Below are 70,542 nucleotides of genomic sequence, written 5' to 3'. Positions count from 1 at the left end.
AGGGGTAGAATATAAATTTGTTTTCTGGACTTGGAGACCTCTGTTTCTCAACCCACCCACCCAGGATACAGTTTTGCATTGAGACTTACTGCTGCCATCTGTGGGGAGACACCTATGTAACTTACTATTTAGCCAAAGCAGGGTGGATGGGAGGGAGCTGGTCACCATGCCTGATGGCTTCTATTGCATCGCTCCAAATCAATCCCCTATGTCCCCAACCTCTTGGCTCTAGGTATCTACCATCCTTGGAATGACACCCATTATGTACTGCCTTGGTGTGTTTGAGGCTGTTTTCTCTTCTCTTTAATCTCATCTTTTGTAGTTTCTAAACCACTGGAGGCGTGCCTTCCTGATTTTCCATATGGTTTTGGAACACACACACACACATATTTCTGTTATTTCTAGATATTTAGGGGTGGGGCGAGGCTGCTGTTAAGTGTCCCATCTGCCATCTTGACCCAATCATCCATAGATCACTTTTATGAGAAAAAAATGATAATAGCTACTCCTGGGACCCGCCTCTGTTTCAAAACAGCTGTTTCTGCTGTGACTTGGTGCCCTCTGGCTGCTCCTCCTTTTCTTCCAACAGAATTTATAGTAAAGCCAGGCCTGCCTTTGTGGGAAGGCAGCCACAGTAGAAAGACTAACTTAGCATAAAGAACATGACAGAGGGGACAGAGCAGAGGCTGTGGAGTCAGATAGGCCATTTGCTAGCTCTGTGACCCTGAGCAGAGGTTGCACTAGCAGCAATAGTAGTGTTAATCTATTAAGTAACAAGCATATATTGAGTATCTGCTATGTCCCAGGCAATATGCTATATGAACTGTAATCCCTGATGCATCCTAGAGGTAGGATTATTATTGTCCCTGTTGTACAAATGAGAAAAGAGGCCAGAGGGGTGAGTCTCAACTTCATCATCTGTTAAACAGGAATGATAAGACCTACCACTCAGTTTCGTTATGGCAATTAGCGTTAACATAATGCCAGGCATGTGTTGCACACTAAATACCTATTTGCTGAATAGGCAAAAGTGATATAATATATGTAAAATACCTGGCACATACATAGTAGGTATTCATTAAGTGGAATCATATTACCATTCTTGTCATTATCCTTATTATTAGCATTCACTGAGATAATGACATTCAAGGATTTTATGTTCTTGGTTTCAACTATGTAAGAACGCCACCACCCCTCCCACCTCCAGATCTATGACATGGACTGATTTATAACTTTGCTGAGGTACAAATTTGAACTACAAGTAGCAAGGCTGGTGAGTGGGAGTGGAAATGTGCCCAGCATCTGTCTTCCAAAATGGCTTTATGTTTTTAATATATGACACCAGTTAACCGTCACCACTACCCCAAAAGGCAAGTGTCATTATTCCAGTTTTATAGGATGATAAGCCTGAAGAAATTGCAAGCTATGGTCACAGGGCAGTGGTTTAGGACTCCAGGCTAAGCAGTCAGATGGATGTATGTGGTACTTTGTGACTCCAGAAACGAACTCTCTGGGCCTCAGTTTCTTCTTCTGTAAAATGGATCTTACAGTGACTCTTTTGTCAACTCAGTTGGAATTCTACTCATCACTCATCCTTTAATGCCTAGTACAAATGCATTGTGCCACTTCTAAGGATTAGAACCATTCAGGCTGAACTGTCCCCACATGTCCCCACATTCCGCCACTTCCTCTGGCCCTTCATTCACCAAAAGCATCACATGTTGCTAAGAATCAGCTGATTGTACATGCATCTGCCCCCACAACCAAACAGAAAGCAACTTAAGAGAAGCACTTGAGATGACAATGAGATGACTTCCCCAAATCTTAGAAATGAGGCTGGCCTCTGATAATTAAATGTTTTATAAAAGCAGGATAGAAACAGAGAAATATAATGTCCCCTGTTCCAGTTATTAAACTGCTGGGTCTCAGCTCCAAACCCACCTTTCCATACCCTGCTCTGTGGTGCTGGCTGGAATTCTGAAAAACTGCACTTTTGCTTCACCAGCAGCTCTCTTAGTCTCTGCTAATGCGGGTGCTCAAGGGAGCTACAAGTCTGGAAGAGGAAAAGGCTTTGCTCTTTCCTGTTTGCTTTTTGTGGAGTTGTTTTGAGCATCACTTATTCACTGTGGCAACAGTGGTGCAGTGTCTTCTTGTAGCACCAGCTGAGTCCAGTTTGCAAGTTTCTTCAAAACTTGTAGACCAGATTCTAAGTCTTGATAATTCCAATGTCTTTCCTTCATTCCTTTCAGCCCTAGAGGTGGTAGATGCTTTCTGCAGTCACTACCCCCATGAGAGCTTAGAGTTCTTTTGATCCTTTCCGGGGGACCTACTTAACAACTTTATACCCTGTTAACAATTCTTTATATTGACTTACATCTGTTCAAATAACTGGTATTGCTTCTCTCTCCTGACTCAACCCTGATTGACACATTCCCTTGAAGGGGCAGAACATCCCCTGAGACAAGATGCAACTGTACACCTAAATAAAGACACAAAATCTTCAAAAGAAAGATAATGTCCTTCAGCAAAGGGTTTGTCAGCCATAGGCGCCTGGCCCAGGGAGGGTCAGAGAATAAACCCCAGGATGACATCCTCAGCAGTGACAAGAGAACAGACCATCACGATGGATAGCCTGGATGACTATAAAGACCCCTGCTACAGACTGAATAGCTGTTCCATGTGCCCCCTACCCTCTGCCCCACCATCCATTCATGTGTTGGAAACTAATGCTCAATGTGTATTTAGAGTGGGGCCTTTAGGGGGTGATTAGGTCATGAGTGTGGAGCCATCATGAATGGGATTGGTGCCCTCATAAAAGAGACTTCAGAGAGCTCCTTTCCCCTTCTGCCATGTGAGGACACAGTGAGAAGATGGCTCTCTGTGAACCAATAAGGCAGCCCTCATTAGACATCAAATCTGATGACATTTCAATCTTGGACTTCGCAGCCCCGAGAACTGTAAGAAATAAATATTTGCTGTTTATAAGCCACCCAGCCTATGGTATTTTGTTGTAGCAGCCTGACCAGCCTCTACTGGAGGATAAAACCACCCCTTATAAAAGCACCCTTATAAAACCACCCTTATAAAAGCAACCTCTACTGGAGGATAAAACCACCCCTTAGTGTCTGCAATGAGATGCATTTCTTGCTGCTTTAAGCACAGGAGCCCTTTGATGGTCAGGTATAGTCTGGATGAGCAAAACAAACTGTTAATCTTATATAGGTTTGGGGAAGAATTCGTTTGGGGATGAGGTTGGTTTCCAAGCAGAGAGAGGAGTGACACCAGCCTGAGAAACCTACTCACTGCAGTGAATCTGGGGCAGCTTGGCTGATTCTCAAAGCACAGACTATCACTGATTGGTTGGTTTCAGATGCAGATTCAGTGAGATGAGTTGCCGTTAACCTACTAGGTTTAAGACCAGTTCTGGTGGTTGCTTATTACTAAGGCCATAGAACAATCAGTCTTTTCCTATGAGGGTGGGGGCTTTTTAATATTCGCATCCCACTCGGACTTCTTGCTTCCATCTTTGTATTCTACAAGCTAGTCTCAACACAATCTGGTCACAGCAACCAACTAGATATTTTTCAAAACTTAAATCAGATTTTGTCATTCCCCTGTTTGCAATCTTCCAGTGGATTCCTATTATATATAGAATAAAACTAACCCTCACCACAGCAGGGCCAACAAGGCCCTTAGTAGTAGCTGCCTTCTCCTTAACCCTTCTCTTCTCTTCTCTCTGCTTTTGTAATCCAACCACCCAGGTGAAGTCATGATTTTTTTTTTTTTTTTTTTTTTTTTTTTGCTGTTCCTTCTACCTGGAACACCCTACCCTTCACTTCTTACTTGGAAAACTCCTATTCATCCACCAGGTCTCAACAGAATCATCACCTCCCCAGGGAGGACCTCCATGACTACACTCTCCTCCTGCTTTGATTGCTGGAATGTGGGGAGGTAAGCCTAATCATTTTCCTATTACATTTATCACAGTTTATAATCACACTGATATGTTTGTTTGCTTCTTTATATGCTGTCTGTCTCCCCTGTGTCACTGTGAATGCCAGGAGGACAGGGACCATGTTTGTTTTGATCACTAACATACAGCCACTAGCTAGCAGACACGGAACACTCAACAGATGTTTCTGGAAAGAATAGACAGATGATCATATGTAGAGGTCTTCCTAGATTAACCAGAGCCTCACCTCATGGTCACTTCCGGCAGCCAACCCTCCACAGCCAACCCTTCACTTCCTGTATCATGGCTGCCTCAGTTTTTCAACAAATGGGCAGCTGCTCTGGACAAACTGAGCCAGTTCTGTAAAACTCAGGGAGGTGTCTAGTGAAGCAAAGTGACCACAGACCGGTTAAGGAACCCCCAACCCACCCCAGGCTCTGGGTTCCATGACTCAGCTACAATTGAAGAGAATGAAAGCAATGGATGGCCAGATGGGGTCTGGAGTCAGCAAGACTAGCTCATTCTCCCCACCCCAACAACGCCCCCCGCCAACACACACACACATCTGTTCAGGCCATTAACACCAACTCTCATTGACTGAATACCTCTCTAAAGTAGAAGCAGGACCTTTACTTGCTTTTGTTTGTGTAACCCCTGCACCAGACCCACGAGTGAGTTCCTACTACTACCCCAGGACCCACAGTAAGAATGGCAGTATTCAGCCAGCATAGCCATGCCAACTGTTAAAATATTGAAATTATTCCATATTCATTGGTAAATAGTAGCTGCCTCAAACCACTCTTCCCCAGCAACCCTGACCTCATCTTCCATCTCCAGTGGCCCACATTCCAGTAAGTAAAAGGGTTAAAGCCTTGGCCATACTGTGGGGGAGGCAGAGGGACTGTCTCCTGGGACCCTGTGGGGAGGGGCTGTCTGTTCTGATCTGTCGTACTGGTACCTCCCTGGGTGCTAAATGTTTTGCATTGTTCATTAGGACTGTCTGCTTTGTTGTAGCCAAACAAAATATTGTACTATTGTAATGTGGTTACTATTGGACAAGCAGATTCCGGGGGGCCAAGCTGAGCAGTGGCTGGAGGCTTATCTCTGGTTCAGACAGATGCAGGGGATTCTAAGGCCAGACACCCAGCGAGTCTACAGCCTCCCTGAGCTTGAATACAAAAAGCAGCAAACTCACCACCAAGTCCCAGCCTGGTTACCATTTTCAGAAGCACTGAGCCCTTGCTGTGTGTCTGCTCTGAGTGAGGCTCTGTATGAGGAGACTTGCCAGGGGGCACTCCAGACCCAAAGAAGGGCAGTGTGGTCATTTCCAGGGCACAGACCTGGTCAGAGTCCACTTGTTCAAGCCCCAGCTCTGCCACTTAATAGCAGTACAGCAAATGACCTAATCTCTCCGTCAGCTTCCTCGTGTGAAAAATCAAAGTCATAACAATAATTCCTAATTCAGGGGGTCGGGGTAAAGGTTAAATTAGATGCAGTATGTAAAGTCCCTAGGAGTAAATAAATTAATGCAAAATCCTTAAAACAGCCCCTGATCCCCACTCCAATATTATATTGCTAAGTGGCAGCTATTATTTTTATTTACTGTGTGCATTAGAAATTTTGCAAATCTCAGCCAGCTGCAGTGGCTCATGCCTGTAATCCCAAAACTTTGGGAGGCTAAGGCAGGAGGATCACTTGAGCCCAGGAGTTCGAGACCAGCCTGGGCAACATAGTGAGGCCCCCATCTCTACAAAAAAACTTTAAAATTACCCAGGAATGGTGGCGCATGCCTGTAGTCACAGCTACTCGGGAGGCTAAGGCAGGAGGATCGCTGCCCAGGAGGTTGAAGCTACAGTGAGCCATGATCGCACCACTGCACTCCAGCCTGGAAGACAGAGTGAGACCCTGTATCAGAAAAAAAAAAATAATAATAATGAAAATTTTCAAATCTCATTGCTTCTCCAGTGCCATACACACACACACACACACACACACACACACACCCACACACACAACCAGCTTGCTTGATGTTGGAAGGTGGCTTCTGATGCCAGCAGAGGGCGCTGGTCTCCTGCAGGCGGCTTGAGCACGCCCTCCCGGGGCTGACAGCCACTGCTCACCAAGAAAGTGCGGCCCCTTCCTGGGCTCCACTCACACAAATACACCATAACCACCACCACCCGCCCGCCACCCACCCCCCCACCCCCCCACCCCCACCCCCACCCCTCCGCCACCCACTTCCTGGAAGAACGATCTTCACAAATTAAGTTATTGTGAGTTATGTGAACCCCTAGCCTGCAATCGCTGGTGCTAGACTGGCTGTCTGCCTCCTGCCCTTTTGCTTCCCGTTTCAAGAACCAAGTCACCATGAATTTTCTTAATGATACTTTTATTCTCCTGTTTTAGCCACTTTTTTCTCTTTCTATCTGAGGCAGAGAGTGGTCTTAAGGGAGACAGCGCGCTATTGCAGAAAAGACAGAGGCCTTGAAATTAAACAGAGCCAGGTTTAAATACTGGCTTCACCACTCAACCAGGTAACCGTGGGCAAATGTCTAAAGTCTCTGTGCCTCAGTTTCCTTGTTTGTAAAGGTGACAGCAGTATGTGTTTTGTAGAAACATGAGGATCAAATGAGATAAATCATGTAAAGACCTTAATACACAGTGTCATCTATATCCAGGATTAATAAGTGTGAAAAAAATGAAGAATTAAATGCACAGTGGAATGCTGTTTCCACTGAGTGGTATAAAGAGAAAGTCAGACTGACTGGGTACCAGCCAGGCTGAGGTGCCTTAGCAAGTTTTTCACATCTCTAGTCTTCAATCTTCCTCATCTGCAAAATGGGCACACTAATATGCCATAGAAAATTGACAGTTTTAAGTGTGATAATATGTATAACAGCCTCCAGTATAACCCTTGGCACATAGTAAACCCATGATAAATGCTAGTTCTATTTCCTTTAGCAGATAAATGAAGGTTTTGACATGTATGAGCTACCATGTAAAAATCCTTTTGGGACGGGCACAGTGGCTCATGCCTGTAATTCCAGCACTTTGGGAGGCCAAGGTGGGCAGATCACTTGAGGTCAGGAGTTTGAGACCAGTCTGGCCAACATGGTGAAGACCTGTCTCTAATAAAAATACAAAAAAAAAAAAAAAAAAATTAGCCGGGCGTGGCAGCAGGTACCTGTAATCCCAGCTACTTGGGAGGCTGAGGTGGAAGAATTGCTTGAACCTAGTGGGTGGAAGTTGCAGTGAGCCAACGTCACACCACTGCACTTCAGCCTAGGCAACAGAGCAAGATTCCATCTCAAAAAAAAAAAAAAAAAAAAGGGCCTTTTGGTGTGGTGGCAGGGATTGTATTTGACAATAATTCTATGTGAGAAGGGCCATGATTAATCTGTAAGTGTTTAGAGAGATTTAAGTATAAGTCAAGTTCATAGAAACCTTCCATTTACCCACAGGTCATTTTTGTTTATTCAATGATGCAACCATTATTTTACAAGGTCAAAATAAGATATTGACCGCATATTATGTACTATAATAGATACAATAGATATGTTCTAGGTAGTAGAGATACAGCTATGAACAGGACAGTCAAGATCTCTGCCATCATGGAGCTTACAACTAATGGAGAAGTCAGAAAACAAAACAAAGTAATATGACATGCAGTGCTAGAGAGAAGGCTAGAGCAGGTTAAGGGAAGAGAGGGGTGGAAGGGCTGGATGATAGGAGACAAAGTTGTCAGAGAACATTTGGAAGAGGAGATAACAGAGCATGGCCTGGATAAAGTGAAGATGGAAGCCATGTGATGAGCTGGGGGAAGAGCATTCCGGGAGAGGGAACGGCAAGTGCAAAGGCACAGAGATGAGAAGAAACTGTGTGTTCAAAGAATGGGAAATTAGTATGTAAGACTCAAACAGTAAGTTAGCAGGAGAGTAGGAATAGATTAAGTCTGAGAAGTAAAGTGCCAGATCATCTAGGGTCTTGTAGACCATGGTAAAGATTTTGTCTCTAAGCTCCCCACCACTCTAAAGATGGGCCATATAGGCCGGGTGCGGTGGCTCATGCCTGTAATTCCAGTACTTTGGGAGGCTGAGGCAGGCAGATCACTTGAGGTTAGGAGTTTGAGACCAGCCTGGTCAACATGGGGAAACCCCATCTCTACTAAAAATACAAATATTAGCCAGACGTGGTGGTGCACACCTGTAGTCCCAGCTACTTGGGAGGCTGAGGCAGGAGAATCTCTTGAAACTGGGAGGCGGAGGTTTCAGTGAACCAAGATCATGCCGCTGCACTCCAGCCCAAGTGACAGAGGGAGACTGTGTCTCAAAAACAAAAAATAAACAAAAGTCAAATGTATTAGAGAACTGAGAGGGGTAGATAATTCACTGACACAATACGTACTTATGGAAGACCTACTATAATTTTACAATTTTATAATTTACAATTTATTGAGCACTTAAATGCAGACATTTTGCTAACTGTTGTACATTTATAGTGATCTCACTTCTCATAACAATCCATTAAGGCTGGTACTGTTATTCTTCCCATTGTACACATGAGGAGACAGGCTCAGAGAGATCTAGTAACTTACCCAGGGACAAACAGCTGGTAAATAGCACAAAGGTCTATAAGGTTCCAAAGCTCAGAATCTCTGCTATCCTCTCCCACGTGCCAGACACAATTGCATTTGTGTAATCATGACATTCAGTTGCAGGTACTCCTCCTATTTGATCCCAGCCTGAAAACAGGGCACCTGAACCTAGTTGCCCACTGGGAGCAGCTGAGGTGGATGGAGGAAGAGGGATCTAGAACTCTGCACTTCTGTGCAGTCTTCGTGGAGCTGTCCATCAAGGTGCCTGCCCTCCTTAGCTAAAGTGTGGATGTGTTACCTGAGCTCAGCCAGTCAAACCCTTGCTCCAGGGACTTTGACTCATCAAAGAAAACTCTGGTCAAGAAAGGGAAGAAAAACATAGAATTGATTCACTTGCCTGCCTAAACTCTCAAAGCATCTCCACTTTCTGTCCTTTTCTAAGCCTGATTCTCCAGCTTCCTGTTACCTCTGTGAGTTAAACACTAGCCTGCCAATAAAATCTTTTTTGGGTAAAGTTAGCCAGAATTGATTCCTAAGACTAGCAATCAAAGAACCTGCACTGGCAATATCAGGAAAAAAAAAATGACACAGTCTTGTAAAGCTAAAGTGAGTGATTCATTCCTTGGATAAATGTGTATTACGCAGGGCCAGGACTAGGATGAAGCAAAGTGAGGCACCCAGGGTACAGATTTAAGGCTTTCATCTTCAGTGTTGTGTGAGTGCAAGATTGACTCTAACAGCCCTCTCTACTATCAAAGTTAATAATAAAAGGAACGGAGAAGATCATTTCTCTTTCCATAAGAGTATGAAGTGAGTGTCCCAAGTAGGCAGGTAGCATTTGGCGCCTTCTGTGCTGTGGCCCTGTCCCCTAGCACATCATCATCATCATCACAAGGTCAAGGCTGGGTCCAGCCAGTGAGAAGGAGAAAGAGTAACTCCTGCCAGAGCCTTAGCAATGTTAGTTATGGCTAAGCCTCAACCTCCCCAAGCCTCACTTTATTCACCTGTAAAATAGGACTAACAAACAAAAATCATATTTAATTCCAAGATGTTTTGAGCATCAAAGGAAACAACATATGTAAAACTGCTTTGCAGACTGCGCAGTGCCCTATGTCATTACATCGTCTCTTTGCTGAGTATCAGTTTCTTTATCTGTAAACGGACAACTGAATACGCACCTCCCAGGATTGTTGTAAGAATCTGCTAGACGAACGATTAAAGTATAAACTTTGGAATCCAACAGGCATAGGTTGGCATCTTGCTCTGCCCCTCACCAGCTGTAAGATCTCGGACCTTCTCTGCGCCTCAGTTTCCTCATCTGCAGCGAAGGGATCACGATGCTCCCTCCACCACAGGGCTGCTGTAAGCATGAAGAGAGACAGCAGGAGTGAGTCCTTGGCGCGGTGCCTGGCCTTGTTCCGATCCGCAGGTGCAGTGACGAATGCCACCTCCCACGGATCCCTTCCAACAGCACAGCTGAGTTGTACCCTTCTGCCTCTGCTCAGCGCCCACGGTCAGCCCTGGGTGCCGGTATAATTAGCTCCAACTCGGTGGTGAGCAGCGCGGCTGCTCACAGCCTCTGACACGACTGTCACCTCCCACTCAGTTCCCCAAACCACAGCTATCCCCACTGTTGAGTGTGCGGTTAAGTGCCCGCTGGGCACAGGGCGGAGTGCCACCAGAGGCCCGCTGAGAGCTCACAACCTATGATTTGACACAGGGAACAAAAGCCTTTTCTTTCACTCTAGGACTGCATACCAAAAAGAAAAAAAAAAAGTTTAGGGGAAAAAGAAAGCTGCCTCTTGGGTTTGTTGGGAAATTTCGTTCCTTCAGACCCTGTAGCCCGCAGGGGAAAGGCGTCCTGTTTCTTTAAGAGGCCTCCACTGGGGGGCGGGGACGGCCGGCGTTTTTCCCCTCTACCGGCAGCTGTGCCCGCCCCTGCTTGAGTGACAGACAAGCAACCCAATTGAAGAAAGAGAGTTCAGCGTGACGGCGAGTCGGAGCAATAGGAGCCCGGCCCGGCCTGTGCGGGGCGGGGTCCCAAGAAGGCGGGGCGGGCGGAGGCTGGAGGAGCAGCCGAGGGGAGACCCAGGACCGGGAGCTGGGCCTAGGTCGGCGCCCTGGTGAGTGAGGGGTGCGCTGGGGGATGGGGCGCAGCAGGCGGTGGAGAGGGGCCTGGTCTGAAAGACGCAGGGAAGAGAGGCCGGGCCGAGCGTTGCGGCCTGCGTCTGCCCGGGTGGCTGAGGGGCTGAGAGGGCGGGCCTGGGCTGGACCGCGCCGGTTCGTCAGGTCAGTGAGGGGTGGCGGCCCCGGCCGGGGCCTTAGGAAGGGAGGCGAGACCGGGTCCTGGACCCAGAAGGGGCGTCGCGTGGCGGAAGAGGGCGGGCCAGGCAGTCAGGCGCTGGGGCTGGGCCGGGCAGCGGTCGGAGGGAGAAGGAGGGAGGCGTTGGGTGGGAAGATCGGGGAAGGAGGGCAAGGAGAGGGTCTGGAAGAAGCCGGAGAGCGCTCGGGGCGGACCCGCACGACTTGAAAGCCCGGGGTCATACTCGACCTGGACTCCGCTGCCCGCGTCCACCAGTTCGCCCTGTGGATCCTGCCGGCTCAGTAGCCCCCCCAGTGCATGTACTTTCCACCTCCTGCGCTCACTCGCTTCAGTTCAGGCCCCTCTCGCTTCCTGCCTGGACAGTTGCAGTGTCCTAAGTGGTCTGGCCGCAGGCACAGGGGCCCCTCTCCTGTCGGCCTCTCACCGTGCCCAGAGAAACCTTTCCTTTTTTTTTTGGAAACCTTTTTGAGACGGAGTCTCGCTCTGCCACCCAGGCTGGAGTGCAATGGCGCGATCTCGGCTCACTGCAACCTCCGCCTCCCAGGTTCCAGCTATTCTCCTGCCTCAGCCTCCCAAGTAGCTCGGATTACGGGCGCCTACCACCACGCCCAGCTAATTTTTGTATTTTTAATAGAGACGAGGTTTCACCGTGTTAGGCTGGTCTCGAACTCCTGACCTCAAGTGATCCGCCCGTCTCGGCCTCCCAGAGTGCTGGGATTACAGGCGTGAGCCACCGCGCCCAGCCGAGAAATGCAGAGCAGATCTGGATACTTAAGGCATGAAAGTGGCCCGGCGTCCCACCCCTTTGTAGGGTCAGATCCAGAACCTCACCCAGGCCCTTGGTATCTGGTCCCGCTGACCTCTCCCGTCTGTCTATTCGTCCGTCCGCTTGCTCAGTACTCTCCACACACTGGCCTCTTTCTGTTCCTTCTACATCGCAAGCTCCTGCCTTCCTTGGGGCCTTTTATTGAGTATTCTTCCTCCCTGGTCTGCTCTTCCTCCCCCGGCTTAGTCTTGTAAACTCTTCTTCATCCTTCAAATCTCCACTTAAGCATCACTTCTGCAGGGAAGGCATCCCTGTCCCTGACTCTTGGACCAGTACCCCACTTTATCACCCTGGGTACTTGTCCTTAGCAACACTTGTACAACTGCAGTTTTACATTTATTTACAAAAGTGTTGATATTTCTCTGCCCATCCCACCAGATTGTAAGGTCCACGAAAAAGATAGTGTCTGGTTTTGCTTCATGTTGTATCTCTAGCATCTCACACAGGGCCAGGCACTATAAATATTTACCAAATAAATAAAGGCAGGGTTTGAATTTGGCAAGAGGAAGGGGATGTGAATGGTGGTCACCGATGTCCTACCTGTAGGGGAATGAAACTGACAATTGGAATGCTTTTTGTGTGCCAGGCCCTATGCTAGAGTGATGCTGCTGTCTAATAGAAATGTAATGTGAGTTACAGATATAATTTTAAATTTTATAGTAGCCACATTAAAAAATGAAACAGCTGAAATTATTTTAGTAATATATTTAACACAATATATTCCAAAATTATATTATAACATAATCAATATAAAATTATTAATGGGATATTTTATGTTCTTGGTTTTTGTACTGTTTTTGAAACCTGGTTTGTATTTTACAATGAGGGCAGCCTGTGCCACTTTTCAAGTGCATAGAAGCCACCTATGGCCAGGGATTGTGGTATTGGGCTGTACGGTGTCACACACTTTATATACCCTCTAGCGTATTCTGAGATAACTATTGTTATCTGCACTTTACTGCTATCAATAGTGAAGTTTCTAAAAGAGGTTGCCTGCCAGGGATGATTCTAGAGTTTGTAAGTGGAGGAGGTGGGATTAGGACCTCTATCTGTTATCTTCCATCTGGTCTTTCTGTATACCTCATGCTTACTCTAGGGAGGTGCAAAGGAAGTTTGAGGGTACAGGAAGTAGGGACCAAACTTCTTTAAAAACTTCAGTGTACAGCATATTCTAGCTTGTTCTGTGCTGAGATAATGTGTCCAGATGTAGCAGTATCACCTGCCAAGGTGGCTCAGCAAGAAGCATATTTGGTGCAGTTGAAGAAAACCCTGCAAGGCAAGTCCTTCTTTGACCATCACCACACCTCAGCCCAGCCTGGACTAAGTCTGGTCCCAGGACCTGGACAGAAAAACATACATACCATGCAGCATCTCAGAGGTGCTGGGAATACTATGCTTGAGTTTACAGCCTGGCTTCTTTCTCTTTTTTTTTTTTTTTTTTTTTGAGACGGAGTTTCACTCTTGTTGCCCAGGCTGGAGTGCAGTGGTGCCATCTCGGCTCACTGCAACCTCCACCTCCCGAGTTCAAGTGATTCTTGTGCCTCATCCTCCTGAGTAGCTGGGATTACAGGCATACGCCACCATGCCTGGCTGATTTTTGTATTTTTAGTAGAGACAAGGTTTCACCATTTTGGCCAGACTGGTATTGAACTCCTGATCTCAAGTGACCCACCCAACTCGGCCTCCCAAAGTTCTGAGATTACAGGCATGAGCCAGCACACCCGGCCTACAGCCCCAGTTCAGCAATTGTTCACTGAGTATCCACCATGTGACCAGCACTGTTCTAGGCCATTTTTGGTGATTGGGCGGTATATGTCATAGCCTTCATCTTCAGGATGCTTCAGGTATACTTGGAAAGACAAGACTGGATCACATAAAATGACTAGATGGCATGCAAGGCATCATGTGGTGTAATGAAGAGCCAGAATCAGTATGGGCTAGAGGCTGCAAAGGGGCTGTCTTGGCCCAGCTGCCTGATGTGTTTTTAAAAATGTTGGATTTAAACTCCTCTAGGCAAGGTGGTACTTTGCAGTGTTACAGACCCTACGTGGAGGCTGCTTGGTTTATTTACTTATCTGCTTGGCTGCCTAAGATATTTGAATTTTTAACCCTATTAGGCATGCTATGCTGGTTTACTGTGAGTCACTAGAAAATATTTGTTAAGCACTTATTATTTGCCAGGCATTGCATTGGCTGCTGCTTCGGAACTGATCATAACATTTTCCAAAGTTCTTCCACTGGGAAACAGTAATAATAATAGTGGAACACCAACAAATGCTTTGCCTTTTGTATTGACTTTCCTCCTGGACTGCCTTCACATATGCTCTCTCATTGTGTCAACAATACACAATATACCTGCCTAGCAGGTAGGGCTTTCTGTGTTGGGGAAACGTGGTTTCAGAGCTTTTGCAGTTTCTTCAGGTTCACACAGTTAGAAATCTGCTATTATGCTTAGTGCTTTATTATCCCACTTGATGCTCACAACAGCTTTACAGGGTAGGGTTGATGCTAATCCCCATTTTATAGGTAAGGAAATTGTTAGTGCTAGGATCCAAGTTCAGGCCTTTCCCACTCCAGAACACAGCTCCTAACTGTTAAGCTACACTGCCTCACTAGAAGGCCAGAGTTGGAAGAGAGCTCAAAAACATCTAGTCCAGACCCCCTGTAGATCAGGACCTGAGGTCCAGAAAGGCTTGTGCTTGTGGCAAAGCTGTGCTGCAGGAGGAGGACTAAACCAGGAGTGGAGGACCTAGGCCTTCTTTTGTCCCTAACTGGTGGCATGGCCTTGCCAGCTTCTCTGGACTTCAGTTCCCTTATTTATATAATGAAAGGGCTTGGCCTGATTTTACGCTGAGAACAATGCTATGCTGTTATGGTCGGTATTGAAGGAGTTCACAGCCTGAGGTTTTAGTCATAACCCAGGACTCCTCCCAACACACCACACTCTCTCCCTACCCAAGGTCCATCTCCTTGTGTAGCCACCGTTTTCTGAAGTTTAATTCTGAAGTTCATCTGTATTTTCCATCTCAGTTTCTGTTTCCTCTCATTTCCAAAAACCGAGGCAAGTGGTTTGTAAACACTGACTTTCTGTAAATTCATCTCCTCAGTCATTGTAGTTAGGGATTTGGAAAGTTCTAGGCAATTTCTTTTAAAGGCATTTAGTTAGGTCTGGAAGCACCCTGGAGGGAGTTTTCCTGTAGAATTCTATGGACACAGCTATGTGGCAGGCAGTGTGCTGCAAACTGGGGGAAGAATAGATGGGGGAATAGACTCAGGCTTCTTGAGTCCTTGCCCTCAGGTTGTCAACTTTCCTGGAGCTGGGGGTCGACCTGGCCACCTGTTAACATCATCTAGAGTTTATAAATGACCTGGGGTGTGCATTCACAGCCAGAGTTGAGAACCACTGTTTCTCGGACTTTATCTGATCTAGAGCCTACGTCAGGCTTGAACCCACCCCCAGGATCTTGTGTGAAGACAGATTCTGATTGGGTGGGTCTAGGCTGGAGAGGTGCTTCCCCATTACTACAGGCTCCCAGGGATACTGCCGCTGCTGGTGTGCACATCACACCTATGGTAGCCAGGGAAGAGACTGCACATAGAGAATTGTAAATCAGTAGGATCATGAAGGTATGTATAAAAGACTGGGATCACAGATGAGGCTGCAATTAAATTTCCCTGAGGTAAGAGGATTAGGAAAGCCACATAGAAGAGTGATTATCTTAGCTGGGCCTTGAAGGTTGAGTAGAAGTTTGCCAGCTGGACAAGGAAGAGGAAATAATAGCACAAGCAAACATACAGACTCAGAAGAGCATGGTTTTTCAGGGAACAGGTGGTCTGGCGAGAACATGGCATCTGCAAAAGTGAGTCTGAAAGCCAGTTCCACCACAGAGCCACGGTGGAACTGGAGTAAGTTGAATGCTCTGCTAAGGAGCTTACTTAAGCACTATTCTTTAAGTATAGGAACACTACAGAAGGTGTCTATGCAGGATAAGAGAAAACCCAGGCCGTTCTCACAGCAGGAATCAAGATGAAGAAACCCAAACAGTTCCCCTGCCCCCATACCCCTTCTCACCACACTTTTCCCTCTATGTAAGTTTGTGGCTTTTAACCGTGTTTGAATGAGTCCTGTGTCTAACACACTTCAACAAAGGGGACACTTCAGCTGCTGTTAGTACGGTGGTCCTTCCCAGGGTTTCCAGCAGTAAACATAAGAACCTTAATCTCTGCCAGTCAAATCCTCCCTTTTCTGTACTTCAGAGTCTCATCCTCATTCAGTGGACTGAACTAAGGGAAATTAAGTCACTTCTCAGATGAGAAGATTGCAGAGGGGGAAGCCTTTATAGAGATTGTGTTCTCGATTAGAAAGAGGGCGTGACTCCAACTTGCCTTCCTGATGAGGTTGCATTCTGTTGCAGGAAACGTAAACCAAACTTAACCCGTGCCTCCTTCACCAAATCAAAAGCAAAATAACTGAACAAAAAGCACACATCCATTCTTATCCTTAAACGAATAGGGGAAAGGAGGGGAACTGGAAACCTGGCATTCTTCATCCTAAATTCCTTACTAATAGGAGGGGATCATCTTTCACTTCCTTCCTTAAGATGGGTTTTCCAACCCTGCTGTCAGAATCCAGCTCTGTGAAGCAGCAGTCACTGCATGGGTGATTGATAAGCTCCATGGGGCTTCTGTAACAGTGCTGATTTTATAATCACACCTTCTAGAAGCCACTTAGAGACTGCTCCATTGGAGACACTAATGTTCCTATTTTTCTCTACTTTTCCCAGCTCTATGTTTGAAAACCTGGCCTTTCATTCTTATGACTTACAGTAAAATTGTCTTCAGGTCAGTGTGTGCCTATCTCTTGTTTTGTAGCATTTTGAGTTTTCCAAATCATCCTTATAACTGTAATGCTTAAAGAGGAGTGGAAGGGAGAAGGGTGGAGAGTTGTTTAATCCGGAAGGGGCCCTCTGGGCCTGGATGTGGAACTACAGGTCCCTCATGCTGGTGGTTTGCAATTGAGCTACAGTACTGCTGAGTGGCGGAGCAAGAGGCTATTTATAACCCTGAGAATTTTGCAATGTTATTGAATTCCTTTGACCTAATTTCCACTTCCTTTCTAGAATGAAAATGAAGGGAGTAAGCAAACACGTGCTGGAAGGGTTCCCTATAAGGAGATCCTTTATCCTGGGAATATTATCTGGAGAACAGAATTATTTCTAGTCTCCTATCTCCTGATGTTTCTTTTCCATAGGGAGAAAAGCAGAGGGATGTTTTCCTCTTTCTTTTAACTAGAGTTAGGGGTGCTAGCCCTGATTTTTCAGTAAGACTCATTCTGATGTTTGATATGAAAACAACAGTTTTTTATTTTATTTTTATTTTTTAATAGAGACAGGATCTCACTCTGTCACTCAGGCTAGAGTTCAGTGACATGATCCTAGTTCACTGCAGCCTCAAACTCCTGGACTCAAGCAACTCTCCTGCCTCAGCCTCCTACAGGCACATGCCACCATGCCCAGCTAATTTTTTATTTTTTGTAGAGACAGGTCTTGAACTCCTGGCCTGAAGTGATCCTCCTGCCTTGACCTCCCAAAGCATTGGGATTACAGGTGTGAGCCACTGCGCCCAGCCAAAACAAACTGTTAAACAATGGAAATACTTTGTAGTTAAAGGGTATTGGGACACAGAGGGAACACCAGACAACCTGCACAGTTCATGTCTGTCTGTCCGTTCGGAGCCAGCCTGGTTCACAGGAGTGGAAGAAGTCAGAGCCATTGGGTTTAAGCAGACACAGGTGCTTACTGAGCCTTCACTGGACACCAAGTGCTGTGCTAGGTTATGAGACTGCAGAGTTATACCTGTCCTGGAGGAGGAGCTAGTGGAGATATGTAAATATGTAACTGTAATAGAGTATGACAAAATCATACTCATTAATGGAAGTATGAACAGGATGCTATGAGAACACAGAGGCCCCTATCTTATTTACTTTTGCCAGGGAAAGTAGAGAAAGCTAAGACTAGTACAAGGAGGAGGTAATATCTGAACTAGGCTTTGATGCTTGAATAGGAGCTCTTCTGACAATCAGTAGGAGGAAGAGAATGTGCAGAAGTACAGAGGAATTGAAAGAACATGGCCTGCCTTATAGAAATAGCAGGTAGTCCAGGGAAGAGTGGTTGACTGTAAAGGACCAAATAGCACATGAGGGAGTGTGGCCCACCTGTAGACAGTGGAGTGCTGTCTTCTGTTACAATGATGAGTTCTTGTTGTGAAGGTTTCTGAGCCTCAGTGTGCTCTGGTTTGAGATACACAAACCAGAAATCTCCACAAAGCACCTGCTGCAGGTCAGTGCAGAGCCACCTGCTTTCTCATGGCTTTCCAGCAACACCAGACAACCTGGGATCAAATTCTAGCTGTGCCACTTGCTAGCTGTGTGACACTGAGCCTTCTACTTAACTCTTCTGTGCCTCCATTTTCTTATCTCTAAAGTGGGGATAATAACATACCACACAGCATTACTGTGTGGATTAAATGAATTAATATATGTAAAGCCTTAAAATAGTGCCTTAGCATTATGTAATTGCTAGCTAATGTCATCATCTCTAAGGAAGTATTAGGTAGAGGGATGAGAACTAGCTTTAGAGTCCTAAGACCTAAGCTTGAGACCCAGTTCTGATGTGTTGGGTTGATTTATTGTTTTATTTCTTATCCCTCCCTTCCTTTTTTTTCTTCCTTCCTTCTTTTGGGAGGGAGATGGAGAACAAGTTTGTCAATCCATTTGAACTTTAGTTGCCTTACCTGTAAGATAGGAATGTTTTTCAGAGTTCTTATGAGCATCAACTATAATAATGATATAGAAGTGAGCAATCAACTATAAAGAGGCTACCTGGGCTGGCAGTGGCTCACCCCTGTAATCCCAGCACTTTGGGAGGCTGAGGCGGGTGGATCACCTGAGGTCAAGAGTTCAAGACCAGCCTGGCCAACATGGTGAAACCCCGTCTCTACTAAAAATACAAAAATTAGCTGGGCATGGTAGTGAGTGTAATCCCAGCTACTCGGGAGGCTGAGGCAGGAGAATCGCTTGAACCCAGGAGGCAGAGGTTGGAGTGAGTCGAAATCACACCATGCACTTCAGCCTGGGTGACAAGAGCAAGACTCCATCTTAAAAATAAATAAATAAATAAATAAATAAATAAATAAATAAATAAATAGGCTACCTGTACGTTACTATTAGATATATGATTACTATGAAGTTACCATATAACCGATCTGTTTCAAACAAATCAGACTTATCTAGTGGGTAAGAGCAAACCAGAGCAAACCCATGGGTTTTGCTCTCGTTAATTCAGCCATCGTTAATTAAGTGCTTACCCAGTACCATCATCGTATGCCAGTGATGCTGCTGTCTGCTCGGACCTCCATTTTAGAGTTCCTGCAGAGCTTGGGGGCAGTTTTGGTCTTAGGCTTATTAGTTGCAATGAGTAGAAATATAGACTAGCTTAATTTATAGGAGTTTTATTGGCAGGATACAGGTGGACTTTCAGGTACCCCAAGCATAGAAAGTATAGCCACGTAATCTGGAAAGTTAGCAGGTAATGGCTTTTCCCATCTCTCTCTGATTTCTGGCCTCAGCTCATTTAGATATTTCTGGATTCCTCCTGCAGAATAACTTCCTCTGAAAGGCTCTTGGTTTTTTATTCTCCATATCTTTGGCTCATGCGAATCTTTGGCTTGCCATGGTATTCACTCTGAAGCTTACTATGATCTTACTTCTCCAGGGCCATTATCACCCAGTTCCCTTAGTCTGTGTCTTTTGTATGTATGTATGTATGTATGTATGTATGTATGTATGTATGTATGTATTTGTGACGGAGTCTCATTCCGTCGCCCAGGCTGGAGTGTAATGGTGCAATCTATGCTCACTGCAACCTCCACCTCCCAGGTTCAAGCGATCCTCCCTGCCTCAGCCTCCCAAATAGTTGGGATTACAGGTGCCTGCCACCACGCCCGGCTACTTTTTGTATTTTTACTAGAGACGGGGTTTTGCCATGTTGGCCAGGCTGGTCTCAAACTCCTGACCTCAGGTGATCCACCCGCCTCGGCCTCCCAAAGTGCTGGGATTACAGACATGCGCCACCACGCCCATGTGGTGTCTGTGTCTTTTGGCCAGTCTGTGTCTTTTAAATTCAAGAGAAAGAATTGGAATAGTTTAGCTAAAGTTGGGTATTCACTTTGGTCCCATCAGCTATGGCAGGGTTGTGGAGAGTGTCATTCAGTTCAGAGAGGCTGCCTGGGCTTTCTGGGAAGGACAGAGTCACTGAGAATGGGGGCTTATTAATATCTTTCAAATAGTTTGGTGGTTGCAAATCTCCATGCTTTAAAATGTGTATGAATTTTTGAACAGCCGAGAATCATTCAGGGCTAACTTTAATGAAGAGAGTCAATCTAGGATATGTCATATGGGGTCAACAGAAAATAATAGCTATAACCTAATGAGCTTTAGCTTATTTATCTCCAAAGATGGTGTTCGGAAAGGAGTTAAAAATCATGTGGTTTGTTTCTTAGCAGCATCATCGAAATTAAGGAAGCGTGTAACTTCATTTGGTAAGGACTTTAAAATGGGCATCCTCACTTGGATTTTTTAAATTCCACTTACAAATCATGGACTTTTAGACTTAGAAGGCACCTGAGACATGCTTTAGTTCTACACTCACATCTTTCAATAGAAGAAAGCTGAGATTTTGTTAAAGGGGCATGGGGTATACATTGTGAAAGACCTAGGATTGGGTTCTGAGGCCTTTGGCTATAAATCCAGTCACTTTTTTCAGCAGGGACAATTATTCCAGCCCAGTGCTCTTTCTGTTGTACCTTTTGTGCCTGCTTATTTTAAAAATAAGAAGAAGCCAAACTAAACAAATGATCTAAAAAGTCATATTGTATAGTTCCATTTATATGAAGTACAAAAACAGGCAAAACTCATGGATGATGATAAGAAGTCAGAAATTCCCCTTTAAAGGACTGGAAGGATTGACGGGAAGAGGAAGTATGAAGTAATTTTCTAGGGTGATGAAAATGTTCAGTGTCTTGTTTTGAGTGGTGGTTACAAGGAGATGCATGTGTATATTTATATGATGTATATTTATATATACAAACATATGTACCTTTAGCCCTCTGAATTTTATTGTATGTAAATTATCCCTCCGTTTTTAAAATTGACCTCACAGCCGTGCAGTCCTGTCTACTAATTGCAGGAGCTTTGCCGATAAGGATAAGGATGCATCTCGAGGCATCCAGAGATTGATGGCGCCACCCCTGGAATGAGAGGTCCCTGCCTTCCTGTAACTGGAGCAGAGCATTTTCCCCAGAAATTGTGCAGATAGGGCCAGTTTCTTTTCTGAGGTTTGTTGTGTGTCTAGGCACATAAAAATTACATGTGAAAAATTCTGCCATGAGCTGCAGAAGTTACGGAACCTTTCGGGGCCGTAAGACCAACCCACTTCAATCCCTTTAGGCCGTGTTTAATTGCAGTGGACAGAAGTTGAGGCTGGCTCAGAGGAAAAGGGGGAAGCATTGGCCGAAGCCAGTCCAAGTTCTGTCCCCCCATTATGACTTACTAGCTGGGTGACCTTGGGCACTTAACAAAACACTGAGCTCTAGTTGTGCCATCTTCCAATGGAGGTGATAATCCTCTTCTGCCTAATCCATGGGGCTGCTGGGAGGACACAATAAAATAAATGAAAGCACTTGGAAAGCTAGTTCCTTTACATTGTCATGGTCTGGAAATGTTGGCTTTTTATGACAGCAGACTTCTGAAGCATCCCATCCTGACTAGGAAATGGTCATGAAAGCATCCCTCTTTCTGAGGCCGGTGGGCTTGTCAGGAACAGGACTTTTACTCCTTTTTATCAAAGAGGTTTATACTTACCAGGCTGTGAGAACTGACATCTGTGTTTGGGCTGAAAAATTGATAGCATACATGCATAATAGCCTCGCGACAGTTATGCTTTGTACGCCAGGAGAGGCAGGTGGTCCCCATTAGCGAGGCATGAATTGTGGGTGAATGGCTAAACCTGGAGGATGCAGAAAGGTCTTTTTCATTAAGAGAGAGGCCTCTCCTGAACCTGTAGGCAAGGAGTATAAATATACATTGAAATAATCCATCAGCCAAGTGACTTTCCTTCGTCAGACCTTGGAGAGAGAATGCTTTAGTTACTGCTTGGAATACCAGTAAGCTATCAGAGTTGCCTAGGATACCAGTCACATGGGCCCATCTTCCAGACTTGCTCAAGATGATTTATTTTCCTTTATTTTGGAGAGAAGTGGGGGAGGGGGTCAGAGGTACTTGCAAAGCCTTGTCCTTGTAAGAGGGGCCCTTATGTGAGGATATGCTTACCTCCCTCCACTTGAGTTGTCAGCCGCCCTTGCCCTTGGCAATAGGGACAAAAATAGCATTTCCTGTCCCAGTTCTCTTCCCCATTTTCTGATGTCGTCCCACACAGAGGAGGCTTTGCATTGTGTCCTTTGAGGGGAAAGGAGTGGCATTGATGAGTGTGGGGGAAGCAAGAGAGCATGAGGCTAGGCCCCGCTGACGCTGGGATCTTCCTAGGGTGACTGCAGAAAGAAGTAGCCTGGCTCCTCCAGCTAACCACTCAACCAAGAAAGGCTGTCTATTCTTATCTGTCTCGGAGCATATGCTTCTCTCCTCCCAAGGTCTCAAGACAGAAATTTGCAGTAAATACGTTCTTCTAGCACTGAGTCCTCTTGACTCTTAAACTGAAGCGCCACACTGGCACATCCTGCTGCTGGCTGATCTATGGATGATAGATTGTTTGTCCCATTTCTTCTTGCTGATAAAATCTCAAGAAACAAAACCCCAAGGAGAGGTTATGGTATGATCTAGAAAAATTCAAACCAAGTAGTTTCATGTGTTACTTTATGCAGTGTGTCTTCAGACTCTTCAAAACATGTAACAAGAGTGAAAAATGAAGAAATACTCTGACTTTTTCTACCTTTCTGATTCTTTCTCCCCAGGCAGCTGTGTCTGTTTTTGTCTCACAGAATTAGAGCCCATTGGGAACGATGCCACCACCATCAGACATTGTCAAAGTGGCCATTGAGTGGCCAGGTGCTAACGCCCAGCTCCTTGAAATCGACCAGGTACGCTCCTGAAGTGAGAAGCAGTGGTTCAAGGAAAGGCACCTGGGGAGCGCATGGCAGAGGACATCTTGAGGGATGGGGACCACTGGCAATCAAGAATAAGAACCAGCAACAGGAAGGCTAAGCTTTGGGCCTGGCCTACCCTAGGGAAGGTCGGTCACCATGGCTTGGGAGAGGCTTCCTCTTCAACAAAAGCTATTAGGAAAGAAGTTCATTCTCATGCCCCAGCTTGACCCTACTTGGCAGCCCTCTTGTCAGAACCTTGGCATGAGTAGGATGTTGCTGCTGTTGAAGGCTTTCTCTCTCTCTCTTTCAGAAACGGCCCCTGGCATCCATTATCAAGGAAGTTTGTGATGGGTAGGTTGAAATGACCTCGTTTTCGACAGTGGCAGCTCCGACTGAAAGAGCACTGCCACACCTCGAGGGGAGTTCTGGGAAGGATCTCCAGTTAGGCAGGTCCCCAGCATGGGTGTCTTGGGAATCATTGTCTTGGGAAGGAAGTACAGTTGACAACAATACCTCTAAGACGTTTATACTTCTTAATTTTTTCCTTAAAGTCTAGCATTGCTCTGCTTGAGGTCCTGGTAGGATCTGAGACCCCTCCTCAGTTCTGCACACCTCCTTTTGTGGTGCTCATCTTTACAAAAGGCTGAGGCCATGATTTTTTCAACATGACAACCTAAAGCTTTGTTTTTTCCCACTGTATTCCAAATAGGCCACCCAATCCCTTGAGTAACTCTATTGAAAATTATTTATGAGCAGCTTCTGGACAAGAGAGTGGCCAAGTGGGATATACTGTTTTTCTCTTGCATAGGTGGTCGTTGCCAAACCCAGAGTATTATACCCTCCGTTACGCAGATGGTCCTCAGCTGTACATCACCGAACAGGTTAGTACAGGGAGAGGCAAAATCACTATGGGCCTTGCTTGGAAGTAAACGACCCAAGGAGACACACTATTTATCTTCACTCAGCATCCAGGTAGCTTTCATGTGTTGGGTAAAGAGTCACTCTCTGGACAGACTGGGAAGCACCAGCCCTTGTTCCTCCCTAGTGGCTGGAAAAAGGTGACTTTTACTTCGTGAGGGCCCAGGGTGCTAGAAGAGGATCTTAGAAGCTCTTTGCCAAGGAACAAGCAGGAGAAGAGGGCCCAACTGAAGAGCTTCAGTTACATCTACTATAAAAAAGACAACATTATTGTTGATTCAACTTGCTCGTACCACTTTAACATTTTATCTTAGTTACTTTTTTTGTTTGTTTTTCACTACCTAGACTCGCAGTGACATTAAGAATGGGACAATCTTACAACTGGCTATCTCCCCGGTACGTATTCTTCCTTCCTTAGGAGTTTATTCATGTCACAAACAAATATAGGCACCTACCATGGGCCAGGTTATGTTCTAGAAACAAGGACTCTGGAGATGAGAAAGTCAGTCTTTTTGTATCAGGAAATAGTGCAGGAAAATAAGTCTGTCTTGGTTCTCATCACCTAGTGGGGAGTAAACAAATGCAATAGAAGGCCTGTCTCAAGGGTCTTGAGAGAAAGTTGCTTAGGGAGCTGTGGGAACTCACAAAAGGGACCACCTAACTCAGCCTGGAGATTTCCAGAAAGCCTTGCCAGAGAAGGGGTCACTTAGCTCAGATGTTAAAGGATGAGCAAGAATTAGCTTGAGAAATAAGAAAAGGAAAAGTATTCCAATCAGAGAAATCAGCATATGCCAAGGCACAGAGGTGTGCTGTGTTTGGGAAAAGCAGGAGTGCTGGGTGGCTGGAGGCTTTTAGCAAACATTGAGAAGCCAGATATTCAGGGTTCCTTGATAGCTTTGAACTCTGTCCAGAAGGAAACTAGGGACATTGAAGGATTTTAAGCAGGAAGATATTTTATGTTTAGATTTTAAGTTTTAGAAAGATCACTTGAGTGACCGTGTGGAAGATGGGCCTTAAGAAGAAGGTTGGTGGTAGTAGGAACCTTTGAAAAGGCTAAGGAGGAATGTTAAAAGCCCAGTGAAGGCAAATGGTAATGGAGATGAAAGGATGGATTTGAAGAGTATCTAGGAGGTAAGCTTTATGAGTATGGTGATATGCTGGATGTGGAAGGAAAGGGGAGAATGGAGGATGAGCCTGGTTTCTGCAAGAGCAGCCCTTAAAGGTCACTAAGGAAGCAACCAGAAGGGTAGAAAGAACACCAAGAATGTGAAGTGACTGAGGAGCTTTGGGCAGGGAGAGTGTCAAGACTGAGGAAAGTATGGTCTGCAGTTTTTAATGGGCAGAGAGATTTAGTAAACTGAGAACAAAAAAGCTGTCTAATGACTTGGGAGGTGAAGAGGACATGTGATATTCACAAAATAGTGATGTAGGGAGGCCAGGTGGCCAGACTGAAGCGGGTCAAGTAAAAGAAAGGTAAAACAGTAAGGACTTTGAGTCTACTGCTGTATCAAGAAGCTTGGTTTTAAAAGAAAACACAGAGAAGGTGATAACACGAAGGGGACATGGAGTCAAAAAGATGTGCTTTTTAAAAGCAGGTAAAGCATTCATGTGTTTCACAAATCAAAAATTTTCACAGAGATGTAGCAAAAGGTCTCCCCCCAACTCCTGCCCCCATCTGCCCAGTTCCCCACCTTTCTGACCCTTCATGGTTCTTGTTTCTATTGCAATGTTTTATGTGCCCTTAAGAATGTGTTCAGATGGAAGAGAGGAAGGTTGAAGGTGCAGGAAAGCAGGTAATCAATAGAACAGGACCTTAGTGGACCAGGAGAGGAAGGACTCAAAGCCCAGGTAGAGGGAATCACCTTGACTGCTAGGCCCATGAGGAAGACAGCCAATATGGTTGCACCTTTGGTTACATTTGTAGAAGGGCAGCCAGGAAATTAAGGGCATGGTGTCACCTCTTTTCTTGGTGCAGAGAGACTGGTTCATCTGAGAGGAGAAGAGATACGAAGTGATATCAGCCAACGTTTACTGAATGCCTGTATTTTGCGAAATACTTTGTGTAATTAAATCACCTAATCTTTACAAACATCCCACGAGATAGGTACTCTTGATAGCCGCATTCTGTAGACAAGGAAACTGAGGCTTACAGAGGTTAAATTACTTGCCACGTGTCACATAGCTAATAAAGTAGCCAGGCTCGCTCTCAGACCCAGGTCTGTCTGACTCTAGGCCCATATTCGTCCCATCATGTTCTTCTGCCTCCCCCTCTTCTCCTGAACTCTTCTCATCATAAGGACTTCATTCTTCCCTCCTAAGCTCTGGTAATTTAATACGACAGCCTGGGAGTTACTCACTTTTATGGAAGTGCCAACACATTTCACAGACCTCTTGCACAGTGTAGTTGACTTTCCCAGAAGCACATCTCTCTGGAGCGGGAGGCAGCAGCCCAGAAATGCTGTCTCAGGAGGAAAATTGACATTTGGAGTTGGAAGTTTCTAAGTGGGATGCAGACCAGTGCTCTTCAGATTGTTCTATGCTGTGCCCTTTTCCCGTGGCGCACATTTTGTCCACTGTAGAGATAGTGAGGGCTTCTGTATCGCAGAGAGCATTGTGCTTTGAAGGGCCATCTTTGTAATAGTAAAAGAGAGGCAAAGAAAGGGGAGAGGGCCAGCAGGCCCGACTCCTTGGCAGTAGCAGGAATTGGGCTCCAGTCATTTGCTTAACACTGAGAAAAAGGAAAGAAGACAGGAGTGTTTTTGCTCTTAAGTCTCTTGCTTTCTAGTGGAGAACATTGAATTAACACCCAAAAAACAGAGAATGATGAAACAATAAATTGTGAGGCACTATATAGTAACAAGCTCAGCAGAAGGAAAGCCCAGTGAATGCTAGAGGAGGGATTTTAGCCGCAGCTTGCAGAAAAGGAGGCGGGCATCCTGCTAGGAAAAGTTCATGTGCTAGGAGGAGGTTTTGTCTTCACCAGACTGCATTTTCAAAAAATGATTGGGAAATTGTTTCTGGCTCCTTGATGTTCTTAAAGTTTCCCCAGAACTCTCACTTTGAGGAACAATCATACGGATTTTGAGAGAAAGTTTTTAAAACATTGCCAGGCTTTTCACATTTTCAGATTAAAAGGGACCTTAGAGGACATCAGATTAAATTCTTCACCCAATGCAAGAATCCCTTCTACAGCGTCTTTGACAGATGGTTGTCCAGATTCTCCTTGATTGCTCCTGGTGACAGGGAGCTTAATACCTCAAGAGAAACCTCTTCTGCTGTCTAACAGTTTTATAAATTTCATTTTATTTTATTTATTTATTTATTTTTTGAGATGGAGTCTTGCTGTGTTGCCCAGGCTAGAGTACAGTGGCACGATCTCGGCTCACCACAGCCTCCGCCTCCTGGGTTCAAGCAATTCTCCTCCCTCAGCCTCCTGAGTAGCTGGGATTACAGGCGCATGCCACCATGCCCAGCTAATTTTTGTATTTTTAATAGACACGGGGTTTTACCATGTTAGTCAGGTTGGTCTCGAACTCCTGACCACGTGATCTGCCCACCTCGGCCTCCCAAAGTACTGGGATTACAGGTGTAAGCCACCGTGCCTGGCCAATTTTATTTTATTTTTTATTTTTTATTTATTTTATTTTTATTTTATTTTTTTTTGAGACAGAGTCTCCCTCTGTCTCCCAGGCTGGAGTGCAGTGGCACGATCTCAGCTCACTACAAGCTCCACCTCCCAGGTTCATGCCATTCTCCTGCCTCAGCCTCCCGAGTAGCTGGGACTACAAGCGCCCGCCACCACGCCCAGCTAATTTTTTTGTAGTTTTAGTAGAGACGGGGTTTCACAGTGTTAGCCAGGATAGTCTCGATCTGACCTCGTGATCCGCCCGCCTCGGCCTCCCAAAGTGCTGGGATTACAGGCATGAGCCACCGTGCCCGGCCTATTTTTTATTTTTGAGAGAGAGTCTTATTTTGTTACCCAGGCTGCAGTGCAGTGGCACAGTCCTAGCTCACTGCAACCTTGAACTCCTGGGCTCAAGCAGTCTTCCCACCTCAGCCTCCTGAGTAGCTAGGACTATAGGTGTGCACCACCACACCTGGCTCATTTTAAAAATTTTTTCGTGGAGACAGGGTGTCACTCTGTTGCCCAGGTTGGTGTCTAATTCCTGGCCTCAAGCAATCCTGCCTTGACCTTTCAGAGTCATGGGATTACAGGCATGAGCCACTGCACCCAGCCAGACAGCTTTAATTAATAGAAAACCTTCTTCTATTAAACCAATATCTGTTTCTCTGTGATTTACCATCGTTAGTGGGCCTCCCAGATGTCTCTGGTCTTCCCTTGGTAGGAATTTTTTAAATCCACAGACCAAAGTGGTACAGAAAAGATATAGATAACTATAGATTGGTTTTGGCATACTAATAACTCCCTGATTGATCCCACAAACATTTATTTAGCAACTCCTAAGCAGTGTGAGAAAACTAGTTCTGCCTCAGGTTTGGATGTCCACAGAAGGGCCTCTGTGAGCTATCCACAGAGTAGTAACCTTCTCCAAGGAGCAGATGGCACATATGTTGTCCCTGGCCTCCTAGTCCCGGGCTGCACGCCAGCTGATGGAGAGGACCCAGTCATCCAACATGGAGACCCGGCTGGATGCCATGAAGGAGCTGGCCAAGCTCTCTGCCGACGTGACTTTCGCTACTGAGTTCATCAACATGGATGGCATCATTGTGCTGACAAGGCTCGTGGAAAGTGGAACCAAGCTCTTGTCCCAGTGAGTATGACTAAGGTCTCGTTCCAAGGACTTTGATAATTTACTACATCCCACAGGGCATCCTAGTCTCATTTCCCTTGAGTCAAATAAGGAGTTTTTTGAATATCACCTGCATACAGAGCAGTGTGCCAAGCACTAGAGTCCATACCGAGAGACAGAATTCCATATTGTGGTTCTAAATCGTGTAGTCTATTTGGGCTCTCACAAATAATAGTACAAAACAGTACTGTGCCAAGTGAGCAGTAAAAATAGGGGCTAGAGAAGTCAGGAGGAGAGCGGTCAGGTGGTGACAGACCTGTTAATTGCCGTAAATGATTGGTCCGATGAGGGTTAGCGAGCAGATGCTCCAGTATCTCCCAGGTATCTGTTTGTAATCATCCCCTGCTCCTCCCTCTCCAGTCACCTCCCATCCCATACAAACACACACACACACACACACACACACACACACACACACACAGGCCTTCCTTTGTGTTTACCACAGGTTTCAACCTACCCATTCACCATCACCCTGCCACACTTTTGCACAGGGAGGAAGAGACCAGAACTTTGTGATACCCACAAGCATCTTCATCATACCTCAGAGTTGACATGCATGTGGTGGGCAGCTGTGCCTTATGAGCAGCAGTCAGTAAACTGGTGCTTGGAGCCTAACCTGCCGAAGAGGGAATCAGAAATCTTCTCAGCCCATAGATCAACTATTGAAATTTTCAGCCAAATTGAGTAACTAATCAGAGATATTTGTTTTACATATTGGATCTTCCAGGTGTACTGAAGTCCTGAAGCCTTCAGCTGTCATCAGCACTGACATAGTTCTACAGTCTCCCGAGAGTGCAGGGTTAGACTGGCCTTAGTTTCTCTCTCTTTAGCCTGAGGATAATACCTTGCAGTGTTATTGTGAGAAGTATTGTTAATGAGAATGCGTCTGAACATGCTTTGTAAATAGGAATATTATCTGTTAATTCTAGAGCACTGTACAGATATATAAAGGATTAAATGTATAAGGAGAAGAGAAAACATTTTAATCCTTATTCTCTACCAGCACAAGAATAAGAGCTTTGCATACATCATCATCTTGCCCTCTCTACAACCCTGCGAGGTTAACGCTGTGAGACTAATTTGATTTTACAGAGGAAGAAATTGAATTTTGAAAAGATAAAATTTGCTTGGTTAGTAAGGTGGACAGGAACTGAACTCATCTCTTGCACTCTACTGCCTCTTGGCCCAAAGGTTAACATGGCATGTACGCTTCCTTAGGTTCCCCCGACAGGTGTTGGAGTTTGACAAAGGTCCAATGTCTTCTTTGGTCTTGGGAAATAGATAAGGGATTCTGTGTCTCTGGGATGAAGCATATGGAGATAGAAGATCTAATTACCCAGCAGCACTTTTTTTCTTTTCTTTTTTTTTTTTGCAGCGATAGATACCTGGGCTGAATCTGCTCTACATCTGGCTAGGTGTGCACACAGGCACTTACAGTTACAGTTGCATCGACTGATTTCCCATGGGGTGTTCACATTAAAATTCATCTTTTTTGTGGCTGCCCTCACACCTGTGTTTCCCAATCTGAATCCTTGTCTATTTTGTGTGTGTGTTGCACGTGTCTCAGCTACAGTGAAATGCTGGCATTCACCCTGACTGCCTTCCTAGAGCTCATGGACCATGGCATTGTCTCCTGGGACATGGTTTCAATCACCTTTATTAAGCAGGTGAGGCCTCCAATATTCTATCTTTCTTTCCTCCCTCAGCTGCCAGTTCACAGGGCTTAAGGGGAGATACAGGCAATATCGCCATTCTGGTGAGACCAGCTTTATATCCCCCAGGGCCAGATTTTTCATCCTCAAGCTCTGGTCTTCTGTGGCTTCTGAAAGATTTGCATTTTGTTATACTCTCAGGGCCTGCACTGAGATGGAACTGAACCGTCAGAACTAAATATGATCAGAGTAGAATTAGATCGTCAGTGAGACTGGGAATAAAGCCAGCCAGTCAACCAGTACTAGCCCTGAGTCTTTTGACCGACTTCCTGAGCTCTCTCTTCTCTTTGTATAAAAAAAAAAAAAAAAAAAAAAAAGTACATTTCATTTGTAATTCTGCCTTCTATTTACAAATCTGCAAGGTAGCCTGTTTGGATTGTCAGACTAAGCTCAGTGGGTAAGAGGGGTGACTTCTGGTTTTACCCTCCTTTCTTTTACACAAAGGAGCAGTGTCAATTCAGAAAACTGAACTAAAACCAATGAATAATATTCTATCTGCTGCCCTAGAGCTTCACCTGTCATTGGCTTAGGACATTGGGACTCCCCGACACTGGACACAAGTGAAATGACCACGTGTCAAGGATATTATAATGAGGACTGAGAAGAAGGATTAGAGGAAAAGGCTTCAAGGTCCTTTCTACCTCTCAGAAGTCTAAGTGTGTTTAGGGAGAATGTGTGTCAGTGGAGGTACATGGAGATAAAATGAGATCCCAGTATCAGTAAAATTCTCTGCTTTTGTATACCACTTTCTCAAGCTGGAACCCTTATTTTGATAAAAAGAATTAAGCTTTTAGATTCTGAAGAATCACGATTAAGTGGATACTATAATCTGAGATTAAGGTATCCATGCCAAGGGAATCCCTGGCACATTGGCCAGGGTAGCTATAAACCAGATACCACTATCCACCTAGCAACAGCTGCCCAAATGTGAAGCAGAGAGAGCTTCAAGGGCTAGCATCAGATGCTTATCTTCTATCTTTCTTGGGCCCTGAGCTTCTCAATTGATGTACCATCTCTGGGTCTAGATTGCAGGGTATGTGAGCCAGCCCATGGTGGATGTGTCAATCCTTCAGAGGTCCCTGGCCATTCTGGAGAGCATGGTCTTGAACAGCCAGAGCCTGTATCAGAAGATAGCCGAGGAAATCACCGTGGGACAGCTCATCTCACACCTCCAGGTGTGAGTAAAAGACCCTACACCTCCCTCCCTTCACTTGTATGTCTTCTTCTCTCCTCTTATTTTAAGTCTTCCAATCCTACTCTGCTTTGCTTATATTCCAAGCTGCTGATTGGCTTCTACATTCATTCATCACCTCTTCCACACTCCTGCCAGAATTTCTCCCATCATTCAGACCTGATCATGTCATGCTCCTGCCTAACATCCTCTGTAACTCTCTCTGCCCCTTAGGTTAAAATGAAGATTTTCCCAGTCTTCCCATACTACCCTGGTACCAGGCAAAATTACATGCTTTCTCCCACATGGGCCCAATAGTCTCTGTTTGTACCTATGATAATTGGATAAAATACTGGATTTTTATTATCTGTTGCCCATTTTGAACATAGAGCCCCCTGGAAACAGACCAATCGTTGTATCCCCTGTTTTGATTTAAGTAGAGGCTCAATTAGTACTTGTTGAATGAATGCTCACTGAACTGATGATGCGCTGTGGGTGATTTGTAAGAAGTATCACACAGGGCGTGAGTTTGGAATATCAGTTCAAATCCAGGCTCTTGTGCATACTGGGTCACTGCCATCAGCAAGTAACCTAGTCTCTTCTGGCCTCAGTTTCTTCATCTCTAGAATAGGTTAATCATCTTCACCTCTCACCCTGTGACGATCAAAGGAGATTTTTAAAAGGTCCAGCATAGTGGCCAGTATGGGTTAGGTATTCAGTAAATTCAGGGACTTTTTTCCTTTGTTTGTTAGGACTCTTATCACATCCTAAAACATTTTGCCAGATATTGAGACCATATGACAAATGAACCTATTGGAGTAATGTTTCTCCCATCTCCGTTGTTTTTACTTCACTTCCAACCAACCTACACCATGTAAGGAAGCTGGACTTTGCAAAACAGCAGTGGCACTCCTGCTGATTCTCTTCTGACTGTTGCTCACTTCTGTCTTTTTGGACATTGTCAGAATGTTGCCAGAATCCCCCACCAGTTCAAGGGGAAGTCATAGCTCCCAGATTTGGGAGTTTATAGTGGCCCTGTCTTCGCTCAGCTATGCTCCCAACTTGCTTCTCCCCACTAATCCAAGTAAACAGAAAGCACAATTATTTCTTTGCAACTCTGATTTCTCCTTATCACTTTTTTTTTTTTGAGACGGAGTCTCGAGTCTCGCTGTCACCCAGGCTGGAGTGCAGTGGTCGGATCTCAGCTCACTGCAAGCTCTGCCTCCCGGGTTCACGCCATTCTCCTGCCTCAGCCTCCTGAGTAGCTGGGACTACAGGCGCCCGCCACCTCGCCCGGCTAATTTTTTTTTGTATTTTTAGTAGAGACGGGATTTCACCGTGTTAGCCAGGGTGGTCTCGATCACCTGACCTCGTGATCTGCCCGTCTCAGCCTCCCAAAGTGCTGGGATTACAGGCTTGAGCCACTGCGCCCGGCCTCTCCTTGTCACTTTTAAGGAATTTTCAGCCTCAGCTTTCTTTGCTTTTCTTTTTTGAGACAGGCTCTCACTCTGTCGCCCAGGCTGGAGCACAGTGGCATGATCATAACTCACTGCAGGCTCAGGCGATCCTCCCCATCTCAGCCTCCCGAGTAGCTGGAATCACAGGCACACTCCATCACACCTGGCTAGTTTTTTTTTTTTTCATTTTTGTAGAGACAAGGTCTTGCCGTGTTGTCCAGACTGGTCTCAAACTGTTGGGCTCAAGCAGTCCTCCCACCCCAGCCTCCTGAGTAGCTGGGACTACAGGTGTGAGCCACCATGCTTGGTCTAGCCTCAGCTTTCATACCCAGTGAGCCACCAAGGTTGATTAAGGTGAGAGGGACATTATAAACTCCAGATAGAGAATTCTGATCTTCCTGTAACCTCACATCTACCTCGCTGTTTTTTTTTGTCTCTGAATTCAAGTGGCCCCAGTTGCCTCCCGAGGGATGATAGGGGAACATGGCGTTTCATAGGGGCCAATCATGAATACTTTCAGCCCACAGCTGTTACCAGAACTTATATTTGGGCTGAGGAACACTTAGTGCCCTCTGTTAGACTCCCTGGGTACCATGTGACTAACCAGGAAGCCTGTCAGACCCTCTGGAAAGACAGCCACAGAATGCACCCAAGACATGGCAGGTGGAGATGTCAAGTACCAGGATTGTAAGATTCCAGAGAATGATTGTAGTTATTTTGTTTGTTCATAATAAAAGAAGTTTACAGTCAAAGACTTTAAAAATACAGAAAAACCCAAAAAGTAAATTATTTGCCCATTATTTCACCTCCAGGCATACCCACTGTTAAACATTAAATTGAATGTCCCTTCAGTATTTTTAACAAAATCGGGATCTCATTATATATACTACGTGGACCTTGTTTTTTTTAGCTGAATAATATATCTTGAACATTTCTCCATGTCAAAGATTTTTCTAAAAGGGTAGTTCTGAGTCTTTTTTGAAACCTAGACACCTTTGAAAATCTGGTAACAAGTATGTACTCTCACCAGTTTGGAAAAAAATACCACTTAGTTAGCAAACTGAATAGAACAATTTCTGTATCATTCCTGGAGTTCACAAACACTCTAAGCCCATCCCTGAATCCCAGGTTGAGAATCTTGACCCTAAAACATGACTTTTAATAACTACTTAAGATTCTCATATGTATAAACAGTTAGCTAATGTGATCATTTGGATTACTTCCCATTGTTTTTTAAGTAGTACTTTAATGAAATGCCTTATCAGTAAATCTTGCACAGCTCTCTGATTACTGTCTTAGGATAAATTCCTATTAGTGAAATTGCTGGGTCAAGAGCATGATCACTTTGCTTATAATCTGTGAGTGATTGTTTTAAACCATCTCTAAGCATCATCTTGCTGTTCAGTCTTCTAATCTCCCTCTGCCTTCTTTCTCCATTGACACAGCTCCAACCAGGAGATTCAGACCTACGCCATTGCACTGATTAATGCACTCTTTCTGAAGGCTCCTGAAGACAAGAGACAGGTCTGTGGCTGCCTTTTCATATTTTTCATCTGGGCTTTTCTGAGAGAATTCTCACCCCATGTACTCTTTGCTGTGCAGAAAGCACAAATCCAGCCATTTTCCCAAGAGTCCTTCTTCCTAGCCATCTGGTCTGGAGCCCAGCAGGGTGGCTTTGCTAAGGAAGACCCAGGGAAGAACTATGAGGGGAAACCAGCTGGGTCTTAGATGAGAGCAGGGCCCTTCAAACTTTTTCCTCTAAAGGGCCAGAGAATAAATATGTTTGACTTTATGGGCCATACTCAACCTTGCCATTGTAGCCAAAAGCAGCCTCAGCCAGTAGGTAAATGAATGGGTATGGCTGTCTTCCAATAAAATCTTATTTACAAAAACAGGCAACAAGCCTAATATGGCCATAGTTTGCCAAGTCTTGGGTTATAGGATCAAGAATAAGGAAGAGGAGACCCTGTGGGTAAAGGGGTCCAATATGAATGGGACTTTGCACTAAGTTTTATGTTTAAAGGTTCTCTGGATGCAGATTCTAAACATCTTCCTTCCCCTGTTCATTGACTGTGACATTATGTAGATAGCTCTGCCTCTGTGAACCTTAGTTTCCTCACCTGTCATATGGGAGCAACAACGTCTGCCTTGTTTACCTTACAAGGATGTCTGAGGAAAAACAAGATCCCTGTTTCACAAATGAGGAAACTAAGAATCAGCTAGGTGGTGGAACAAGCACTGACCTAAGAGTCAAGGGGCCTGGACCAAGTATTCTCCCTGCTGCTGGCTGGGCAAGTGTTTGTAACCTCTTTGGGTCTCGGTTTCTCTTTCTGTAAAATGAAGGGGCCAGTTTAAATGATCTCTGACAGCCCTGCCAACACTAACATTCTAGATTTCGCTGAGAAAAGCCTAAGTGGTGTTAAAAGTAAGACATTTTCGTTTTCTGACAATCTCATGGGCTCAGTAAGATGAAATCCAAGTGGGATCATGTATGTACCTAGCTCTTGGTAGATTCTAGAGGGAAGACCAGAAGCATCTGTGGTTCTGTCTGTCCTTGTCTTTCTTGGATGGCTTGGCTCTGTTAATCTGCCTTCCCGGTCCTTGTTTGAATGTAAGCTGAAAGCTCATTCTGTCTGCTTCTCTCTGTGCTTTTGCTTTCTGCCGGCAGGACAAGCACCTTAATCCTCTAGACCTGCCTGTCACTGTAAGTAGCACCGCCATGTGGAAAGGGCCCCGGCTCTTCCAGGTGGGGAAGTCAAAGCTGGGCAAGAAGCTCATAGTCTGATCTAGATGTTCAGGGCATGCCAAGACCCAGGGAAAGGTTGTGTGCCGTGAATCTCCTTTGTCAGGACACTTAGGGAAGTACTGCAGATTAGAGTCACAGAAAGGATTAAGAGGGTACCTGCCCCAGGGAGTGTGGCCCCAGCCTTCCTTTATAACTTGCCTTTGCATGGGTCTGTGGTTCAACTAGGGAAGACCAGACTCAGAAACAGCTTGTGACTTTGATCTAGACAATACCATGGATGCGTCACCTTCTTACTTGCTTTAGTGGAAGAGAAAAGGTATCCATGCCCTTTTTGGACTCTTACTAGACCGTAGGAATCTGAAAAGGTTTAGACAATCGACAAAAGGGAATTTGGATGCTCATTTCTTCGTTATAGGGAGCTTTAGAGAGGTCAGCTTTGCGAGGAGATGAAAGGGGATAAATGCCTCCCCCTGACACCACAGAGAAGCTTTTGGTCTAAGACCTTTATATTCTAGCTGCAGACCACTGTCAATTACCCACTTTGTGAGTTGTCCACAGCAAGATTTAATCTCAGTCGACTTCCTATAGTTACCAAAGAAGTTTCTAGGCCACTGTCCTCCTCTGCTAGCCAGTATGTATTCAGTGAATGCAAAGTAAAATTAATTTAATGTTCCTGGCAGCATCAGCCATTTGGAATATGGCTAGAAATCCAGAAGTGTGAGAGAGGGGCCTTTAAGCTCTGAGAAAAATGACACAGAGCTCACAGATACTACTCCATAGGAGAGGTGTGACAGCTCCCTCAGGCCCACTGATTTAGGATTCTCTATAAAATTAAATGAAAGCAGCAGTTTAGAAAATGAAGTCATAGTAATTAACATTAGGAAGAAGTGATGGTAGACACTGGAAGGAGTAGACAAGAATTATGAAAAGCTGCCAGAAAAATTAAAGGCATTGTAATCTGGGACCATTTTGTTTATGGGAAAATAGCTTCACATCTCAATAGCTCCTCAGGGTATCACAGTGTCACAAACACAATACAGAATAATCACTGTTGTTCTTTTTGATGAAGCTGACTCCTTAGCAGTGATTAAATTATCACTGTAGTCACTTCAGAAGTAAAGATAGATATATATATATATATATAAAAAATATAGCTTTAAAAGATTTGCATAAGAATGGTTAAAATAATGGTTCTGAGAGAACCGTTAAAGCTTTGCTCCCTGGAAGATTCATTTATGTAGGATACTTGATTTCCGGGGAGGGGGGGGTGCTAAATAAATAAATAAAGCATAACTATCAAAATCTGGATCAAATATTATAAAAAAGGTGAGCCTGTTATAAAAAATTACCCAAAACACCGGACCTATTGTTCTCTAATCCAGTTAGAACTGAATCCTAGACTACTTACTGTTGTAGAGTGTCCAGGCCCCAGCCGTCTGCTGTAGGGTGGGAGGGGGTTGCTGGACCAAAGCTCTTCCAAAGTTTGGAGTCAGTGCTTCACTAGAGTTCCTTCTAGCCTTAGCGGTGGAGTCTGCCTGGCATGATGCATGTGGCTTGGAAACCATCACGCTGCTGTGTGTCCACGTGCAATGTCCTTGTGACACAAGTGTCTCATCTTCAAGCAGTCCACATCTCTCTTTGAAGACAGTGCAGTTGATTGTGCCATTAGGAAGGGAAATCCTATTTGAATTAATTTGCACTCACAGAAATAGGGAATGTTTCAGAGTGTGAAATACATTTCATGGTCAGTGGATTGTCATTCATTCACCCACTTTTCATTTGGGAGGAAAAAAATTTAAGAAAGCCAAAAAGGCTCAGAATTACGACATCACCTTCCTCTCGAAGTAGTCACAGGTATGTGCCTGCCACCCTGCCTTATATTTGCTTATTTTCCTCCATAGGATATGGCCAATGCATTTGCACAGAAGCATCTCCGGTCTATAATCCTGAATGTGAGTTCCCAGAACACGGTGTATTTTGCTACTATTTTGTTACTATTAATCGCAATTATTACTGTTATTGTTATTATATTATTATTGAAATTATTAATGAGTGAGGAGGACACACAGAGGAACCTTATCAATAAGTAAATACCTCTCGAACCGTAGAGCTTTTTCCTGTGATCCTCTGTGAGCAGAGTTGCCTCTAGGCGGCCATCTCACCAGCAATTGCAATGACTCCAGAGAGGGACCAAGGCCAGCTCTACTGTTTGTTGCCCTGCAACTCCAGAATTTTTATCCAGAGGGAATATGTTTAAAAAGGCACAAACAGGGAAAATAACTCATCCAGCTGACACTGATTAAAAACCTGAATTGTGGCCGGGCGCGGTGGCTCAAGCCTGTAATCCCAGCACTTTGGGAGGCCGAGACGGGCGGATCACGAGGTCAGGAGATCGAGACCATCCTGGCTAACACGGTGAAACCCCGTCTCTACTAAAAAATGCAAAAAACTAGCCGGGCGAGGTGGCGGGCGCCTGTAGTCCCAGCTACTTGGGAGGCTGAGGCAGGAGAATGGCGTAAACCCGGGAGGCAGAGCTTGCAGTGAGCTGAGATCCGGCCACTGCACTCCAGCCGGGGCGACAGAGCCAGACTCCGTCCCAAAAAAAAAAAAAAACAAAAAAAACCTGACTTGTGTATGGCACTGACAGGACTAAGTAAGCAAGTGTATTTGCTCTCAAAGACCTTCTGGCCCGGTAGGAAAGACTAGTGATCATAGTGCGGTGTGATCCCGGTTTGTGGTCTAGGAAAGGATGGAGGAGGAGCAGTGAGTTCTGCCTTGAAGAAGAGTGTTTCCGGAAACTTTTAGAGGAATGTCTTCAGGTGAGCCTTGGAGGATGAGTAGGCAGACCGAGAATAACAGAAATTTCAGCCAGAGGGTAGCCAGAACCCAGAAGGAGGGTGTGATTAGGCACAGAGCAAGGAGCAAGTGGGTGAGGAGGCTAGAGAGGTAGCGAGGACCAGATCAGGAAAGGTTAGTCTCATTCCTAAGGACAGCTGAGGGCATATAATTAAGCTGGTGAAATAACCAGACCAGATTTGCATTTTAGAAAGAGCACATGAAAGACATGTATTTGCTAAGGGGTGCCTGAGGGAGGAGAGCAGAGCAGGAGTTGGCAGGGGGATCTGGAAAGAAGTGTAAATCCCTGTTACCACCTGTAGGGTGGAGTAGGGCCGATGTTGGGAGGTGAGGCCGGTCGGAGTGGAGGAGGAGAGCCAAGGATCTGAATTAAAAGGAGGCAACTTTGGTCAGGTGTGGTGGTTCACACCTGTAATCCCAGCACTTTGGGAGGCCGAGGCGGGTGGATTGCCTGAGGTCAGGAGTTCAAGACCAGCCTGACCAACATGGTGAAACCTGGTCTCTACTAAAAATACAAAAATTAGCTGGGCGTGGTGGCAGGTGCCTGTAATCCCAGCTACTCAGGAGGCTAAGGCAGGAGAATCGCTTGAACCCGGGAGGTGGAGGTTGCAGTGAGCCGAGATGGGGCCGTTGCACTCTAGCCTGGGCAACAAGAGCGAAACTCCGTCTCAAAAAAACAAGTAGGCAACTTTATCAATTGTCAGAAACAAGGGAAACCTGGGAGACCACAGTGAAGGGAATAAAATGAAAAATTAGAAGTCAAGTGTAAGACTTAAGCTAAACATGGACTTTGGAGTCTGCCATTTTTCAATCTTTGATCTTGAGCATTTCACATAACTTCTCTGGACTTCAGTTTGCTCATCTGGATATGAGGACTAAGTGAGGTAATGTACATACCACGCCTAGCAGGGTGTCTGGCACTCAGTAGGCACTCTGCTCATATTGGCAGAACAGGATGCAGAGGTGACAGGATTGAAGAAGTAAGCTCTGAGCACTTGTGAAGCTGAGCAGTCAGCTGCTCTAAACATGCAGAGTCTGCCAGACTTCACCTTGCAGAACCAGCTTCTCCCTGCTGGCTGCTTCCCTGGTCACACCCAGCTACCAACCTGGCAGGAGGGGCCCCAAGCCCACAGGAGTACACAGGTTCCCACACATTCCTGTCTACACTCCTCAGCAGCTGTCCTGGTCACCCTCTTCTGCATGTGTGGGGATGAGAGTGCCCTTCTGAGGGAAATTTAATTATATTTGAGACTTAAAATTTAATCGTGTTAGAAGTTCAACTCATTTCTGGACAAACCTTGTGAACAAGTAAAGATTTCACTATAGAAGGCAGTTCAGCTTCAGGACTCAGGACTTAAGTGGCCTGGCAGGAAATGGCTAATGCATGGTCTAATGCATGGTCACTGCAGTCCAGAGACTTCACTGAGTCAAGCCAGAGAACTAAGACACTGAGATACTTGACAGTCAAGTGAGACTTCAGGTAAAACCTCAAACTGTCACTCATCAAACTGGAGCTGTACTTCTTTAAGCCATTGATGCTAGGATAATTAATTACCTTCCTGCCCTGATGTTTCTTAAGTTTGAGAAAGAGGATTAAAGAGAATGATTTCCACCTCTATTCAAAGCTGTTTTATAAATTAGGGAGAAAAGTGAAGAGAGAGGAATAGGATAGACAGGGAGATAGAGGGAACAGTAGAGAAGAAAAGCCTCAGAGTGAGGCAAAGGAAGAGGTATGGAGGGGAAAAGAAGTGGCGATGGCAGTGAAGAACCCCTGGCCATAAGAGAAACTGGGGGGAGTGGGAAGGAAGGGAAGTTACGGGGCAGGGGGCACAGAGCAGAGAACAAGAGAGTAAGGCTGGGGAGATGAAAGAAACAGTGAGACTTAGCTAAGAAGAGCGATCTCACGCTTAAGAGACAGAGGGCGTGCCTGTGACAGGGCAGGAGCTAGAGGACAGGACATGGTCACCGATTCAGAGGGAGGGAGGGATGCAGGCAGAGGCCTAACTCCAGCATGTTAGCACATGCTATGGAAGTGCTGTCCACAATGGTGGCCACTAGTCATGTGTGGTACTTTAAATAAGTCTGTTGTGACTGAGGACCTAATTTGTAATTTTAATTTCATTTTAATTTAAATATCCATATGTGGCTCATGGCTGCTGTATTAGGAAGTGTAGATCTAGAGAAACAGCTAGAAAAAGGAGAGACCACTGGAGTCACAGTAGGGGAAGAGGTCTAGAGCAGGACCATCCAGTGGACACAGAACCCAAACCATGCACATGATTTTAAACGTTTTAGTAGCAGCATGAAAAAGGAATAGGGAAATTCAGTTCAGTAATATATTTTTTTGAACCCATGATATCCAAAACGTTACCATTTCAACAAGTAATAAATGTGAAATATTACTAATAAGACATTTTACATTTTCTTTTTTCCTACTAAGGCTTCAAGATCTGGTATGCATTTACACTCACAGCACCTCTCAGTTTGGCCTAACCACATTTCATGGGCCTGGTGGCTACCAAACTGGACCTCACAGGTCTAAAGAGATTGATCTAGAGTCAGAGCAAACTCTAGGGAGAGCTGATCCAAAGTTAGAGGAAGCTTTAAAAAGATACTGAGTCAGATACCTGCCTAAAGTCAGAGTGCTCCAGAGCATTGCTATTCAGTAGAACTCTGTTAATGGAAGTGTTCCATATCTGCATCGCTGTAGCCGCAGCCACGGTGACTACTGAGCACTTAAAATGTGGCTGGTGCAACTAAGGAACCAAATTTTCAACTTAAATTTGTTTTAACTGATTTAAATGCAAATAGCCGCATATGGCTAGTGGCTGCTATACTGGACAGCACAGCCCTAAAGACAGGGCTACTGAGTAGGGAAATTGAAGGACATAGTGGTGGTACATGTGGGAAATGGGGGAGAGTCTCATTTCGGCAAGAAAGAACCAAGAGGGACAGGATTCATGATGGTGGGTGAGACAGGGGGAGTGAGAAATACAAGGGAGCAAGAAGGGAAGCACGATATTGTGGGAGTGAGAACAGGATAGTGAGAGACAGGAACATAATCAAGGGTTGATCAGCTAGGACAGACAGAGGGAGACACAGCATGCGAAAGAAAGACAGAGACAGAACATGAGATAGGACCAGGGGACCTAAAGTGGGGGGTGGGCATCAGAGGGACAAAGGAGGAGGTGATGGACCCTTAGGGGAATGTGGGGGCACAGAGACAGTGGGGAGGGAGAGTCAGGAGGGAGAGGGACATGGTGTGGGCGGCACAGGGAGCAGGGACAGAGTGATAGGAGAGCGGAGAGGACAAGCAAAAGGAAGGAAGGAGAGAGGGCCGTGGGAGGGAGCTGGTGGGAGAGTGAACTGTTCCTCCTTTGTGTAGCTATCTCAGTATCACTGAAAGAAAATGGCCTTTCCCAAAGCCTCTCTGCTTAGTGAAGCCATCCAAAACATTTTATTTTCCTAAGGGAAAAACAACTCTGCCTCCATGCACACCATCTACTGTTTTGCATTTAGTAGGCCTGTGAAGTGCCTGATTGGAGGAAGGTCCAGCCGCCAATGTTCTGTATCATAGCCTCCCCCATTTCTGGTGTGGTTGGGTATAGCCCCTGCCTTCACTCTACTTGCCCTGCCCAGGGGAATGCAGAGGAAGGGATGGTGCCTTTCAGGCCTGCAGTGAGTCATCTCTGCCTGAACCAAGCCCATTCATGCTCCTATCGCCTTCTAGAATATGAAGTCCTCGTGTGTTGGAGGAAAGTTCTGTTCCCTTCCCAAGCATTCATTCCTTTTCCTTAGCATGGATGTGACCCTTCATTAAAAGAGATCAGTTCAGTCCCCTGCTCCCTACCTGTGCTTTTTCTAGCATGTGATCCGAGGGAACCGCCCCATCAAAACTGAGATGGCCCATCAGCTGTATGTCCTTCAAGTCCTAACCTTTAACCTTCTGGAAGAAAGGATGATGACCAAGATGGACCCCAATGACCAGGTAGGTGCTAAGTGGGGCAGCTGTTTTCTCATGGCTGTGGTGCAGTCCAGCCTTAGTCTGTGTGCCAGGCACTGTGCTTGGTCTTTGTCTGCAGAAGTAGTTTGCATCTGCCCTAGAAAATCTAGCATGATCTGTACCATGAGCCAAGCCCATTTCTGTCCTGCTGTGGTAGAGGTGATGCCTCCTAAGGGACTGATTGGGGCCAGAGTTTGACCCGGAAAAGCCTGACCCACTGTTTTTTTTCCTTGCTCCCTTGGTTAGCTGATTTACCTGCTGACTGTCTGTTTCACCTCACAGGCTCAAAGAGACATCATATTTGAACTGAGGAGGATTGCATTTGACGCAGAGTCTGATCCTAGCAATGTCCCTGGGAGTGGGACGGAAAAACGCAAAGCCATGTACACCAAGGACTACAAAATGCTGGGATTTACTGTAAGTACCTCAGGGCATAGACGGTTGTAGGCCCTCCCCCTTGATGGGAAGTCAGTGGTGCCACCCAGCCAGAGCCCTGACAAGCAACCCCATGGTGACCCTGGAATAGATGACAGTTAGGAAGCTGGTGGGACTTTAATGTTTGCTTTGCTTTGTTGATGGTGAGTCTGAGTTTATGTGCAAAGTTTGGCCCTGTGAAACGAATCCATCTGTAGGGAGGTTGGGGTCAGCTAGAGTGGGTAGAGAGGGGACCTGTCCTCCTACCCAAACTGCTAGGTTCTTTGCAAAGCTAGTGTGAATATTTTGTGATAGAGTAAGGGCTTGAGGATGGAGTTAACCGAAAGAAGTATTTCTTGCATACCTACTTGGTGTGCAGCATCATGCGAAGTAGGTTCCGGGATGCATGGTGAGGCGGCTACCATCCAGCACTCAAGAGCTCACAGTTCAGTGGTGGTGATGGCTGTGAAAAGAGCTAGGACAGAGGTGGGTGCTGAATGGTAGCAGCATCAAGAGGAGAGGTGAGAGGGCATCCCCTCAGGTCCCTGCACACAGGGAGACTACTACATCTCAAATTGTGTGTCTTTATTTCTCTAGAACCACATCAATCCAGCCATGGACTTTACCCAGACTCCTCCTGGAATGCTGGCCTTGGACAACATGCTGTACTTGGCTAAAGTCCACCAGGACACCTACATCCGGGTAAAGGCAGGGGAGCTGGCCTCAGTCCTGGTGCCACATCTCCTGCCTTCCTCCCTCATCTCCCTAATCCTCCCTTTCTCTTCTCCTGACAGATTGTCTTGGAGAACAGCAGCCGGGAAGACAAACATGAATGCCCCTTTGGCCGCAGTGCCATTGAGCTCACCAAAATGCTCTGTGAAATCCTACAGGTTGGGGAACTACGTAAGTCTCTGCAGCTCCCTCTTCTTCAGCCATTCCTTGTCATCAAGAGCTCAGTGAGACTGGAAATTATTATAAACAGTTAAATGTCAGTGGGGCCGGGCGTGGTGGTTCACACCTATAATCTCAGCACTCTGGGAGGCTGAGACAGGAGGATCACTTGAGCCCAGGAGTCCAAAACCAGTCTCACTATGGGCAACATAGTGAGACCCCTGTCTCTAAAAAAAAAAAAAAAAAAAAAAAAAATCAAAAAATTAGCCAGCTGGTAGTGCATGCCTCTAGTCCCAACTACTTGGGAAACTGAGGCAGGAGGATCGCTTGTGTCAGGAGGTCAAGGCTATAGTGAGCATAGTCGTGCTACTGCATTCCAGCCTGGGTGACAGAGTGAGACTCTATCTAAAAAAAAAAAAAAAAAAATTGTCAGTGGGACTAGACAACCTTAGGTGGGTTTTTAATTTTGTTTTTTTTGTTTTAAATCACTGCATCAGCTGATAATTTCCATCTTATCCTTGTTTATGGGAATCATGGTTGTTGCTCTGTTTGAGCTGGCAATTTGAATCATATTCCAAAGCTACCCCAAGCCTGTAGGTAAGGGCTGGCTGAGTCTATAACAGGGTAGAGGGAGGGCAAGAAAATGCACCCTGGAGAAGAAAGCTAAGGAAGTGAGAAACGCCCATCCCACACTCCCCATTAGCTGGGCTCCTTGGTCTGCTGTTGTTCCTCAGGACTTTGGTGCAAAGTTTCCGGACATGAGCTCCCAGGCCCTTGTGGACAGAGGCTTCATCTTCTCCCTGTTTTTTCACTTCCACAGCAAATGAAGGACGCAACGACTACCACCCGATGTTCTTTACCCATGACCGAGCCTTTGAAGAGCTCTTTGGAATCTGCATCCAGCTGTTGAACAAGACCTGGAAGGAGATGAGGGCAACAGCAGAGGACTTCAACAAGGTCAGTGTCTCCAGGCTGCTCTGAGGCCCACGGGAGGAGACCATCACACGACAGCCTCTGACAGCTGGCTGGCACCTGGAGAATCCCTGAGCTGGAAAAGCAGCTTGGTCTGCAGAGCTGAGTCACAAGACTGAGGCATTGGAGAGCTCAGCCCCATCTGGTTGTTGCTCCCTCTGTGATCTTGAGCTTGTCTTCCACTTGGTGCCTTAGGCCCTCATTTGTCCATTGAAGTTAGCACCTGTCCCTCTGGTCCTCCATAGAGGTCAGGAGGATAAGCACAGAAGACTCACTGGTTTATTGAGTGCTTACTCTGCAGGCACTGCTGTAGTTTTGTGAACTGGGAATGTTAGCAGAGAGAAGAGTGGACACCCTGGGTACTTAATCGATTGTTATCCCTCGGTGCTTTCAGTTCCCACTCTATGCAGAGCACTGTTGTGCCAGGCCCTCAAAAGCTGATCATTTAGGGGTTGAGTGTTTTGAAGTTGATCATCTCATTATAAAAAATGTGGAAAGTATAAAGAATAAAAAATTACCTGTATTTACACCATCCAGTGACAAACATTTTTGTTTTCCTCTAGTCTTTTTTTTTGCCTATGGGTTTTTCCTTCATTACCAAGATCATACGGCACATGCAGTGTGGTATCCTGTTGTTTTCTTTAACAGTTGTTTTAAGGGGACCAGTGCATTTTTTAAAATCACCACAGCGTGCCAGGCACTGTGTCTGCCTTTTATGTGGTGTTTCATATTCTTTTTTTTTTTTTCCCAAGACCTAGTTTCACTCTTGTCACCCAGGCTGGAGTGCAGTGGCACTCTCTCGGCTCACTGCAATCTCCACCTCCAAGGTTCAAGTGATCCCCCTACCTCAGCCTCCTGAGTAGCTGGGACTACAGGCATGAGCCACCACACTTGGCTAATTTTTGTATTTTTAGTAGAGACGGGGTTTTAACATGTTGGCCAGGCTGGTCTCAAACTCCTGACCTCAGGTGATCTGCCTGCCTCTGCCTCCCAAAGTGCTGGGACTATAGGCATGAGCTACTGCAACCAGCTGGTATCTCATATTCTTTATGACAACACCTATCAGGAGATGTGTCTTCCTTTCTCTTGGTTTAGAGATGAGTAGATCACACCTAAGGATGTTAAGTGACTTGCTGAAGGGACAGAGTCAAGATGCGAACCCATTTCTTTCTGACTACAAAAATCCATGCTCATTTCCCCACACCATTGACCAATTGAAATATATGGGAAATAAAGCATCTATCGGTGTCAGTCATGTGACCTGAATAACCTTAGATGGTTATTCATTCTTAGATGAAGGTATACCTATTTCACCCAGCAGATGTCTGTAGTGCCTGCCCTGCTCAAGACTCTGGGGTAGGAAAGAGCCTTGGTGCTCCATAATAGGCCTGTCCATTTCTCAAGAATAATGGTGTGAGTTGGCTGGGTTCTTCTTCTCTTAGGTTATGCAAGTCGTCCGAGAGCAAATCACTCGAGCTTTGCCATCCAAACCCAACTCTTTGGATCAGTTCAAGAGCAAACTGCGTAGCCTGAGTTACTCTGAGATTCTACGACTGCGCCAGTCTGAGAGGATGAGTCAGGATGACTTCCAGTCCCCACCAATTGTGTAAGCTCCATTTCAGGGGAGGCTGGCAGGGGAGGTGGCTGCCAGCTCTGCTTTCCTTCCAGAGCTCCACTGTCCCCATGACCTTCCGCTCACTCCAGTGTGTGTCTGCCCCAGGGAGCTGAGGGAGAAGATCCAGCCCGAGATCCTTGAGCTGATCAAGCAACAGCGCCTGAACCGGCTCTGTGAGGGCAGCAGCTTCCGAAAGATTGGGAACCGCCGAAGGCAAGGTGAGAGGAGACAGGGCAATCCTTGCTGCCAGAAAGAGCCTGCCTGGATGGCCCCTTTTGTGCCCAGGCCTTTCCCAGTACTGTCGTTGCTCACCTGTTTGGTTTCCCTTGTGTTCCAGAACGGTTCTGGTACTGCCGGTTGGCACTGAACCACAAGGTCCTTCACTATGGTGACTTGGATGACAACCCACAAGGGGAGGTGACATTCGAATCCCTGCAAGAGAAAAGTAGGTTCACTTCTCTGTTGATGTGTCATGGTCACTGGACTTGTCAGGAGACAGGAGTTCTAGTCCGGGCTGTTTCTAGCTGATCATCTGGGCTTGTACCTGTCACCTTTCTGGACCTGTTTCCTTATCTGTCAGTGATGGCCTCTACCTGGCCTACTCGGTGGGGTGGTTTGGAGAAATAATGAGTTCTCAGGTGTGAGTGTGTTGTGTAAAGGGTGGTACATGACTAAGTAGAAAGGCAGCAGTTAAGAGGAGAAGCTATGAAGCCAGACTGCCCACATTCAAATCCTGGCTTTGCTCCTAATTAACTTGAATCATAATTAATTGCAAGTTAGTTCTCCCCTGTGCCTTGGTTTCTTCTCCTGTAAAGTGGGAATAATAGCCACACTTTCCTCCTAAGAGGACTGCATGAGTAATGTATGCAAAGCACTTAGAAGAGTGGTTGGCCGGTAGTCAGCATAACTGTTAGCAGCTGCCACTGCTGTTGGCGATGATAGCATCATCACTGCCATTATTGTGAAGGGGTGGAGAGGGGAGTCACCAAGGTCCCATTCCTTGGGGATATAAATCTAAGAGCCCTGAAGTGAACCTCAGTTAGCTTTGACACAGCCTCACTGGGCCATGGTCTACAAGAAGGAGGGAACAGTACAAGGCCACCCTCCCCACCACCCTCACTAAGCTCATACAGCAGCCCTTGGAGTTTGGGGCTGAGGCTTCCTGTGCATCTGCCCCAGTACCTCCGTTCCAGCACTGATGCAGGCACTGACCAGCTTGCAGCATGAACTTCCAGAGACTAATTCCCATCATTTATCAGTTCCTGTTGCAGACATTAAGGCCATTGTCACTGGGAAAGATTGTCCCCACATGAAAGAGAAAAGTGCTCTGAAACAGAACAAGGTGAGTGGAGAGGCCAGTTTGAGTAGCTAGCCCAATGATACTTGGAGAGTGCCATTGGTGGTGTTTATTTCCAGGTGCATTCTTACCGTCTTCCCCTCTCTATTCCTGAATGTTTTATTAAGAATTTTGAACATACACAAAAATAGATGGAACCTCTGTATATGCATCACCCAGACTCAGCAACCATGGCCAATTCTGCCCATCCACTTGTTTCTCTCCTTTATCACTTTGAAGAAAGTCCCAAGTATCACACTGTTTCATCTGTAAATATTTAGTGTACATCATATAGTATATAACATTACCACCAGTCCATTAGCACACGTAACAGGAAATGAAAGTAGTTATTTCAGATCAAATACTCCACTGATGTTGACTTTCTACCAGTTGTCTCATAAATGTCGTAATTTCTCTACAGATATATAAATGTTTATATGCATACACACACACACACACCCATCTTGTTTAAACCAGAATCTAAGACTGGTCTTTTAAGTTTCTTAATTCCTAAGTTCCCCCCGCCCCCCACCATCTTTTCCTTTGCAGTTTATTAGTTGAAGAATCAGATTGCTTGTTTGGTAGTTTCCTAGCATCTGAATTTTGCTGATTGTTTCCCCATGGTACAGTTTAACTTGTTCCTCTGTCCCAGATCTGTAAATCGGCAGAGGGATCTAGAGGTTTGATCCAGTTCAGGTTTAACTTTTTTTCTGGCCAATGTCATCAGTGGTATTATGTTCTATCAAGAGGCACATAATGTCTGGTGGTCTCTCCTTTTGTGATATTAGCAGACTGTTGAAGCTCAGTGCCTCATTCCATTAGTCAACTAAGGTTTGCAAACTCATGATATTTTGATGCAGTCATTGCTTTTCATTTATGAGCTGAACTACGAAACTTGCCCTTATCTACTATTGGTTTCCCAGTGGTACAGTTTATATAGAAAATGAGAATAAATGCTGATTCTTCTTTTATGTACTTACTTTCAAAATAATGAGTTAGTTCCCTGGTATCATGCAACAGTGACCAGTTTACCATGTGTGTGTATGTTTTGTTTTGTTTTTTAATTGTTAAGATATTCCTATGCCAAATACATCATGATAGAAGTTGTTAGTCATCTTGGTAATTAAAAACTTTTAGGATAACTTACAGTCATGGATTGTGACCTTCCAGGGTTCTGAGTGTTGAAAATGACTTTTTTCCAATCTTAAAAATATCACAACATCTTTGATGTGACTTGGGCAGGGAGTGGGTAAGTTAAGGTTGATTTATGCTGGGCCTAATCTCCAGCCACACTTGTGGCTGCCTAGGAGCACTGATGACATTCATTTGAATCAGCATGTTTGGTGATGATGCCGAGTCACTAGGACTTTGGCCCAGATCTTGATGTGCAGACCCCAGGCTGTTCCATCGCTCTAATTTAAACCGTTTCTCCTTCAGGAGGTGTTGGAATTGGCCTTCTCCATCCTGTATGACCCTGATGAGACCTTAAACTTCATTGCACCTAATAAATATGAGGTGAGCAGTGTGGTGCTACCTTGGACAACAGAGCCATTTCTGTAACTCTTTCATTGGTGCCAGGAATGAACAGATCAGGAACGTCCCCTGCGGTGGGTGGCTGCAGTGTATCATGAAAGCTGTAGAATGCCAAGGATCTGTCACACTCTGGATTGTTTATCCGTGAGCTGGGCTGTCCACATTACTCTTCAGCAGCAGCCGTAGGTTGTCATTACAAAGACAAGGTCAACTAGGAATGACTCATTTACTTGGGACTAGGAAAATTCTCCTCTTTTCAGTTTCTCTGTGGTCAACTACCCAAGAGAACTTGACAGATCCTTCCTCCCAGGGGCTTCTGGTCACATGTTGTAGTGGATCCAGTGTGGACTTTGAAGCCAGATGGAACTGGTCCTTCTGACAAGGGCCCTGTAGTTCCATCTCCAGCACTGGAAGATACTAGATATTAAATGAGTGATTGCATTTGAGACCCTAGTGCCTGGTGAGCTCTGAGAGCCATCACTGGGAACTAGAAGTAGGGCTTATGAAAGAGGAGACACTTGGGCAGGGCCTGAGCTGCTGCTAGTGGAATTTTATTGGGAGGAAATGAAGAACAAGCAAGTGGGGAACCAGGCAAGCAATGATGTGGAAAAAGGAAAATGGCAGCAGAGGAAGCAGAAAGAGTTAGGGAGCAGTGGGATCAGAAGGCTTCCTGGTTACCCCCTCTTAGCATGAGACCCACCAGTTCCATTTCTTTAGTATTTACTCTTTAATATGTATTGACTTGATTGATTTTAATTCACTTTTTTTTTGGTGGCAGGGGAAACAAAATTGAGATCCTGCAATGACTCCTGTTTGTGTCTTGCTTCTTTTCACCTAATACATATTTCCCTTCTCTCGCTTCTGATTTTGGGGTAACTTCAGGTAGATGATGCCCCAGTACTCAGATCTCATTTTGCTGTATTCATTCATTGCATTTTTAGGTTCTATTTCATATTATTTTAAGGAGTTGTAATATAAAACCCCTTATAAAAACCTATCTTGAGAAAGTGAAGGATCACCTCCCAATTTATCTTTGCTATCATTCCAAATCAGTTTTGCCTATACTGATTAGTTCCAAAAGGAACTGTTGTGAGCCCCATCAGAATAGAGACCTTGGCAGGATCTCTTGCTGACCAGGGGTCACGATGTGACATTTTGCAACTTGCTCCCCACAGTACTGCATCTGGATTGATGGCCTCAGTGCCCTTCTGGGGAAGGACATGTCCAGCGAGCTGACCAAGAGTGACCTGGACACCCTGCTGAGCATGGAGATGAAGCTGCGGCTCCTGGACCTGGAGAACATCCAGATTCCCGAAGCCCCACCCCCCATCCCCAAGGAGCCCAGCAGCTATGACTTTGTCTATCACTATGGCTGAGCCTGGAGCCAGAAACGACGGTACCCAGGAGAAGGGATTTTGGGCCCAGGAGAAACGCTTAAAGTCTGGTGCCTTGTCTTTTGCTTGTACAGAATCTGTAGTGATTTTGGTGGCCAGTAAATGCCAGCCATTTCTCAAACCCACCTCGGACCACCCAGAGTTTCCTCTTGGTCCCTGTCTACTAAGAGTCATGAAGGCAGGGTGCTCTGCCCACTCCATCACCATGAAGCCTGGGATTGGGCCACGAGGAACAAACAGCAGATGCCCTTGCCTTCCAGTCCAAGAAATTGCTTCTTGAAATGGATTTAACAACAGCCACTCACCTTTTCCTCCTGAACCTGCTCTCTGATCAGCTGAATCCCCACGTAAGCAAGAGCTGGCCCAAGAAAGGCTGCCTGCAGAGGACAGGTATGCTGGGCGTGTTGAGAGCCTTGGAGTGACTGCCTGTATCTCAAATCTGAGTACAGGCCTGGGGCCTTTGCTTTTGTCTTTTTTGATGAGGGCTCACTCCAGCTTCATATGGTGCCAAGATGTTGCTGCTTCTGAGGTTGGCTCTAACATCTCTGGTCTTTAGAGCCACCAGATCTCTATGGCCCATACAGATATCAGAGCAGATGGAAATTTTTCCCTACAAGCGCTCAGTCTCATCCTGGCAAGTCAAAGACCTCCAGGCCAAGTCCTGCCCTCTTAAGTCTCCAGGAACGCTGCAGGGAAAACCCAGCTGAGGCCTGGGCCTAGACTGTGGTTAGGTCACTAGATTCTACCCCTCTCCCCCCACATTAATACCTTTTCCTTCCTCAGAGAGAAATCTCCCACCTAACCTGAATTGTAGCCCCCTCCAGTTTGCTTTCCTTTGGCCTTCCAGACCCCAGGAAGTTTGCCTTTCCTTCTTAGCGCTATGGTTTCTGCCATTGGCCATGATTTCAGGGAGCTGGCTGAGGCCAGCTGAGGCCACACCTGTGCCAGTGGGGCTTCCCTGGTGCTGAAGCACTTGTAAACCACACACACAGCCTCTCTCCCTGGACATACGTTAGCACATTGGCATTCAGTATTGCTGGCCTGGCATGGTAGGTACTACCCAATGAAGAGTGTACTATATATTTTCATTACTATAGGCCATACTTATACAGACATGTATATATATTTATATAAGATCTACCTATCTTAGGATGGAACCTTGGGGAAAAATAAAATTGAGGGGAAGTAAAAAGTATGTAATGCTTCCAGTTGTGAGCCAAGATTGTAACCAGAGAGCAGCCAGGAGCTTCCTGTCAGTAACCATGTTTTCAATAAATACTCTTTCATGTACAAACTGTGGTTCCTGTTAACAGCTGTTTGTACTTGCCCCTGCCCAATGGTGAAGATTTCACCTTGACAAGATTTGATCTCAGTGTGTCCGGGAGACTCTGGAGAGCTCCAGCTGGAGCCCTTAGTCACCTTCCAAGAGTCCCTTCCTTCTTATCATTCGCTCCTCCCACACATACACACACACACACACACAGACACACACCTGCTGGTTAACAGTGTTCACAGATTGCTGCACTGGGACAAAGCGTTTTCTGCTCAACCCTGCCGGGTACAGCAGGGTAAGGCATACTGTACACCCCCATGAACACATCCTCCCTCTTCTCCCTGCCAGGGACACAGCCAGGGAACAGCTCGAGTACTTGTGCCTTACAAAGAAGACATGCTCTTTACCCTGTGTGTTGCCTGTGCTTAGTGCCCAGCCTTCCAGCTGGTGTTTTAGGCTGTTGCTGCAAACCTTGGCCTTGGTAGCTGGGAGACTTGAATGAGGGTGGTGATGAAAATGGATACTTTCTCTTGCCCCTAAGAGAGAAGGGTGTGAGGACAAGCTATTTCAAAAGGCATAGAAAGTGTATGCAATACAAGCCTTGAGGACTGAATAAAGCCAAGACCTTGGGCAGTGATGGGTACCATTGTAGGTGCTTGGTAAGCACTGAATGAACTATGCCTGCATGATGCCAGCTGGCGGCGGTGACAGCAGCAGTTTGCACAAAACACTTACACTCTGGCCTTGAGCCTTCTGTTCAGAGAGGCCAGGGATCCCAGCTGAGTCACTTGTAAGGAGCCATGTTTGCAGCTGGTCTTACTGCCGGAGAGCCCAGGAGGCGGCTAGAGGAGGGCAAAAGGCACAAAACTGGGTCTGAATGTGCAACCCTAGCTTGCCCTGGCCCAATGTTCTCCTTGACTGTAAATGCTGCCCTTTTAATCCATCCCGCAAGATGAAGAAAATATGAACGCCCTAGGCTGGCATTTTGGGGCCACTGCAACCTGCCTCTTGACTACTTTAACCACCACAGTTATAAACAACCTGAGCCCCAGGCACGGCTGGAGGCTTCTCACCCTCTTTTAGGATTCTGCCATTTCCTCTTTCTGGGATGCTCTCCCCCTACTCAACCTATTGAAGTTGAGATAATTCTTAGAAAGTTTCATACAGAAAATATTTCACAAATGTTTCGTATTACTTCTGGATCGCCTAAGTTTTAAGTTGTAACGGCCCCAGCCGGCCTGAGCTCCCAGAAGAAAAAACCCATGAGATACTTATCTTCGTGGTTCATTCCATGGTTGCCTAGCACTAGACTGGACATAAGAAAAACAATTTGTTCAGTAAAAGTAAACAAGTGACCATTTTTTGGATGCCCACTGTATGCAGAACACTAGCAGGTACCAGGGTTCCAAAGCAAGCCCCTGATTGAGCGCAGGAGAGACGCAATCACACTGCTGTGCTCTGAGCCTGAGAGACTCCGCGGAGGACAAAACTGCGCTGTACCCCAGAAGGACCCGACCACCTCAGAACCGGACCACAGCAGACGCCCCGCCCCTGTGCTGCCCCGCCCCGCCCCCGTGCTGCCTTTTCGCCCCGGCTCCGCCCAGCCCCTGGGTAGCTTCCGGCGGAAGTTACCGCCCCTGCCGCGGTTCGGCGGTGGCATCCGGCCTCGCACTTCCGGTGGGAAGATTCCGGCCGGGAGCTCACCAGGCCGAGGTGAGTGTGTGCGCGGCAGGCCTCCCGGCGCACTCCCAGGGGCTGGGGGGCCGGGGCTGGAGACGGGAAGCGGGCGCCCCGCCCGGGTTCTGCGCGGGTTGGCATGGGGCACGCCACGCCCCTGCCCCTCCCCGGGCCTTAGTTTCGCCGTCTGTGGAGGGGGCAGGGGTCTCCAAGCGCTCTCCTGCCGTGCTTCTGCCCGACGCCGGCTCATCTGGTATTTCTTGAGCACGTGCGACGTGCTGGGGTGCGGGACCCAGGCCGGAATCGGACACGGCTCTGCCTTCTGAGAGGCTGCTTCCCGCGGTGGGATTGGGGCGGGCAGTAAACACGTGAGCAAACAAGGAAACGTCAGAGGTGGGAAGTGCCACGAGGATTGGGAGGGGTGGGGCATTGGGGAAAGTATTCAGCCCAGCGGAGGTCTGCGGAAGTGTACTGAAGACAGAAAGAACAGCAAGTAAAGAAATACGCAGGCTTGATGTGTTTGACACGTGGCAGGGGGCCGCTGTGGCGGGTGCTGGGGCCAGTGGCAGAAGAATGAGGTTGCAGAGGCCTTCCTTGTGGACCAGGCTGAGGAGCTGGGCTTAGCCTTAGGGCATGGTCTATTCTGTGTGCTTAGGCCATCTCTCTGGCTGCTTTATAGTTTCCAGGCCTTAGAGGCGAAAGTGGAAACAGGGAGACCAGCTAGACGAGTGGCAGTCAGCAGACTGTGGTAGTGGGAATGGAGAGGAAGAGAAGTAGAGGGGTCAAGAAGTGTATTGAAGGTGGAACTGACAGGGCAGGATTTGAGAAATGACGGAAATAAGTGGCCAAAGATGATTTCATCATAGATTTTTGGTTTTGGCTTAAGTAACCGAGTGTATTATGCTGGCATTTACTAAATGACTCTGGGATAGATTGGGAGCGTGAGAAATAATTATGAAATCTTTTTAGGGCATCTTAAGTTTTAGATATTTGGAGTGCAGCTACCAAATAGGCAGTTAGATAATACTAGTCTGATGCAGAAAAGGTCAGGGCTGATGTAAAGAATTTAGAAATCATTGGCAAGTGGATTGGGTAGGATAAGATTATATAGGGTAAGATTTGAGAGAGAAGAGAAGCCAGGTTCCAAGCTTTAGGCACCCAATTTTTATAGATTGAGTTGACAAGAAGGTGCCAGCAAAAAAGGCCAAGAAAGAGTCCAGAAAAGCAGAAGAAAAACCAGGAGAGTGTGGTATCGTAGCACCTAAGAGAAGATTTTTTCTAGGAGAAGGAAGTGATCCATTGTGTAAGATAAGAATAGAGACTAAGCCGGTGGGCGAGGTGGCTCACGCTTGTAATTGCAGCACTTTGGGAGGCCAAGGTGAGTGGATCACCTGAGGTCGGGAGTTCAAGACCAGCCTGACCAACATGGAGAAACCCCGTCTCCAACTAAAAATACAAAATTAGCCAGGCGTGGTGGCACATGCCTGTAATCCCAGCTACTCAGGAGACTGAGGCAGGTGAATCACTTGAACCTGGAAGGTGGAGGTTGTGGTGAGCTGAGATCGTGCCATTGCACTCCAGCCTGGGCAACAAAGAATGAAACTCCATCTCAAAAAAAAAAAAAGAATAGAGACTACGCCTTTGAAGGGGCAGCAGAGAGGAGGGTGTGGTGACTCAGTGGAGCAGTAGAGATGGGCTGAAGTGAGGGCAGGGAGTGCATGAGTGGGGCTGGCAGTGCGAGGCCTTCTGGGGAAGTTTCACTCTTAAGGGGACCAGGAGGGGAGTAAGCCTCTATCATGAGCCAGCATTTAATGCTGTACCTGATGCCACTTTACAGTTGGAAAAACTGAGTCCAGTGGTCAAGTAACTTAGGGTCACAGGGACACCAGGATTTGGTTATCAGTCTCTAACTCCAAAGCCCACACTCTTAAGCGCTAAACCATGCTGCCCAAGTTACAGTTAGAAAGATTGAGGGAAGCAGGTGCGACAGTGATGCACCAGCCAGCCTTACCTTGATGTGACTGCTGCCTCCAGCTAAGCTGCTCTCTGTGGAAAGTGGGGCAGAATATGGACTTTGTTTCCTGAGCAAATGAGATTTCAAAAAGAGGATTTACTCCTTTAAATCTTGTTTCCCTTATAAAATAAGGGTGGGGACCTTCAGTTTCATGTCTGTGTCTCCAGTGGTAGGCCTACAGGAGCGCTTAATAAATGCCCATTAAGTGCCTAGATGATCTCCAAGGACCCTTCTAGCTGAGATTTGGCTTTGTGTCTGTGCACAGGTGACCTTCTGAATCCCAATAAGAAAATGAGTTAACTTTGAGACGTGCTTCTTGTAGGCGGGGTAGCCATAGGGGCTTCTTGGAGGCAAGGGACCTGGGCCAGGTCTGTGAAGGAAAGTCAGCATTGAACCTCTTTTTTATTACAAATATTTTGTAACAGTCCCTTTTATTACCCTAAAATGAAACATATGATTAATAAAAACAGCCTACACATAATTTTTGAAAAATCAACAATGCGACCGGGCATGGTGGCTCACGCCTGTAATCCCAGCACTTTGGGAGGCCAAGGTGGGCGGATCTCCTGAGGTTGGGAGTTCGAGACCAGCCTGACCAACATGGAGAAACCCCGTCTGTACTAAAAATATAAAAAATTAGCTGGGCGTGGTGGCGCATGCCTGTAATCCTAGCTGCTTGGGAGCCTGAGGCAGGAGAATGTCTTGAACCTGGGAGGCGGAGATTGCAGTGAGCCGAGATTGCACCATTGCACTCCAGCCTGGGCTTCAAGAGCAAAACTTCGTCTCAAAGAAAAAAAATAGTAAAATAAAATAAAAATAAATCAACACAGGCCTATGAAAAAGGAAAGTAATTAATAGTAAAACAAAGTAAGTTTCAGTATGTAAGTTCCTGGGCACAACAATGCTGGAAGTCGCAGTGAAGACTGTCCCTTCTGTGTGGACGCTCTAGGAGTGTGATTCCCACAGGCGCAGACTGACACAGTCGTGTTGTGTCGCAACTCAAAAACCACTAGTGCCATTGCCATAGATGATGTGGTTTTTCCAGAATGGGAACTTTGGTGCCATTTTGAGACCAATTTTGACCATTTTCAGTCTCCCTTCATTGTACATAGGCATCGTATTCTTGGAAATGTTAGTTCACAGCAGAACCATGGAAACACTGCCCTGTGTTTACATGTAAACAGTTACTTTCTAGGTTCAGCTGATTATAAGCTAATCTTTCACCTATATGAATGTGAAAGTCATGCGGGATGCAGAGCAGTAATTGGCTATGTGGACTGCCCCTTCTTTATCCCTGCTCACTGAATGCCAGGAGCATATCCCCAAAATACCACCACAGGTTTCCAAAGCTACTCTGAAGACAACTGTAGCCCTGGAGATTCATTTGGACACAGCCAGCTCCCTGTTTGCCCCGGAGAGGGGAAATAGTAACATGGGTTCCAGAGTGCAGAACAGAATGTAATGGCTCCCTTCGGAAATGGTGGGGTGGGAGATGGAGAGTGTTTCTGATCTTGAAGCCTAGGAAGGCTTCAAGAAGAAGGTGGCGTTTCAATAGGATGGGAATGTCTCAGAGGAGGAGCTGTGGTTGGGGGCACACAGATGAAGCAGCAGGTATCACATAACGCTGGACCTGAGGCTCCTCCAGGCACAGACAGGTCTACCTGGCATGCTCCGGGCAGTCATCCGGGTTGGCTGGATTGCCAGGGAGGCTGGGAGTGGTTTCATTTGGCAAGACTGTAAGGCAGGCACCGCTTCCAGGCAGTAGTGGTTAGAGCCTGGTCTTAGAGCGTTCCAACTGTTAGAGTGGTTTCCTTCTCCACTTTTAACCCCTAAAGACCAGACCAGTCCCCTGAAAATCGCATGCCTGCTGTCTGTCAGTCATCAAACCAAACGGAGAACTTAAAGTATGCCAGGTGTGCATAAGGCCAGTGTGGACACACTGTTCCCTATCTTTGTGCCTCTCGTAGTCTCTCAGTGGACACAGACATTACTCAAATCACACCCTGTACAAGTGCTATGAAGGAGGAGGAGGAGAGCCGTGAAAGCCACCTGTATCTCAGGGGACTGATGAAGGGGATGGGGGGAGGGTCCCTGAAGAAGTGACCTCTGAGCTGAAGATAGGTAGGATGGATGAAGGACTGAAGGGTGGGTGCAGTGTTCGTTCAGTTCCTTTGGACAACGGGAAGAAAGCTGGTGTGTTTGAGAAGCTGAAAGGCACCCAGTGGGGCCAGGTCCTGGAGAGCCTGTGGCTGAGACTGGGAAGACCAGCAGGGCCAAATCAGGCCATGGGAGCCCAAAGAAGGGTCCTGGTCTTCATGAGAAAAGCACTGGAAACTGCTGAAGGGTTTTAAGCAGTGGCCCGGCATGATCAGATTTGTGTTTTAAAAGGTCACTTTGGTGGCAGTTCATGGAGATTTACTTGAGGTGACAAGAGAGCAGACATGACATGGGTCTCTGGGAGTGCCTTGTGCCATTGTGGGCAGCCCCTCCGGAGCCCTGAGTCACGCAGCCTTCAGAGGCACCCATGGCTACGAGAAGCGCAGTCTCTGCCCAAGGCTCCAAAGCTGCCCTTTTTCCCCAGCAGCAGACCTCGGGACCTGTGAGCGTTGCATCCAGTTAACCATGGGAAGGGCCAGCACCAGCCACCAGCCCCTTAGGTGAGGACTCTGCCTGGGGCTCCGCTGATGGTTCCAAATCATGGAGCTGCAGAAAGCTCCTCCAGCCAGGAGACGTTCTTGGTGAAAGGTGTGGTCCAGCTGCACCGGCTCTTCCCGCACATTGTCTTCAAGAAAGGTGCCTGCCCCCGCTGACTCAGGAGCTCGGGTGCTGCAGCTGCCACGAATGGGGAGGTGGGCCCTCGATGTGGCCTTTGTGTGGAAGGCGGTATTGACGCTGGGGCTGGTGCTTCTCTACTACTGCTTCTCCATCGGCATCACCTTCTACAACAAATGGCTGACAAAGGTACCGGGAGGCCTTGCTGGGGCAGGGCGCTGGGATGAAGGTGGCTGGAGCCGTGGCTATAGTGCCCTTCACGTTTAACAGGAAGGCACAAGCTTCAGCCAGTCTAACTGGAAGCCAGTTACAGCTGGGCTGGAACAGGGCCCTCCAAGCCCGCCATGCCAGGGTTCCCCTTCAATGTTTGGATCCAGGGAAATCAAGGAGAGTGGGAGGTGTGAAGGGATGAGCTGGGGAAATGGGCTCAAGCAGCAACTGTTTACCCCAGTAGAGAAGTATTTCAATATTTTAATAAGTGATACAATGTAGTGGGCCGCAGTGGCTCTCACCTGAGAATGGGCTGTGAGGAGGGCTGGGCAGGTAGCTCACAGGTGTGTTGAACTGGTGGAGACAGCACCAGGCTAGAATCGAGCCCCTTGGCTGCCACTTGTCTTTGTGACCTAGGAGTCTGTCATTCCAAGCGATGATACTGTACCTAAGGGCCCTTCACACATAGCAAGGTCCTCGTGAACCACCAAATGAACCCCACTCCCGCAGAGGGGCGAAGAGGAAGAGGGAGCTGTTGGGGGGCAGGCTGTCTAAACCGAGCCGGGGTGTCTGCTTTGGGCTCCGTACAGAGCTTCCATTTCCCCCTCTTCATGACGATGCTGCACCTGGCCGTGATCTTCCTCTTCTCCGCCCTGTCCAGGGCGCTGGTTCAGTGCTCCAGCCACAGGGCCCGTGTGGTGCTGAGCTGGGCCGACTACCTCAGAAGAGTGGCTCCCACAGGTAGGTGGGGTACCTCGGTGAGGGCGGGGCAGGAAGAGGGGCTGGGGAACCATAGGATGAGAACAAGAGAGACACCCGCGTGTCTGGAAGCCGAGTCCGTCCCCTCTTCCTGCACTGTTCCTCCTCTGCCCTCTTGACCTGGCCTCCCTCCACCCACGCTGCTGCCTCTTGCACACTGCGTGCCTTCCCACTGCCCCACCACACACCCACAAAACCCCTGCTGCACCCACGGCCCCACAGCTCCCTCACCTGGCAGCAGACACCGAGCCTGGAGTGTGGCCTCGGGCCTGGAGATGAGTGGTGAGCAGTTAGGGTCCCTGCCCTCGCAGGGCTGTGACATGGACATGGAGGGCACTACGGAGCCCAGGGAGGGGGACCGACCCAAGGCCGGGGCCCATGGCTGGTGGAGGAAGATTTCCTAGGCCAGGTGCTGAGTAGGCCGAGGGCTGAAGGATGCATGGGACTGATTGGCCCTGGGAGGAGGGGCCCTTGTGGCCAGAGGGAGATTTAGTGCCAGCTGTGGAGTCTGGAAGGGAACTCAAAGTGTTTCAGGATGCTGAGAACCCGGTGCTGGTCAGAGGAAGTGGGAGAAATGAGAACTGAGAGGGTGGGTGGGGCTCACATCCTGGAGGCCGGGTTCCCCTTGGAGGAGTTGGTGTTCCATCCTGAGGAAAAAAGGGTTTCCAGTAAGGGATCAACCAGATCGGGTTAATACCTCTGCTCGGGCCAGCCGGAGTGTTTGTACAAACCACGCTGGCCCAGCCAGTTGGAATGGGCCCAGCCCTAGTGCTAGAGCAGCCCCCCACCGCTTTGGGGCTGGGTATTAGCCCTTTAGTTGCTGGTGGAAAAAAAGGCCTGAGGGCCCCAGAGGAGGCCCCGGGATGGTTCAGAAGTGGGGGACACTCAGGTGCCTCAGGGTGCCAGCCCACCCCAGCAGAGTGTGGACCTCCCACACCGTCCTGTGGGTGCCTTTGTCTCCACAGCTCTGGCCACGGCGCTTGACGTGGGCTTGTCCAACTGGAGCTTCCTCTATGTCACCGTCTCTCTGTGAGTACCGGCCATGCTCTGCTGCCTCCCTTCAGGCTCAAGCTCTCTGTCTGTCCAGTGGGCTGTCTGCACACCCGGCTGCCAGGCCAGCCACTCCATTACTCTCTGGGACCAGCCCTTGCTCTCTCCGCCTCTCTCTGGCACCCAGCAGCTCTCCGGGAATTCACCAGCCTCTTCTGTAAGCCCAGCGCAGAGGGGATGCTGTGCCCACCTGCCAGGCAGCATGGGGAAGCCAGGGAGCTCACCCAGAACCCCATCATCAGAGTAGGGGAGGGCAGGCCGCAGGGCCATAGACAGGCAGCCACTGGCGGGTGATACACGTAGTCGCAGCAGAGCCCTGTGTGGCTTGGGGACTGCACAAGAGTTTCTTCTTCCCTCTGATGTTTCGCTTCAGAGAGCACAGTTCCTGCCTCCTCATCCTCCCACTCCTCATCCTCCCACTCCTCATCCTCCCACTTCTCATCCTCCCACCTCTCATCCTCCCACTCCTCGTCCTCCCACTCATCCTCCCACTCTTCGTCCTCCCACTCCTCGTCCTCCCACTCCTCGTCCTCCCGCTCCTCGTCCTCCCACTTCTCGTCCTCCCACTTCTCGTCCTCCCACTCCTCGTCCTCCCACTCCTCGTCCTCCCACTTCTCGTCCTCCCACTTCTCGTCCTCCCACTTCTCATCCTTCCTTCCCGCTCCTGCTCCGCTGAGGGTCAGGTAAAGAACAGGACTCAGGGAGCTCAGCGTCAGACCTGCAACCTCTTTTTCCTGGTGATAACCAGAGGCCCCTTAGTCAGAGATTCCTTCTGGTTAAAGGTCGCTTATCAGCTCAGATGACTTAGCCCAGCTCTGTTTGGTCATTTTGCCCAGTGATTTGTGCTCCTGCTCCTTTCTTGGTGATGGGTCTGAGCCCTGGGCTCCATCAGTGCATTGTGGGTAATTTTGCTTCCAGGTACACAATGACCAAATCCTCAGCTGTCCTCTTCATCTTGATCTTCTCTCTGATCTTCAAGCTGGAGGAGCTGGTGAGGGCCCAGTGTCTCTTTTGTCCCTCCTGCCCCCACAGATGCTAAGAATAAAGCAGGAGTCCGAGCAGTGACTTGTCCCGCTGTGTGACAGAAGAGATAAGCCCAGTCCAGGTGGCAGTAGATCCCTTTCTGAGAAGGGACCTAGACATGGGCAATATTCGGAGTATTTAGAAACCAGTGTGGCAGGGTAATGACCAAAGGTGAAAGCACTGCAGGATGCGGGTCCCAGCAGAGCCTGGTCTAGGAAGCTCCCTGCTGTGGGAGGCAATAGCCGTGTGTGTTAGGCCCAGAGGGGGAGGTGGGACCTCTTGGGGGCCTAGGACAGCCATCAGTGTGGCAGAGCAGGCAGAGCTGTTGGCATACCAGCTGACCGTCAGCCCTGCATGCTGACATTAGTGGGCAAGGACTGTCCAGGACCCCCTGGGGTAGAGCTGGAGGGTGGGAGGATTTCCTGCCCCAGGGGCAGCCAAGATGGCTGCTGACCCCAGGCTCCAAATGTGACGAACCGTTGACCCTCAAGACCCCCGAGTTAGCTGCCACTGCTCCCCATCCTACCAGCGCGCGGCACTGGTCCTGGTGGTCCTCCTCATCGCCGGGGGTCTCTTCATGTTCACCTACAAGTCCACACAGTTCAACGTGGAGGGCTTTGCCTTGGTGCTGGGGGCCTCATTCATCGGTGGCATTCGCTGGACCCTCACCCAGATGCTCCTGCAGAAGGCTGAACTTGGTGAGCACATGCCACTCACCCTCCAGAGAGAGGAACCGCGGCACAGGCAGGGCGGAGGCAGGGCAGGGCCAGGCCAGACCTGATGGTAACCGTCCCCCGCCCTGCAGGCCTCCAGAATCCCATCGACACCATGTTCCACCTGCAGCCACTCATGTTCCTGGGGCTCTTCCCTCTCTTTGCTGTATTTGAAGGTACGTTGGGCCTTCCCTCTCGAGGGCACCTCAGTGCAGCAGACCACAGATCCCTGCCCTGAGCCCAGCACAGTGGGAGCTGCAGAGATTATTGAGATCAAAGATGCAGTCCCTCCCCGGAAGCGCATGGTTTGGGGGACGGTCAGACGTAAACAAAGTGGCTGGAGTCCAGCATGATAAATGCTACAGAGAAAGCACATAAAATCCAGGGAACAGTAACAACAGTAAGTGTGTACAGAGCCCTGAAAGTGCACCAGGGCTGTTCTGATCTTTTTAAACATGAGAACTTATTTCATCCTTCCAAAAACCCTGTGTGGCAGTACTATTATTCCCCATTTTGCAGGTAGAACAAAGTGAGGCACAGAGAAGTAAAGATAACTTGCCCAAGGTCCCATAGCTCATAAATGAGCCAGAATTTGAAGCCAGCAGCCTGGCTCCAAGTGTTCCAGCCCTCCTCTTAACCACCCTATCCTGCCTCTAAGGAGTGGGGAATCAGGGATTGTTCCAAGATGCTGGAGTAATCAAGCAAGTCAGAAAGGCTTTCCTGGCCGTGGTTTTGGAGGGTGAGTGGGATTGTGGCAGGCTGCAGGGAGCAAGGCATCTGGGAAGTGGGAATAGGAGGTTCAGCCATGTCCAGGCATATAACATTGGGATGTGTGTTCAGGGAGTGTGGACCGTGCGGGATCGGCAGAGGGTGGGCTTCCAGAGCTGGGGGCTGAAGGCCAGGAGCCAGCACACAGGAGCCTGGGGACATGGTCAGTTGTTCCTCCACTGTCGTCCAAGAAAGAGGAGAGCTCTGGAGAGTTGTGTAGGCTGGGAGGTGTGGCGCCACATTCCTTTCTTTGATGTTTTGGGATTAGCCTTTGTCCCCTTTCTGTTTATCCTTCCTCCCAGAGTCCCCTCTGTAATACCTTCAGGGTCATTACAGAAAATTCTGTCCCACATCCATTTAAGTTTCAAGCGGTGAAGCATCTTGAACCTCCCTAAGAAAATTATTTTGAAGCCCCGTTGTCCAGGAAACTTCTATTCAGGGCCTCATTTTTTTCCCTCTTTAAAATCTCTCCCCATTCCTTCATTATGCCCCCTCGTATCAAACGCCACAGTCTCCCCTCCCGGGTGTTTACACCATGCCCCATCTCTGCAAAACCTCATCTGAAAGCCCCTGGTAGTCGTCACTTAGCAAAGCTGCATGGATTTAGCTCCTTTAATCTTTTCTGGTAAATTAATCCCCCAAGCGCCTTCATTACTTATGTTGCTTTTCCCCGAATTCCCTTCAATTTGCCGACGCCTTTGCAGTACTGCTGAGCCCAGCACCAAACAAGATGTCCTACAATGTGAGGCTGTTGTGCCTGGGGGGGACTGTCACTCAGCATTTCTTTGGTGCTTCCCTCCAAAAATCTCAAAATACTCGACCAACTTCCAGCTACCACAGGTGTCTCCTGTGCCCAGTTCTGGGCCCCCCTTCACCCTGTGCTAATACACCACAAGGACTTTCCTGTGGGAGGGACGCCGGGAGTCATTCTCCCAGATGGACAGTGTTGGAAGGACCATGACGACTCCGAAAGTCTAAGCCAAATTTGGGGTAGGGGGTGTGCATGCCTGTGTTTCTGGAGCAAGGGGCCATGGCTATATGTGTTTGCATTTTCTTTTTGGGAAATGTTCATCAAGTGGCACCGCAGGTTGGAGAAATACCAGTCTGGTCCCAGGCCTCTCATTTTATCAGTAGAGAAACTGAGGTCCAGAAAGGGGACACATCTCACCCCAGGTTCCTCAGCTTTGTACTAGCAAGACCTAGATTAAAATGAATGTTTGTAGGGATAGAATTTTGACCCTGTTTGTAGGTAACCTGGCTGAATTGTAGACCAAGGAGCTCCGTGAGTGGGCTGGGGCACTGTTGGTCCTTCCTCACTTGGTGGCTGCCCTCCCTTCTTTAGCCCATTGGTTACCACAGCTCCAAAGACCCCATGAAGTCAGCAGCCTTGCGCCCCTTCCCCCAGACCAGTAAGTGAATACCGTCCAAAGGCTGAGGGCACTTCCGTCCGTCTTTCCATGCAGTGCTACCCCCTCTACTTTACCCCAGAGGCTCAGATGAGCCCTCCCCGTCATTCTGTTAGGATCCCCATCATCCCACTTGGATCCCATCATCCTGCTAGGATCTCCATCATCCCGCTAGATCCCATCATCCCGCTGGGATCCTATCATCCCGCTAGGATCCCCATCATCCCGCTGGGATCCTATCATCCCGCTAGGATCCCCATCATCCCGCTGGGATCCTATCATCCCGCTAGGATCTCCATCATCCCGCTAGATCCCATCATCCCGCTGGGATCCTATCATCCCGCTAGGATCCACATCATCCCGCTGGGATCCCCATCATCCCGCTGGGATCCTGTCGTCCCGCTAGGATCCCATCATCCCGCTAGGATCCCATCATCCCGCTAGGATCCCCATCATCCCGCTAATATCCCCATCATCCCGCTAGAATCCTCGTCATCCCACTAGGAACCCATCATCCTGCCAGGATCTGGCTTCTATTGCCCCCAGGCTCTCTGGCAGCCATCACTGCTTCCCTGGTTTCTCCAGGTCTCAGGCCATCTGTGTGGGATCACTTTATACCTCCCATGCTTTTTCTCTGGGCTGCAGACAGTTAGCAGGTCTCAGTAAGGACTCACTATGACAATGGAAGATCTCATGTGGTTGGTATTGGGCTGGCCGAGGCAGCCCAGGGCCCAGCCTCCCACTCTCTCTCCCCATTGATTTCAGGTCTCCATTTGTCCACATCTGAGAAAATCTTCCGTTTCCAGGACACAGGGCTGCTCCTGCGGGTACTTGGGAGCCTCTTCCTTGGCGGGATTCTCGCCTTTGGTTTGGGCTTCTCTGAGTTCCTCCTGGTCTCCAGAACCTCCAGCCTCACTCTCTCCATTGCTGGCATTTTTAAGGTACAGACTCGGGGGTGATGCCATTCCTGTCTTAGAGGGGGAGCCCCCAGGGATTTCTCACTAGCAGCTCCTGCACCTCAGGGCCCTGCAGAGAAGAGACGGAAGTGCCCCATTAGGTGCCAGGCACTTTGCTGACTGCTGTGCTGGCCCCTCCTTCCGCCTTGACCACAGCCCTTTGAGAGGGTGTGATCACCTGCACCCCACAGACAGGGACACAGATGGAGAGCCAGCTCTGACTCCCCTAGGCCTGGGGCGCATTCACATTTTACCTTGACTGCCAACTCTGGCATTGGGCAGTGGCCTGGAGCCACAGGTTGAACAGCTCCTATCCAGACTCATCAGGAAAGAGTTCCATGATTGGTGGTGTCCTCCAGGGCCACAGCCAGGGCTAGTGAGACCCTCAGCAAGCACCCCTGTGGCCAACCTCGCTGTACCTCTGCCTCGCAGGCCTGTCCTTCCCTCTCACACCTCTTCTCACTTCTGCCTCTCCCTCCCACACATTTACTTTTCTCTTTGGTCAGGCACACACCAATACCGAAACAGTGTTGCCTAAACCCAGAAATGCGGGCCTCTCTGAGTGTCTTCTGGGAGCCAGCCGCATGCCGAGGCATGGCTGTGGTTCTTGGATGAACGGCCTCGCCAGTCCCTTTTGCAGTCTCTGTTTATAGAGAGCCCCGGGACCAGTGTGTGTCTTCAGCCCAGGGTAATGCAGCATTCTCACGCAGAGGCTCAGGGCTCCCTTCTGTAACTGCCTCCTTTATCCTTGTGGATACAGCACGATCTGGACACCCTGGTCCCCAGCGTGGGATCCGGTTTGCCTCTTTTATTCCTGACAGAATTCCGTGACAAGCACCTCCTTTGTTGCATCTCACAGAGGGAGGCTGGTGAGACAGCGCCGCAAGCCGGCAGGGTCCCCTGACCTCTCTGCCTGCTTGGGCCCAGGATTTCAGACAGATCTTGATCTACCCACCTGAGTGTACCCAGTACCCCCACCTTCCACCCTCCTGGCCAAGTGGCCAAATCCTCCTGTTGATCACACTCCCTCCTGCTTCTCTGCCCCCAGGAAGTCTGCACTTTGCTGTTGGCAGCTCATCTGCTGGGCGATCAGATCAGCCTCCTGAACTGGCTAGGCTTTGCCCTCTGCCTCTCGGGAATATCCCTCCATGTTGCCCTCAAAGCCTTGCATTCCAGAGGTAACCCGGAGCCCCTTCCAGAAGCCTCTGGTTTCTGTTCTTCTCCCTGTGACTCTTAGTGATTCTGATGCAGGAAGTGTGCGCGGTGGCTCTGCTGCCGTCTCTTCTCTAGGAAGATACCGGGGTCATCTCCAGAATGGGTGGGTGGGGCCTGGGTGACTCAGCACACATGCAAATCAGAGCAAACCAAGAAAACAACAACTGGGCCTGTAACTGTGATCTCTCTCTATCCCAAGGTGATGGTGGCCCCAAGGCCTTGAAGGGGCTGGGCTCCAGCCCCGACCTGGAGCTGCTGCTCCGGAGCAGCCAGCGGGAGGAAGGTGACAATGAGGAGGAGGAGTACTTTGTGGCCCAGGGGCAGCAGTGACCGGCCAGGGCAAATGGCTTAGAAGCAGGCCGCTCTCCAGCCTGCTGCCAGCACTCACTGTGCTCAAGCCCCCGGGGCTCTTCATGGTAGCTGGGAGCTGTGGACGAGAGTCAAAGGTGGTGGGGCCAAGCCAGGGACTCCTGACTCTTGTCCCTCCCTTCAGAGCTTGGTCACACAAGGGGCGAGCACCAGGCCAGCCTGGGACCTGGCCAGAGCTGGGCCCAAGCTGCGCTGGAGTTGGAGTCACTGCAGGAGAGGGGAGTGGGCTGGTTCTTCCCAACCACTTCCCAGGCTCTGACAGCCAAGACTCATCTCCAAGGCACCGCAGCTTTCTAAGGGGACTGGGTTTGGACTGGGTTTTGGATCTCGAGGGGCTGGAGCCTCATCACCTGGGTGGCATCTTTTCTCAGAGAGCAGGTTTCTTTATAGTTTGGAAATAAATGGTTCACGGTCCACTGGCCACCTCGTGTTGCTGGAGATGGGGCAGGGAGGGACAGTGTGGGCCTGGCCTCTCCTTTCCTTTCCCTGCCTGGGGCCTTCTTCAAATGACTGGTCTTAGGCCAGGCCTCCTTCGTTTCTTGCTTATGTTGGAACACCAGTGCCCTCCGCATGGGGCCCCACTGCACCTGCTGGCGGGAAATAAATGAATATTTACTGAGCACTGCATTCTGGAGACTTTACATGTTTTCACAGCCTAGTTTGAATCCTGGCTGCCACTAGCTGTGTGACCCTAAGCAAATGACCTAACGTGTCTGTGCCGTAGTTTTTTAATCTGTGAACTGGGGATAATAATACCTATCTGAGAGTCCTTTTGAAGATTGAGTCATTATTAGTAACAGAATAAATGCTATATAAGCGTTTCTTTTAATCCTTTTAACAACTAAGAGACTAAAGCCTGGAAAAGATAAAGAGCTGCCTAAGTGGCTGGGCTGGGATTCACATCCAGGCCTGTGTACCTCTGCATGCACGTGCCACATGTGACGTCCACACTGCCTCCTGGAAGGGTTTGTGGGCCCCGGGGCCTGGGCCTTCCACTCCTCCTTGGCCAAGTCCCACCTCTTCTCTAGACTACAGGCCTGCCTCAAATGAGGAAGGGAGGGGGCAAGACCCCGATTCTGATGTGCTGTGGACTGAGTCTGCTGTAAGCTGGTTCCCGGGCCTTGGGAGACCCCACCAGCCATTGGAGACAGCTTTCCAGGCGCAGTGCTCCTAGGCACTCACAGCAGGTGGAGCCATTGCACCACACTGGCTCCCAGAGCCCAGCCGCCCTGCCACAGCTCTCCAGACACAGGCAGAAAAGGGGTGCTTGGAAGAGGACAGTGGGTGTCCATGGGTGGGGACAAGGATGGGACTTGTTCTAAAATTGTTTCCACAGGTTGGAGTCACTAAAGCTCGCTCAGTTAAGCGCAGGAGAACTTTAATACTTTAAAAATGGGTCTGCAAACTTCCTGTAAAGGGCCAGTTAGTAAGTGTTTGGGGTTTGGGGAGCATAGCATATGGCATCTGTTGGAGCTGCTCTGCTATTGTAGCACAAAAGCAGCCATAGACGACACAGACCCAGGGTGTGGCTGTCCCAGTGAAACCTCATTTACAAAAGTAGGATCCAGCTTGCCGGCTGAAGTTTGCCAGCCAGAGAACCCTCAAGAATTCTCGAGTCCAACTTCCACTTCTGCAGCAGGAGGCTAGAGCCAGGAGGGGGCGGTGACTAGCCCGAGGCCCTCAGAGCTTCCGTGCTCAGGAGGAGTCAGACCGAGATCTGTCTCTAATTCAGATTCCCAGCACAGACTCAGCAGGCGGAGGTGGAGCACCAAGGGCGCTCGGAAGCGGCCCGTTATCTGGCTCCTGCACCTCTGCCCCCCCTTGGATTCCACAAGCTCAGAGGCCAAGATTAAAGGAGGCTCGTGCTCCAGCTGGATGACGTGGGGAGAGCCAGCCAAGGAGGGGGGCCAGGGCCTCCTCCGTCTGAGAGGCTGCTTGGGATGCAGGCCGCTTGGGCAGTGGGGGGAGCCTGCCAGAGCCCTGCTGGCTCAGGTGGATGAGAGCTTCCTGTCTGCTCCCCCACTGCCCGCCTCCCAGCACATGGAGAAAGCGCTGCTGTCTGGTGCAGTAATTACAAGGTGCAGAGCTGGGGCCCTTACCTCGCACATGTTGGGTTCAATGACAGCCCTTCATTTAGCAGCAATTACCAGCCAAACCTAAAGGAGGGCTCCTTCTCCCGCACCCGGCCCACCCAATCACCTGGCCTCACAGGCCAGACAGCGTCCACCTCGGTACTGAGCCCTAGAACCACCCATGCTGTCTGCAGTCATTGCATCTCAGGGCTGCAGCATCACCATGGCAACGCGGTGCTTGCACAGGTTGAGGGAATCTGAGGATGTGACTTGTCTCTCCAAGGCTATGGTGTCTGTCCCCACACAGCCCCCCAGCTCCAAGGCTTCTGCAGAAGGGGGCGGAGAGAGGAGGGCTGACCTGCAGATTCGAGTTTTAAGTGCTTACATGACCACCGCCTCTCCCAGGAGCCCACAGTGGAAGGAAGGTTAATGCCCCCAATATGTGAGGACGTCCACAGTTGGTGCTGTGGTGGCTGTGAGAACAGGCTGCAGTTTGCCTGTGGGAGGGACCTGAGCCATCAGGCAGGCCCCGGCATACCTTCATCTTCACTCCAGTACCCTTTTCTGCCTTAAGGGCTCAAGGGATTGTCTCCATCTGTTTCTGCTCTATCCTGCTGTGAAAAACCTGCAAATCCCAGTGGCTTAAGAGTAGTTAATATGGCACCAAGAGAATTCTCATGGTACTTGCTGCAGCTTCCTGCATCACACACTAGTGATGGACTGAGGGTGGGAACTCCCAGGCCATCCATTTAGGTCGACAGCATTCAGTGAGTGCTGGCCACATGGCAGACACTGCTGGACTTGGGGACAGAGACATTCGTTTTTGGAGTCAGCCTTCCTCCCAGCCCAGGGAAGTGATGAGGCAGTGGGCTGGGGAATGGGGAAGAAAGAACAGAACAGAGTGTTCACTGGGCACCATCTAGGCCTTTGCCATAGGTTATTTAATCTGTAACAGCCCGGTGCAGTAAGGACTGATTGTATTTCTTTCCTAGCTGTGGCAACTAAGCTCCAAGTGGGTAAGCATAACAGTGGCTAAAGATACAGCCTCCAGATGCCGTAGACTGAGAGACATGTCTCTCTGTGCTGTGATTAGCTGTGTGCTTTTGGACACGTTACTGATCTTCTCTGAGCCTGTTTCCTTGTCTCTACAGAAGGAATAATAATATATATACCTGAAGGAAGCTACTGTGAAGGTGAAATAAAATGATGTAGGTAAAACACACAGTGCTGGGCTCATAGTCATCACCACTCAGGAAGTGGAGCGGGAAAAATGTCACATAACTCGCCCAGATGAGAGGAAGAGCCAGTGTTGGAGCTCTGGCCTTCCGAGATCCCCATCTCTGCTGCAATGTCTGGTACTGAGCATGGACCTAACAGATGCTTTTTTTTTTTTTTTTTTTGAGATGGAGTTTTGCTCTTATTGCTCAGGCTGGAGTGCAATGGTTTGATCTTGGCTCGCTGCAACCTCCACCTCCCGGGTTCAAGCAATTCTCCTGCCTCAGCTTCCCAAGTAGCTGGTATTACAGGCACCCACCCACAATGCCTGGCTACTTTTTTGTATTTTTAGTACAGGGAGCTCTAAAG

The 70,542-nt window shown here is 47.8% G+C and overlaps 2 protein-coding genes across 21 annotated transcripts; both read left to right on the top strand.

The window, feature by feature from the left end:
• The first annotated feature begins 10,659 nt into the window (after positions 1–10,659).
• Positions 10,660–51,975, top strand: ELMO2 (engulfment and cell motility 2). The gene is given in 21 exon segments (NM_001266903.1): positions 10,660–10,669; positions 22,721–22,846; positions 23,163–23,203; positions 23,661–23,733; positions 24,116–24,166; positions 28,361–28,542; positions 30,149–30,248; positions 31,319–31,470; positions 34,367–34,445; positions 37,569–37,619; positions 42,389–42,511; positions 42,809–42,943; positions 43,538–43,642; positions 43,735–43,843; positions 44,652–44,788; positions 46,246–46,409; positions 46,524–46,636; positions 46,756–46,863; positions 47,678–47,760; positions 49,192–49,269; positions 50,463–51,975. Coding segments are annotated over 20 exon segments (2,163 nt in total). The 5' UTR covers positions 10,660–10,669; positions 22,721–22,768; the 3' UTR covers positions 50,664–51,975.
• A 1,641-nt stretch (positions 51,976–53,616) lies between these two features.
• Positions 53,617–67,513, top strand: SLC35C2 (solute carrier family 35 member C2). 20 transcript variants are annotated; one of them, XR_001447481.3, is made up of 10 exons: positions 53,617–53,667; positions 58,230–58,606; positions 59,218–59,368; positions 60,352–60,415; positions 61,355–61,427; positions 61,951–62,157; positions 62,265–62,348; positions 65,112–65,287; positions 66,351–66,480; positions 66,717–67,513. XR_001447481.3 is itself a non-coding variant. In XM_015148907.3 (10 exons), exons 5-10 carry the CDS (start codon positions 61,362–61,364, stop codon positions 66,845–66,847), a joined length of 693 nt encoding a protein of 230 aa, XP_015004393.1. In that variant the 5' UTR covers positions 53,617–53,667; positions 58,230–58,606; positions 59,289–59,368; positions 60,352–60,415; positions 61,355–61,361; the 3' UTR covers positions 66,848–67,513. The 20 variants fall into 20 exon arrangements, 18 of the variants coding, with proteins under 18 accessions (XP_015004393.1, XP_015004391.1, XP_015004389.1 ...); XR_013400001.1 differs by having other exon boundaries at positions 58,227–58,606; XM_015148907.3 differs by having other exon boundaries at positions 59,289–59,368; positions 62,052–62,157.
• The last annotated feature ends 3,029 nt before the right edge of the window (positions 67,514–70,542 follow it).

This window comes from Macaca mulatta, chromosome 10, assembly GCF_049350105.2.
Source record: "Macaca mulatta isolate MMU2019108-1 chromosome 10, T2T-MMU8v2.0, whole genome shotgun sequence".
Lineage (NCBI taxonomy): Eukaryota > Metazoa > Chordata > Mammalia > Primates > Cercopithecidae > Macaca > Macaca mulatta.
The sequence above is the reverse complement of the archived record's forward strand: the minus strand, read 5'-3'. Positions and strand labels throughout refer to the sequence as shown.

Bases quoted from the DNA above. Each gene is read 5' to 3' on its own strand.
- SLC35C2 (XM_015148900.3), top strand. From the start codon at position 58,487: ATGGGGAGGTGGGCCCTCGATGTGGCCTTTGTGTGGAAGGCGGTATTG. The intron at 58,607-59,217 runs GTACCGGGAGGC...GGCTCCGTACAG, and splicing joins ACAACAAATGGCTGACAAAG to AGCTTCCATTTCCCCCTCTT. The intron at 60,416-61,354 runs GTGAGTACCGGC...TTTTGCTTCCAG, and splicing joins CTCTATGTCACCGTCTCTCT to GTACACAATGACCAAATCCT.